At 41.0% G+C, this 72,089-nt stretch overlaps 2 protein-coding genes across 2 annotated transcripts; one reads left to right on the top strand and one right to left on the bottom strand.

Moving 5' to 3' along the window:
• The first annotated feature begins 11,606 nt into the window (after positions 1-11,606).
• Positions 11,607-16,290, top strand: LOC116259959 (alcohol dehydrogenase-like 4). Its single transcript, XM_031637997.2, has 10 exons — positions 11,607-12,165; positions 12,252-12,388; positions 12,506-12,555; positions 12,665-12,990; positions 13,555-13,637; positions 14,604-14,679; positions 14,790-14,851; positions 15,012-15,107; positions 15,763-15,924; positions 16,039-16,290. The coding sequence occupies exons 1-10, from the start codon at positions 12,090-12,092 to the stop codon at positions 16,147-16,149; spliced, it is 1,179 nt and encodes a 392-aa protein (XP_031493857.1). The 5' UTR covers positions 11,607-12,089; the 3' UTR covers positions 16,150-16,290.
• Positions 16,291-55,106: 38,816 nt separating this feature from the next.
• Positions 55,107-56,981, bottom strand: LOC116260950 (NAC domain-containing protein 43-like). Its single transcript, XM_031639497.2, has 3 exons — positions 56,397-56,981; positions 55,985-56,262; positions 55,107-55,898 (listed from the first exon to the last, which is right to left on the bottom strand). The coding sequence occupies exons 1-3, from the start codon at positions 56,608-56,610 to the stop codon at positions 55,227-55,229; spliced, it is 1,164 nt and encodes a 387-aa protein (XP_031495357.1). The 5' UTR covers positions 56,611-56,981; the 3' UTR covers positions 55,107-55,226.
• Positions 56,982-72,089: the final 15,108 nt, after the last annotated feature.

Here is a 72,089-nt window from a genome sequence, read left to right as displayed (position 1 = left end):
TTCCATGGTATGTGCTTGCCATGAAAATCCAAAGGAAACAGCAGGGTTGAAGCATCAAAGCGTTCATACATATAGGACCAGGAAAGGCTTTGCAGTTTCACAAGCAGACTATTTAAGGCAGCACACCATTCTTTTGTCTGGTTTCTACATATCTAACTAGGAGTGGCAGCTCATCCACAGGGCCTCTTCCATCTTACTTGAGGGCCATGGTCCCTCAAAAATAAATATGCAGATGTGCTAACAATTTCTTGGGTCCCATATATATCTATTGAAATAAAGTACCAATATGTGTTCCATCAAGTAAGTGGGCATGCTTTCCAAGACATGTAAAGAACCATATAATTGGTTTGCCCTTCCCCAGAAGCATGTTCCCCTCCCTTCTCTTCCGATGACTAACCATATACAGCAGCTGGTTGGCCAGTTGTTTGAGAGGTTAACCCTCCTGGGACCTTCAAATCAGTTGCTCAGATTGTATTTGATCCATACCAGATCCTCAGTGCAATATATATATATATATATGTTGCAAGGTTGTTTTTGATGAGCTAGTTGAAGGGGATCTTTTAGATTCTAAATGTGGGTATCCAGCTCATGTCCTGAGGCAAAAATAGGGGGATCAGGAGGAGGCACCCCACATGGGCATACAACTAAGAGGGTCTTCCATGTACTGGGAAAGAGACATGTATGAGTGGATTTGTAGAGGCATGCACGTGAAGTGGCTGGCTCGTTTCATGGATCCAGCCTAGACTAGCTGGAATTTGGCTAAAGCCTCTTGATGCCCCCCTCTCTTTTGATCCTCCAAAGATGCATGTGTGCCCAAGTCACCACTGTCACTGTGGGCAATAAAAAAGCTAGCTGATCATGGTGGGTGAAGTATTACGCTTATGTCAAAATTGGTCTGGTTAATGGAGGACCTGGATCCAGTTTGTGGTGTAACTCCTCTGTTTGAAGTGTTGTCAATAGAACCAACAGAACTCAAATGCGATTGCATGTAGAAACTGATCTGTGTTTGGTTGTGGCTGAGTATGTTTCATCAAATTTTCAAATGGAAACCGCATATAACCTTGGTACCTTCTTTTAAAACGCAATAAACAGAGAATCAAATTCTGCCTTGAATACAATATCGGTTTCTCCCATCCTCGTTGTCTTTCCGTAGTTTCAACTCGGTTAATCTCTAGTTGGTGTTGGTTTGTGGGCCTAATTAAGAAAACAAAACTTCAGTTAACCAATCATAACCCCCACCACACACACACACACACACACATATATATATATATATACACACGAGGGCCTGGCTCTGTGAAGTCGATGTGAGAGGGGGGAAGATGGGTGCAGAGGGGGCTCCAGAGAGCCTCGTGTCATCACCAGTGCGCCGCACCTTCCAAAGGGCCAACGTCAGGAAAACCTGCATTTTGCTTTTGGCTTTTTCTCTCTAACAGAGGCCACAACTTGGCAATGCTTCGCTGTTTCCTTCCTCCAATTGGGATATATGGGTGCAAAGACCAGCACCACTTGCCTTTTTCCTTCTCTCCTTTCACTTTAATTAAAGGATCGGATTCCACTTTAGTATCAACATAATTGTACTGCTCAGATTCCTGTATGAGATTCATTTTTGCTGTTCGTATGAAAATATTTTTTCATACTAAAAGTCGAGGGCCTGCGCCCCCCTCAGGCGTGGATAAAAAAAATGCTGAATTAAGCAGGAGACGTTTCCTGTTCCCATATCCCATACGAAATATCAAAAGTCAATGACAGCTATTACATTTGCAAGCTTCTTGTTTTTTTTTTTCAATGGAAACTAAAGCACTAGTCGTTTTGTTCCTTCCGTAATTATGGCAGCCGGTTTTGTAATGAAACTGTGTGTTTATCTGACTTTGAACGCGACTTCACAACGTTAGTTAAGATCATATCAGTTCATCGGTACCTAATCATAGCGATACCATCTTTAGATAGATGGAAGTTTTCTTTTGTTCCATCCCTGTTTTGAAAAGGAATCTTATGTTCCAATGTCAGTGATGCCATTTCCTCCATAAGGTTAGACCATATATAGATGCCACTAGGTGCGCACAAATAAGACATAAGTGATCTCAGTTATTCTGTTTATATCATCAATATGAACAAACACATAATACCATGAAGATAAATAAATACATGAGAGAGAGAGAAAAAGTAACAATGGAAAAAATAACAATGGTGAGTTCAGAGCAAAACGTACAGCAGATCCCGTAGCCCGTCAACTAACAAGATCATTTGGGCCAAGTTTGTTGCCTGAGGATAAAATATCTCCAAAATGAGATGCCGCTTTTTAGACGAATCACACAATGGATAAGGAAAAACTGGATTTCTTTGTCCATGGGTCCAGGAAATCGGCTGTGGGGTGAGAACTTCACCTCTTTCGTTGCTGCTCTCACAAACGTGAAACGTCCGTTCCTCCCCATTTCCCCGTCGCAGTTAGTCGTCATAGCTCATACTCTACTCCCTGCCGGTCGTCGGCCACTACCGCCTGCTCCGGCATCGCTTGTTCGAAGGACCGTTACCCCTGCTTCTTTACAGCTACTGACGTACACTGCTGGATTTGAGGCCGTTGTCCACTGGATTGCCGGAACAGGCACCGTCGTGCACATCATATCTGGACAAGGGGGTTTCCTTTCTTCCGCAGCCGTGAAGGCAGCCTACTTTCTCTCTCCATTGTGGGCATACCACTGCCGTTGTGCAATGTCGCAAGCAGATACCAGGCCGCCAAAGCGCCGTCGAGCGGTTTTATCTGTCGAACGGGGGTTTCCAGGAACGTCGTAGCCCAGATTTACAAAGGGTGTTTCCATTGTGGCCGTCCACTGTCGTCCGCTACCGCAAGCATACAACAGACCACCGAAACGCCGTCGGCCGGATTTATGTCGGGAAGAGGAGGTTTTGCATAGCCGATTATGAAAAAGGGGTTTCGGCCAGATTTATCTGCCGCTGAGGAAAAGGGTGTTCCCATCCGGTATCTCGTTGGAGTGGTCGCCGTCGGCCGGACTGCCCAATGAACATTGCCCTTGGTCGCCATCTGGATAAAAGGCTAGTTACGCCTTGGTCTCCTTCTCGCTATATATTCCGTTGCCACCATCATCCTGTATCGCAGGTTTATTTGAAGGTCGCCAGAGCTGGTTTATTACTCTGTTCATCCCTGCGCTCTTGCGGTTACGGAATCACTCCCTCTCTCTCTCTGCTATCTCAGTACTGGAATTGAAATAGTGTACCGAGATGGTGCATTGTTGTTAGTCTCCTGCGTTAATTACAGAGAAAGGAACCCCGTGCCTAAACCCTAACTCACGCACCCCAGTCCCTAATCTTTAAACTGTGTCTGTGTTTGCACCTTGTCAAGGATAATGGTGCAACCGAGCACCTTTTTATACTGGATTAGGACCTCCGCTTGACAGTAGATTTTCAGGTAACCCGGGAAGGTTGTAAAAGCACGTGAATCTCGGTCGCTGGTGAACTTTGTTAGAGTATCTTGCTCAGAGGAATCTCTCCAAATGGGACTCCGAAGAGTTGGCGTTCGTGGAACACCTTGACTCATGATTCCCAAACATGAGATGCAACTCATGAATTAAAGCAACTTTCTGCAATGCTATGCCATAGTTGATAGTTTTGCCTGATTGTTGCGGTGTGTCCGATTTCCGATGTAAGTCCCACTGCTTGGAATTAAACGCCATATTCCTTAATTTTAGACCTATCCCACCTCGGCAGGCGGATAAGTTTCTCCCATGCCGCTAGATGCTCTTTGTTTTCACCAGAGGTCCAGTTTGGCAGGAAGAAGGTTCTTAATTTCTTCTCCACCTGCGATGCAATATGAAAACAATATGATGGTCATTAGAAGGATAGAAACAAATGACCTCAAGCAAATTAAAGGAAAAAAAGAGATTTACAGAGCTCTTCATTCTCTGCGAGTGGAGGTTCCAGCATAAAAACGGTTGCCAAACCGATCTCCTGTAAAGTAGCATTACATTATTTAAGAAGATTTAGGCTATCGGGATATGAAATGATCCTTGCCATTTTTCTGGATATTGTCTTTTTGATGGCTGCAGTGACATTTATTTCCTGTACATGCTGGACATTGCCTTCCCGTCTATGAGGTTTGTCTTTCTGCTTATGATGCTGGTCGGTAGGCCCGCATTACGATGAGATGTGTTTCTATAGTTAACAACTTCATCATTGTGGCTCTTCCCGGCAAAGAAAGACAATGGGGCCTCCAAGTGTGACATATGCTGTGGATTGTGTTTCCGACTTTGGCCCAGGAAGAGATCTGCAGACTAAGAACTTGGGTGGCAGGCCAACACTTTTTTGGACTTTGATAAGTAATTCAGTCATCCGAGATGCTCTTAAAACACACACTTGTTCTAATAGCCTACGTTCAACGTTCATTGTTTTAAAAAAAAAACATGAGCATTTTGATTAGTGGATCTAGATGTAGCCGCTGTGAATGACAACCACGTTAACCCAGTGTAGTTAATATCGGATTGAATCGGCCAGAATGTTCATATGTAAGGAAAAGGGATTTGGGCAGAGGAGGTTGTGGGTGTCCTCTTCATCTTAGAGTAAGGGGAATGTGGGTGTGTCCTCTTACTTCATTGAGTTTTCATTTCAAGGTGACATCCACGGTTTTAACAAACGGTGGAATTCAAAACCTCAGATTTCAAACCTGAGATGAGCGTGAAATCCACGCTTTTAAGATCCGAACACACCCCCGCTGGGAAATCTCACAGGAAGCAGAGGCAGAAACACCACCTCAACCGCACCGCTGGCAGACACAGAGGGAGAAAATCAGACACAGAGAGGAAGAGAAGAAAAACAGAAGAGTATAATGAAAAAAAACTAATTGAAACCCTCGGTTTGGTGGAGGGTTTCTTCGATCGAAAAATGGAACATTCGATCGGGGTTTTGAAATTCTGAAATATCTGCACAACCCACACCACACATGAGGATTCTAAAAGAATCCTCCCCGATAAAATGGAAATGTATAACAAAATTAAACCACAAAAACAAAATAAACAAATCAAGCAGACACAGAGTTTTTAAAAAACTTTGGTTTTTAAGATTTGAAGATCCAAGATCCTCTAAAAAAATCCTGGGTTATCAATCGCTACCTACATTTCCCAAACACTCTATATTGGCAAAGGGGGCTGACGCTCATGTCATTCGACTCGTTGTCGGGCTGCCTACAGCTACTAACCATATGCAAAACACCCCATGGATACGAGCATAATTTTAATACGGTTCTTAGAGTAAAGGGAACCTGGGCGTCCCCTTACTTCATTGAGTTTTTAGTTCAAGTGGTTGGACCGTGTGGTTCTCGACTTCATAGGGTTCGATAATCCTTAGACTATGTGACCAAGTTGCGGGATGTGGGTGCAAGTGCTGGTACGACATATCTTAAAAAATTTAGGTGCGACGGTACGGTAAGACTATTTATTATTATTATTGTTATTAATTTATTATAATAATAAATACTAATATATATGACAAAATTATCTATAAATCACAAAATTATTAAATATCAAAATCAAAATTGCAATTTTCCCCTTCCTTTCTTTCTTAATAAGGAGGTTAGGTTCGGGGTTGAAGGGACGGGGCAAAGCGCTCTGTTGTTCACTAACGAGGGTTATTCCTATAAGTCTATAACGATTTTGGTTTTGGGTAAGTCGAATTGGATCGGGATTCAAATCCGGACCCAAACTCTATCACTCAGACCCCTTCCTCATTTTCCTCTTCCCTGTCTTCCTCTCTATCTCCCTCTTCGTTGCCCTCTTCCACAGGTGAGCATCGACACAGGTGAGCATCTTCCTCTTCCCCGTCTTCCTCTCTATCTTTGTCTTCGTTGTCCTCTTCCACGTGAGCATCGACACAGGTGAGCATCTTTCTCTTCCCCGTCTTCCTCTCTATCTTCCTCTTCGTTGCCCTCTTCCAAAGGTGAGCATCGACACAAGTGAGCATCTGTTTTCCCCTCGCTGGAGCACTCTCTGTCGGCACCTCTCTTCCTCTCGCACTCCTCACTCGCCTTCTCTTTCTCTCGCGTTCAGTCCCCCTCACCCTTGCTCTCCCTTTCTCCCAAATCGTTTTCCCCAAATCATGTCCCTTTTTCCCGCACTCCTCACTGGCCCTCTCTTCCTCTCCTGTTCAGTCCCCTCAACCTTGCTCTCCCTTTCCCCCAAATCATATTCCTTTCTCCTAAACTCTCTCCCTCTCCTTACCGCCCTCTCTCTTTACCATTGCAATTTGGGTGCGAGCTCATGAGCAGGTGCGGTTTGGTTGCGAATCTGGATCGCATCCGCACCCAAATCAGCACCCGCGTTGGGTCGACGCGGGTGCGGGTTCATTTTTGCCGCACCAAGTGACACAACCCTAAGATGGTTTATGGTCAACTGTATGCTTCTGACTAACATCTGGTGTGGAATATTCGTCCCCATGATCTTATTGACAGGGGAGGCATTTCTTTATTAAAAGGCTTTCTGAATTCCACCGATGATGACATCAGGATATCTGCTTGATCTTGAGTATGCTAAGCAGATGTTCATCATCTACAGTGGTGTGCTTTTGTTCCACGTCACATGGACCTATGTAATATGGTAAGCATGAGCTTGGTCTTTGTAAAAAATTTTAACATTCGTTTAAGGTAGGGGTGGGTATGGGGGCCCGGCCCGGCCCTCTAAAACCCGGCCCGTCGGGCCTGAAACCTATATTGCCGGGCCGGGTATCGGGCCTGGTCAGGCCCGGCTCGGCCCATTTGGCGGACCCGACCCGCGCTCGATCGAGCGATCGAGTGTCTCATCCAGGCCCTCCATTGCAGGCGGTGGTTTTTCACCGGCAGGCCACTCAACTTCGTGGGTGGCCACCGGCGGATGCCGCCAAGACGGCCGGCCATCGCGGCGGAGAGGGAGGGGAGCTGCGGGGCTGCGGTGGACGGAGGCGGAGAGGGCGGGGAGTGAGCGGGGCTGCGGTGAACGGAGGCTGAGAGGGAGAGGGAGCAGAGGGAGAGGGAAACAGAAGGGAGAGGGAGAGGGAAACGGGAGGGAGAGGGAGAGGGAGACGGAAGGGAGAGGGAGACGGGAGGGAGAAGGAGACGGAAGGGAGAGGGAGCAGAGGGAGAAGGAGACGGAAGGGAGAGGGAGATGGAGAGGCAGACGGGAAGAGAGAGGGAGGGTCACGGGAGCGACCGAGCCAGCCGAGGGCTCAGGGCGGAGGCCGCCCGATCGCCCGAGGGTGGGAGTCGGGCCGGCGGGGCCGCCGCTGGGCCGCCTTTCCCGCCCGGTTTGGTTATCGGGCCTGGCTGTCGGGCTCGGGCCCGGCCCGACGCCCAACCTTAGTTTAAGGCATATTTGAGTTGGGAACTATTAGTTTAACTGACCATGTTCTTGTCATGGGTTTATGGAAAATGCACGCGATAATCTGGGGTGCAGGGGCAGAGGGAGGGGAAGGGCCATGTGGGCCATGGCCACAGTTAATTGAAAAAAAAATAATTTATATTGAAAAAAATTAAAAAATTTTAATTACATGATGTATTGGATTCGAAGTCAGTTTGATCCTACTCGATCGCGAAGTTGGACTGTTCAGCCCAACTCCGCCCCTCTTGGAGCGAAAGTAAAATTAAAAAAAAAATAGATGACTTATGGTGCTTGATCTTTCACTTTGTGGAGAAGATGAAAAGTTGACGACACACTCAAGCTACATTCCATCAAGTGAAATTGTCCAGAAAATTAGCTCTACAAACTACAAAGTCAAACTATTAGTTGTGCGTTTTTTTATGAATAATTACTTTAACATGCTCATTTAGTTGTTACGTAGTCAAGTATAATTTTATTAAGGGATTGGCACAACAATTGGGATAGATTTTGGCAAGTCACCAGTTCTCATTTCGAATTTTCATGTGGTGTGGCACCCCACCGCAACTACTCATCGCCAGACTTATACCTTAAAAGGATGAGGGGTTAGATGAATGTTTAAGATCTTTTTTTGATCAAAAGAGGTAGGCTGATTGTACACAAAAAAAAAAAAAGAAAGTTTAATTAATTGTTTTGTTTGAAGGTCTTGGGGACACAACACATGCTGCAAACTGGTGTGCAAAACGTTTAGTCAGCAAGGTAATGTTGTTTGAGTAAACTTGAATAGGCTTATTAAATTCAAGACCGCCATAGGTAAGGTTTCAATTAATTTCTTAAATGGGCTGAGATTTTTTTTGGGTGATTTTTAATTGATTTTATATTTTCAATTTTTTGTAAATTAGTTTTCTTAATATTTTTTACCTAATTATCAGCTGAATCGGCCCATTCAGGGGTAGGCAGCTCTGCCAATTCTGCTTAGCAATCACATTTTTCCAACGTCATGCGTACATTTTAGTCAATTACTCATCGGGGGGTCGTACGTGGTAGAGTGGCATTAATGCCCGATTTCAATGGGAAGATGAGTGGTACGAAAATGCGTCATTTCTCGCTGTCGTTTTCTCCACTTTTTTTTTTAAAAAAACAAAGATTGAGGGAAAGTTACGTAATTTTTAATATGTATTTATATAGATTTAGTAAAGTTTGTGGTATGTCACAACGTAAAAAATAACAAACTTGATTACTCAACAATACATAATTAAATAAACGTGTAATTAGTTAACAGTCCCAACTTTCTTAGTAAAGATTGACTAGTGATCTTGTAAATGGATGATCCTAATTAACTTGTTGATTAGTGACTTGGATCAATGAGTTTGCCAACTATGAGTAAGATGTCTTGCCTCCCTTACTCTTACTCTCCATCTCCATTTTCCAGCCAATCCACCCACGTTTTTACTCACATCTAGCGAATCCTTTGCCTCTTCTTGTAGGGCACAAACATCACCCCCCTCCCTCACTTTCTCCACTTGCAGAAAATACAGAAGAATTCGATTGAAAGAAAACTCATGAATGAAGAAATAACAATAGGTTAATTTTCTCAATCCTCAACTAAAATAAAAGAAAACGACGTGAGGCTCTTTCGTACCATTCTAACAAAAAATAATAATAAAAGTAATAACAAAAGGTCCACTCTAACTGTCTCTGGTTCCATCATGACGAAGCCCATTAACAGGGATCTCGGCGAGAATTCCTACCACCACTCTTCTCGTGTAGATATGAGACCTATCATCTATGTGAGAAATGTGAGCAACCGGCTGAATATACAGAATTTACAGAATTTAGGTCAATCTCAAATTTGAAATTCACGGATTGTAAAAATCATGTTTGATAGATCTTTATATCACAAATCACATCTGATGATAAATATGAGATGCTGAGGCAATCCAATGTAATCTTAATGTGCAATTTGACAGAATGATTTCACGAATTTACTCTACTCTTTAGGATAGATTCAAAAAATACTTTTTATAATGTTCTATATCTCATGAAACACCCACAAAGTGTTTCTGCTATATGGCACATAAAAGCATGTTTGGCAATGGTAACAAATGTTATTGTTCTATAAATCTACCCTAAAAATTTGGATAGATTTATGGCTGTTAGATAGATTCATGGACCATGATAACATAACGTTCTATAAATCTATTCTTATATTTGGGAACAGATAGACCGTAACAGCTTGTCGCATTCTCAATTTCCTTTCCTGTCTCTGCTGAAAGCTTCATTTCCCATTCTTTACTATTCAACTCCGAGTCTTCCTAGTGTATTAGCTCTCAAAGGAATGTCATTGTTGTTAGGAACAACACACAATAAACTCTCCTCTCGCACTCTCAAGAGGGAGTTAGAAGCAACAAGGAAGAAGACAACGATTTACGTGGTTCGGAGTAATAATCTCCTACGTCCACGGTAACACAGATCTCTTGTATTCTCTCTCTCAGATGAACACACACACAGACCCACACCAGCGGCGGCCATCCTCTAAACATAAGGATTATGGCAAACCCGCATTTGTACAAAATGACATATATGCCCTTACATATACCGTTGGATCCGCGGTATTGCATATGAGTGTTCAATATGAATCAAGTTCCATACACCAACAATTGTTGTCAATCATTGGAGAACAAAGCTAGAGATTCGGCAGGGCCTGTTTTCATGAAACTGACCTTCGAAGAGAGAACATAATTTTCAAACCTTCGAAGAGAGAACATAATTTTCAAAAAAGCGATCGAATACAGATAGAAATGTAAACGAAAGATTAACGTAGGTGAAAACTTTAAGCGATGAACGCCTCAATCAATGTGAAGCTCATCCTCGTCGAAGTGTCCTTAAGTCTGATTTGATTAATCCATCTTAGGTACAACGAGATTTAACAAATTAAAGAGTAGGATGATGGCGTTAGAGATCGCATTAAGAGAGAATATAAAGTTTGTGGGTTTATAATATTTTGTTGTCATTATTGGGGAGTATTTTTTTCTTCTTCTCATAGGCATGGTTTGGTGAGATCATACTCCGCCTGGTCAATGCGATCGGAACGAGTTGTCACTACGTGAGCATTTGGTGGAATTCTCCTCTACAATAGTATAAAAATGAGCAGGGTCCCTTGGCATTTACTCCTTAGCATCCAGCCTATTACCTGTACACAACTGTCTTTGCAAGTTGAAACCCTATTGCAGGATGATATGGTTGTGAATGAGAGATTCAACTGTCCCTGGTAGGTATCAGAAATACATCTCCGTCCTCAGAGCCTGACTTCTTGTCCGGGATTGGGACCAAATGAACCGACCTACCGGAAAGCCATGCCATGCAAACTTAATTGAACGTTTATACCTTTTTGCACAAAATTTTGGACCACATATCCGAGCTCAACTTCGGATCTTTCTTGCACAGATGGGCCACATATATCTAGCTTAATTTTTCATAACAAATAAATTAAAATAGCAGAAAAAAAAAAGGAGTCAAATAAGTTGGGAATTCATTAGGTGGCATAAACCTACTTCGTGCTTGCAGGTGAGATTCTTTATGTAAGAAGAACTGCAGTACGCAAGCAAAGGGTTTTAAAATATGGAAGTCAAGAGCTCCCCAATAGCAACTTGAAGCTATATTATTAAGAACTTCTTTTCGAGGGGGTCACCTGCTCTGCTCAGTTTTCTTGAAGATCTGCCCAAGAGAGGAGAATGAAGAATAAACCACGTTGCAATTCCCCCACTGACGGGCATCTCAAAATGTGCCGTCTAATGTGTCTAATTAACATGCTTTGTTTATTTCAACTTGGACTCTCCAAATATAAGTCAACCAAGTGCTTGGGCCGCATACTCGGATTTTAATGATCGAAAATGCTGAAAATGAAACCGGCACGCAGACTTCAAAATCTTGACGTGATAAATATCCCCAAGTAGTTACCGCAGCTTGTTAGTTTTTAAATCTGATGGTTGACCTTTTCCACAAAATAAGTTTGAGAAGAAATAAATTCTTGGCATTGGCAGTTGGCAGAGCGCAAGTAGATCATGCTACGCTCGTGGCGTGTCACCTAATTTGATTCTTTGTCCGTTTCAGATTGATCTTCAAACAATAGAAAGTTTGCTCTATATTCAACATGTTCACTGCATAACTTTCGTTTCAAACAGATAAACAAGTGCAAGCGATATCGTAATACACAACGAGCGTGCTGAGAAGTCAACGAATTTCCACAGTTTATATAGAATATCGCGAATGCTGCCAACAAGTAGGACTTGATATCCGGGGATTAGAAGATTCTTTTGAGGATGTTCAGTTTGTTCGTCCGGTGCTGAAATAGGGTGCTTTAGTTCTGTTCCATGGAAATGGAAATGCGACCAAGCAAAGGTAGGAGAAATTAACCTAAGCTCCTTCAATTTGTGTGTGTCGGATCCGGAAACTCGATCTAGTTAGCCCCCAAGGTCCAATAATGGTGGCCACAGAAGCGACATCTCCCTCGAGTGGCCCTTCCGTAGACAGGAAGGTCCAGGCACACTTACAACGTGGGGATTGTTACCTCATCCACAGCTGCTAAACACGTCACCTTGGAGTGTTTTGTCAACTTATCGACGAAGACCGGCCCCGGCCATTTCGAAAGTCCGGCCTGTATTTAAAGGGTTTCTCCCACAGAGTCTGTCCACCACAGCAGATTTTCTTCTTGTAAGACCAAATTTGCAGAGGATGAGTGCCGTCAATGGCTCCAGAGGTGGGCTCGATGTCCTGCCTGGTACACAAGGCAAAGTCATTACATGCAAGGGTAGGTTCCTATTTCTCTTTCCCTTTCTCTTTATCTCCCTCTCTCGAATATAGTAGCTTTACTTTGTGTACTGTACTGTATTTTAGCTGCTGTACTTTGGGGTCCAAACGAGCCGTTTGTAATTGAGGAGATTCAAGTCGAGCCACCTCAGCAGCTGGAGGTCCGGATCAGAGTCCTGTACACATCCATTTGCCACACAGATCTTAGTTTCTGGAAAGGAGAGGTGAGAACTGTCGATAGCTACAAACAGAGACCTAGCTTCTCGCTTCCGTTCTTCTGTTTAAAATTTCTATTTTCATCATGACAATCGCTCATATGAACCCTTCTCTTCTTGCAAAAGAACGAAGCTCAACGAAAGTTCCCGAGAATATTAGGCCATGAAGCGGCAGGGTAAGTCAAAATTTCATGCTTAAAAAGATTACCCACTTCTTATATATCTGCCAAGCTTCTTTCTATTCCGAACATAGACTGAAAGATTTGCGGCTTGTGTCATGTGAAGGATCGTGGAGAGCGTCGGGGAAGGAGTTGTGGACTTGAAACCAGGAGACCACGTGGTCCCAATCTTCAACGGCGAATGCGGCGATTGCGTCTACTGCAAATCGGAAAAGACGAACCTCTGCGGCAAGTACAGAGTGGATCCCTTCAGGAGCACCATGTTGAACGACGACGGAACTCGGTTCTCCGTCAGAGGTCAGCCGGTCTACCACTTTCTCTCCACCTCCACCTTCAGCGAGTACACTGTTCTAGACTACGCCTGTGTGGTGAAGATCGATCAGAAGGCACCCTTGGAGAAGATGTGCTTACTCAGTTGTGGCGTCAGCACAGGTAGAACCGACATCCGATTTGTTGTTTTCCATGCGGCTAATTTCCAAAGAAATGGGGGCCGTGAATCAGAGACGTCAGTTTCTAGCTAGCGTTCAATCACAGGAAATATTACCAACTTTGAACACTCATTTGGTGGCTGGTGCCTGAATCCTGTAGGGACTTAATTTCAGTAGCCTCAGCAGCTACAATACGTTTCGTTTATAACTCGATACTACCGCACCACTGCGAAGCGCAGGGGTTGACGTCTAGTTCCAATTGTCCAAGTCTTAACGCTCATCTGTCAACTGTAAAAGGGACAACTTCACTGCAGACGGACGGTCCATTATTGGCGTCTGTCTTCGTCCGGCGCCAGCTGCAGAGTACAGCCCACCAGAAAAGGGAATATGTAGGTTGATGACAAAAGTAATTGAATACTCGTCAAATTCAATGAAAATAGACCCCAAATAAAGGGTGAGGTGTTCGGAGCATCCAGCGTCCGTGCAACTCCTCCGCCATTTGCAGTGGTGCAAAGCACCGGAAAGGGTTGCAGTAAGGTCTAAATGTTTCGAATTGCTTTGGTTGCAGGTGTTGGAGCCGTGTGGAATACAGCAAAAATGGAAGCGGGGGCGACTGTGGCCGTGTTTGGCCTTGGAGGGGTTGGCCTTGCAGTAAGTCTCACTACTATCCACCTCCTGCCCTCATGCTAAAATGAAAATGTGCATCTCAATTTGGAATTTTATCTATTTGGTTTCGTCCCCAATTTTTTTTCTTCTTATTGTATCTGAAAGTACTCATATGATGGGTCAACTCAGGACAAAATTGACTAAACTTGACCAAGTAAGTTTTGTTCTTTCCATAACCCTTTAGAAGGTTGTTCAACCTCACAAGGAAAAACGTCGATAGTGTATTCTCTTTCGGAAAATGAGAAAGCGAATGGTTAGTTGGACCTTGGTTAATGGAAATATTCCAGTTCAAGTACTTGCCCACTTAATCTGGATCTGGTTCATTTAATAAAGAAAACAGAATCCAACTAAGTACGAGACAATGCATGATTTCGGCTACACTTTTGTGTTTCCAAATAGGACCGAGCAAACCAAATCGAAAATCATATCGACTAGAACCTGAAGCTGAATATGTGTAATACATAAGCTCTTAAGCTAGTCGTGTTCGGATTCAATTTCAGAAGCTCACATGTTGGGCCTGACTTCATACGTTAAGCCTAGCTTGATCCAGGCCGTGGATTCCCACGTGTTTGCGTCCTGGCATTTTGGGACCTTCTCCTATGACTTTCGGTTTGGAGGTCAATCCTGGCTACTCGAAGCTTCACGAGGGGATCAGATTTGCAGGCGTCGTATGGGAACCAATATCGGAATTAACAAAAGAGAAATTAATTAAATTTGTAATCAAGTCAACGGTTTAGGAACCGCCCAATAGTTAGGATATGTAAGCACCAGGGTTTGGAACAAATAAACGATAGAGAAATTTGCTCTCAACATGGAAATTAGAGCCACATTTTTCTGAATCTTTGATCTCAAGGCTCAGCTCTTAGATATCTGTTAAAAAGTGCCTTCATGTTTATGAGAGTGAAAGAATAGCTTCTATGTTAAGTCTTCGTATATGAATCTCTTTTTCAGGTTGCAGAAGGTGCGAGGGTCAACGGGGCGTCCAGAATAATTGGCGTCGACATTAACCCTGATAAATTCGCCAAAGGCACGTACAAACTTAGAAAAAGAAACGCTAATAGCAGCTTTATACATAATTAACTGCAGTCTAACAGCTATTTTGCATGTTTCTGATTCATGCATGGGTGGATTGCGCAGCTAAAACGATGGGGGTCACGGACTTTGTGAACCCAAAAGATTGGGACAGACCAGTTCACCAGGTAATTGAAGGTGCTAGCTATATAGAAAAGAAGAAGCTTCTTTAGTCATAGTATACAAATACGAATATTTAATAGTTATTATCAATTATAGGTATATCTAGCTAGTTCATACTAGTTTCTAATTGTTGTTGGATTTATATTCGATGAGATGAATTTACAGGTGATCAGGGAAATGACTGAGGGAGGAGTTGACTACAGTTTCGAGTGTGCAGGCAATTATGAAGTGCTGCGAGAGGCCTTTGTTTCTACACATGACGTATGCACTTACTGCCCAGTTAATCTTTTTGCTTTGAGTATATGCTTTACCCGTATTCCTCTATTGCACGGAAGGAATTTCTCCAAATAAATGTTCCTGGCTTACACTAACCTAGAGTTGTTTTTTTTTTCTTTCCCCCTTCTTTATATTTACCTAGAGACGCGTGCAGACTACATCTATATCATGGTTGAGTACTCGTAAATTTTTTATCCGCGTTTGCTCGGCCGTCAACCGTGTGTAATTTTCATGGTCTAATAAACAATAAATATGTTTCACTTTTGAGATTTAAACGAATCAACGCGAAAGATCACTGCCATGATCTGCTTGGTACAGACGTTTGAATAAACATACTACGATTAAAGAAAGGAAAAGGAAAAAGAAAGGGCGGATATGTACCCAAATGACTTCTTAATTGAATTAAGACAATGACAGATGTATATGAGCTGGCCATCCATTTTCTTGATTCAACCTACAAGGCAGTTGCTTTTCGATAGAGCATGTCACGTAGCATCGGCTCCTATTTAAATACCAACTAAACAATATACTAAATCAGGAGGATAAATGCCACTTCCTGAATCGATAGCGTTGAGCGACTAAGATCAGGAGCCATAAATGCAACCGCGTTGAGTTTTGACATAGCTTGTTATTATCACAGGGTTGGGGCATGACAATAATTGTGGGGATCCACTCTAGTCCTAAGATGCTGCCCTTGCACCCGATGGAACTGTTTGACGGCAGAGGCATAATCGGTTCCGTGTTTGGAGGCTTCAAGGGCAAGACACAGCTGCCGAGCCTTGCTCAGAAGTGCATGAAAGGGGTGAGTTGGTCTTCTGTTCTTCTGTTTTCAACCAGCTTCCACTCACATGTATACATGGTTTCTTTGTATTGGCAGTTGAGCTAATTGATCTCTTGCTTGATTCTGTGGTGGCAGGAGGTGAATTTGGAAGGGTTCATAACTCACGAGTTACGGATGCAAGATATCAATCAGGCATTTAAACTCTTGAATGAAGGCAAGACTCTCAGATGTCTGCTTCATCTGTAAGCCGGTCCGTCTCTTGCCGGCCGGATATGCTGTAACTCTGTCGGTGCTTTGCTCCTTGTTCTAATTAATAATACACAATCTTTTCATCCCCTGTAACTCCTCTTTGTAAGTGAAAGGGCGTGATGTTGTTTAATGGAAAAGTTGCAATTACTTTTTGGCTAATACAAGATGAAACGTTTAGTCATCTACCTCCCTCTCTTAACACAGTACCCGAAAGAGTTGTGCTGGTGATCACAGCCCAAGTAAATATTCAATGCGGCTGCTTTCCTTTTTATTCTCATAGGCAAACGGTTGGCCAGACGAATAGTCACGTTTTTAACTTTCACCACATTTATGGCGGCACTTTCTGGGGCCAATGCCTCAAAACTCGAACATGTCGCGGACGGAAGAGCAAAGTTCGATCCAACAATAGCAAGCTTCCTCTCTCTCTCTCTCTCTCTGTCTCTCTCTCTGTCTCTCTCTCTCTCTCTCTCTCTCTCTATATATATATATATATATATATATATATATATATATATATATATATATATATATATTTGGAGCTTGAAGGTGAAGATTTGGAGCAGGGAGGAGAAAAAGGGGAGTTTGAAGGTGAAGATTTGGAGCTGGGTCTATCAGATTTGTAGGTATTGGCTTCATCAAAATGCTCAAGGCCGCATTTGAAAACATAAATGCGGTTGGTGATATTTATGTTTCATCACATTATTTTGAAGGATGAAAAGGCTAAGGGGGCAGCTTTTCAATCACCAAGACCCACCGTCTCAGCTTTCATTGAGAGATGAGGAAGCGCTTTCGACGTAGAAAGGGAAATGTTGGTCTAAAATTGCAGACAATAATAATGTGGGTGAAGAAAAGAAGAAGAAGAAAAACGTACATTATTGCCTCACTGTAAATGGAAAACCTCATTATAACTGGTCTTGAATATCTTAAAATGTTTATTAAGGGGAAACCTTAACTGGTCATATTCTTATGCTTTCAAAATTTTAGTTTGCTTCAAAAGGCTTGGGTGGACCAATGATACATCGTTCAACTTAGGTGTTGTGTTTGTCAACAATTGCAACCTACAAAATTAACACACAAAAGCATGGCTTGTCACCCATTGCGCTGCTTTCCTTGAGTCACCTCCTACCGTTTTAAGAGGTTCTCCATAAATGGATGAAAAATGATGAAAAATATAAAAGGACGGACACAAAAAAAAGTTTTTATGAGCCAAAAAAGTTAGGAGCACACATTTGATTTTTCATGGTATTTTGAAATCTTATAACTTTGAACATTTCACATCTGTTTATATAGTTGGATTTGTGGATATTTGTAGCGCTTGTGGTTTTATATGCACTTTAATGTTTGAAATTTGTTTAATTGATTACTTAAGCGTGTTTGTACAATATCGAAAAGCAAAGTAATATTTTGGACCGTAAGTGGATTATTGAGAATGTCCCTATAACATATGTTATCTAATATGGTGTAGCCTGTGCTTCCGTAACCATTCTCTAATATAGAAACTTTATTTTGTGGGGTTGGGGGAGGTTGTTTGGTTATGGTAACATATTCTTACCATCTCACTAATTTGATCCAAAGAACAGGGTTGATTCATAAAAATACTGTAAAAAACGTTTTATGATTATGCCCCATTTTGTAAAGTACATTCATGGGACAATAACAATGTATTACTATTTATAGAGCCCATATCATTTTATTCTAATACTACTATGTCTTCATTAAATATTAATTAGCGGTCCACCAGGGGGTTTGAAAGTTAAATATTAATTAAGTAAACTGAAAAACAAAGAAATGGCTCAATACAAAGCCCCGTACGTAGATGTTATTAGCTTTTAAGTGCTGGATATGGGTCGCAAATCTGATACAAGACTGATATGGCGATAACGACACCTGATAACAGCAGCAATACTGGCTGCCTTGTTTTAATGAGACTCGGAGCATCAATTATGATGGAAAGCAAGGGCGCCTTAAATTATAGCACAGCCGAAAGCAGGAAGGAGGTGAGCAGGCGGCCTAGGCTCCCCCTGTAACTCGTTGGATTTATAAACATTCTCAAACTCATATTTGTATGGCAATGGTTTGGATTTGGCTCAGATATATTGGATTATCAAGTTCCTATGGATGAAAAATGTCATCCCCTATCCAAACCCGATCCTTAATTTGACAATTTGAATCTGACTTTTATTTTCATAGTTGAACCTGAATCTGACTTTAAATGCACCACTGTTTAACGGACGATGCACATAGTAAGAATTTCTTCACAAAACCTTTGGTTAGATATATAGTTAAATTTTGATGTATGTATATGATTTTTCATAAATGTAGCTAAAGAATTCACTTGTAATTTGAAGACAAAATGCATTTTGTTTGTTCAAAATCTGCCACGGTTCATTCATAGATGAAGTTATGTATACATGAAAGAACAATTTGTGACAAATCAGCCACGATTCATTCATCCGAACATTTTAATCCTCTTGGAAAGATGGACAAGTCTAATTAAAAAGAAATGGCATGACCCATAAACCTCATAACAAGGTGCCAAGACTTTGGCATAGATGAAGTTATGTATACATGAAATGGACAAATTAAGCGCAAAGACTTTCATATACAGAAATGAACAATATCAAGGCCAGGACTTATTACATAAATGTTAGTCAAAAGCAAGGTCTTCCATGCACCAAATACACGACAGAGAGTCACAGATAAGATAACCCTTCAACTGATGTTGTCGTCTTCCTGGATGGTCTCAAGCATTATCGTCTCCTCAGTATTGCGCCCATAATCGGCTTGTGACCACCCCTGGATTCTAAGCAAGCTTCCCGAGAGGCACCTGCTTAAGATGATTGACTCGATCGCTGTGTGGCTTCTCTCCGCCTGCTCAACCAACTCCTGAAACATCTTCTTCGTCATCCTCACCTTCAACTGGTAGACCCTCTTCTCCCCCTCTAACTCCTGATTATCGTCGCGCTCAGGGTGAACCAGCCTCATGTTGGAGATACAAAGACCCATCTCCCCCTGCCTTCTCCTTCAAAACAGACGAGGAGTATTGCCTTTGATAAGATGGGACTTTGTATGCCAGGGTGGACAGACTATTATATATAGAGCACCACAACCATGCGTCACAGGCGGATAACTTATTCGTGCGTGCTGATCCTCTGCGTGATGAAAGCAAGTGGGGAAGTCAAAAGAACAAAAAACCACCGATATAAGATGGAAGAGGCGTGTGGCGATCGTCAGGGACTTATCTTTGAACCTCTTAGCTTGAATACGTTACAGACAAATATCGAATACACTTTAAGTTTGAACCTTCTGCAGTTGATCGCTCGATCATGAAAGAGAAATGCAGTTTTCGGATCACTTAAGCCAGCGTGCACTAAAAGGTTGGCTCCCATACTTGCAAAGTTTCTATTCACGCATTATTTGTCCTTAATATTCGAGTTTCGGTGACTTCTTGTTGTCAGTATCAGTATAGGAAAATAATCGTCTCTTAGGCTTGTTCAATCATTCTTAGTAAGAATTCGGAAACCGGGAAGAATTTGCTGTCATCTTCTTATCAAATTAGAGAACTGAGCAGGTTTTTAATATGGCGATCGATTGATCAATTTTACCGGCGAATAATGATGGGGAGTATAGAACGACCAATCGATTTGTTTGACGACGACTCCTTAGACCATACACTGGGCAAAAACTTACACAAGCTGGCAGCTTACCAATGCCAACATGGTTGTATCTATGTTCCTTGACCTGCTGGACTATGACATCTCAATCTTAGAGTGTGACGCTTGATAGGCTTAAAGAAAAAGAAAGTTCTTCTTCTTGCGCGTGTCGACACAAATAATTCATCAGGGAAAATCAAAATTTTTGGGGAATCACGCTGGCGAAAATCAGCAATCGTGAATATGCAGTTTAAAGAGATGAAATGACGAAAACCAAACTAGATACCATGAATATGCAGTTTAGAAGGGGAAAAGGTTTTCCATGTTTGTTACTTGGGGAGCTGGAGATAAAACTCCTCCAAGCGTGTATATCCCCAAAATGTTTTTTCCACTCTTTAAAAGGGGCCTCTTTTGCATTTTTCGGATAGGCTTGCCATGATATTGACCTTATCCCGTAGGAATTCGATCATCTGTGCTATATATCTTTAAATAACTGAAAAATGGACGGCATGCAGCTTTTTTTTGTTTTTTTTTTTTAAAAAAAGTCAAAAGGTGATGTAGATCAACAACATCAACGATATATGTAGAATCAACCGATAAAATTTACTTGATTATTTATGCTGTCATCAGATTGATAGCTTCATGAGTTGGTTTTGGAACCTGGTTCTATGTGATGTCATGTGCAACTTAACATTGTCCATAGGTTCCTGTGCATGTCACGTACTCATTCATTAACATTGTCCATAGGTTCCTGTGCATGTCACGTAACTCATAAAAGTGGGTCAACGATACCATTGTCATGCCTTAAAAGCGTTGTGCACATAACTCGTTCTAGCCACCTGGATGGAATAGTATAATATTTGTGGGCCGTTTTCTGGTCTAATGGGGACGGCGTAGGCCAACAGGGATGCCCTACTATAAAAGAAAATCCCCTTTGAGATATTCGGGTTCATACATGCAATAATTCCCATCCATCCATAGAGTGTGACTAGTATTCACATAAATCAAACTGACACCAGTTCACAACAATCTGTGAGTCCAACCAGCTAATGCTACGTCCCTACGACCATAACTTCTTATAAATTATTTAGATAGATCACACAGCTAGTTGGAAATGGCACCTTTGAGGACAAAATGGTGACAAACATGTTTATGTTTGGCATATGTTTGTGAAGTTGGTTCGAGATTTACCGGTTTAGAATTCCAAAGAAAATAGAATCTAAGTCTACGTGTTCATGATAAAATAAAAGAACTGGAGATCGGCCATACATTTGGTTTACGGGTTTAGAATTCGAAAGAAAATTGAATCTAAGTCTACATGTTCATGATAACATAAGAGAACTGGAGATCGGCCATATATATGGTTCGTCATATGACGGAAGAACTCTTAAAATTGAAATATGTAATTGTCAAAAGTCAATTACTTATATGAAGCTGAGAGGGAAGGTATTAGATTTCTTGTGATCAAACTGGCATGACTCTTGAAACAGAAACTTCCTGAACATCCCTAGATTCCCTTGTTCGATCCAGAAAGTTTATTACTTTCCTAATGAAATGATCGCTTTTTAACGGGTAACGTGCTACATAAACGAAGGTTTTACTATTCAAATTGAGTGCAACCGCTTGGTGGCCAGTGAGAGAAGCGTTGGCCTACACAAGACGATGTCTTTTGATTGCCCCTCCACTTAAAAGAGTAGTGCACTATTATTAAATACATCGTCCATCGTGTTAGCTTTAACATGTACAAAGGCATTCCTTCTTGTGCTGAATTTCTTATTTCGGTATATGTAGGGATATTTTTGTTTTTATTGCAGAAGAAACTTTTTGGTATATTCCAGTCTTGTTCTTCCTTATTTTTCCACTTTTTCAGTTAATTGGCACACCTGTCTTTTTCCTCTTAAATCGCTTTACCTTCAAATTTTCATTGGGTGTTTGCTACTCCATTTACGCTGTGGCCCATCGATGCATGCAACGCTGCTCGGTGCATACAATACACACACACTTATATATATATATGCCAAGAAAACAAAGTAGGGAGGGTGATATTTTAAGTAGTATCTAAAAAAAGTTTATTTAGTTTTTAACTTTTATGGTTTTCTCTTACAATTTTTTTTTATTAACCAATAACTTTTTTGCCATTATTAACCATAGTTGCACCAAAAAAATTCATGCACCAACATAGTGTAAATAACCTTCTTTGCCCGAAGGCGTTGTTTGGTTCTCAAAACAATTGACAGGACGCCAAAGAAGGGGCCTCTATTTCGTGCACCAGTATAATGTTTTGCTAAATAGATGCTTGTATAATGTTGGTGCCTAAATGCAAAAGTTTTGGCGTCAATCAGATAAGCTCCTGCGGTGGTTATTTCGCGGCTGTTGCTGTTTCATGAGTTTACTTAAGAAAATGGAAAACACTTTTTAAGTTGTTCAATCAATCTCACTAATTTTTCGTTAGAAGAACTGCTTTACCCAGAAACCGGATGAAGACAAGAAAGAATTAATGGGTAGATTCCCTAAAACTTCACACGTCAATCAAACATGGTGCTGACTGCTGAGCATCGAAAACCACGGCCCTGTTATAAATCGGAGCACCGCCTTGACGTACCTCATTGATGAAGGTTAAACCAAGACGCTTGCACGCATGTTTCAGATCGTCCATTGAAAACGATTTTTCAAAAAAAAAAAAAAGTCAAGAATAATATTGCTTACTTTTTTTTTTTTTCTTTTTTCACGTTGCTGCCTTATTAAGGTCAATCGTTGACTCTCAAATCGATGCTTGAGATTTTACAGTCAACTATTTCCATATGGTCAACGCAAGTGATAAAGCATCCTTGGCCCAATTTAAAAAGTGTGTGCCCGATCTGAGCTTTGGGTCTTTTAATTAATATAAAAGCACCGAAAATAATCATTTAATTAAAAATTGATTAGCCAAAGCAGTCCCAGTACTGCCGCTCCCAGGAGGATAAGGCTTGAATTTCGTTTCGAACCGCTTTAAAATAATGATAAAATGAAAATCACGACAAAGATGCGGGCCGTCAAATATTCTTTTAATTTACATTCAAGTGTGAACGCATTACAGCCGGAATCTTCTTTCTTTTCTTTTTTTTTTTTTTTTAAAAAAAAAATGCATGAAAAGAGTTAGTGCTTCACATCCAAAACCGTGGACTTCGAAAAATGCATTCGCGTAATTGCCCATCTCTCTAGCTTAGATACCTTTCAGACCGGAAACATTATTTTTTCTCATAAGGATTGGGACTTTAGGACGTAAGTGGCCCCGCTCTGATCTGAAAATTTTGTCGATTTCTAGTGTACAATATCCTATCGTATTTTTGTTGTATATCAGATCTGATTTATTGAGAGAAAGTTTCGAAAACAGCAGCTAGACTCAAGACTCTATGGATTCAAGAGAAGAACCTCGGGCCATCTCCTGTAGGGTAGTCAATATTGGGTTGAATTTAGATGATCCATATTCAATTAGTTAATTGAAATAAAGAGCATTTGGAAGAGGAGAGAAAGCTCCACATCCAAAAAGTTAATGGGCTCAGATTTGGGAAAGTAAGGATATGAATCTTTCTCGCCAAATTCGATGGGTATTTGACTCTAATGTGTCTTGCCAATTAAATTTGGATTAAGGACGGTCATGACAAAATATGAAATAAAGTGACGCCTTTTTACTATGCGGCTTAGGAATCGTCTTTGTTCTTTGTTAGATATATTGAAAATTGAAGCTAGATGCCCTTATGCGTGCATTGAGGTATAAGAAACATTCACGTAACAAATTCAGCAAACTCTTTGATTTAACGTGTAAAATATGACAAAGACGAAGACATTTGCAAAAGGAAAGACAAGGTCACGGAGAGTGCATTGGTTACACAAATCTCTCTCTCTGTCAGTCTCTTTCTCTTCATATTAACAGATTTATACTCGAACTTAAATATTGCAGATTTTGCATTTGTTTCAGCTTTTTCATTGGAAGAATTTCATAATGCCAATAAAATATAGCTTAAGGATCGTTATTAATGATCAGTTTAATTAAACAAAAGGAATTCGAAATTAGGTATTTTTTTCAAAAAAATGAGAAAATGAAAACCTCAAAATTATATATGTGCTTAAGTTTTCTTATTTACTAGTATATTTACTTGTTAATTCATTTAAAACGTTGATGGGAAATATGTTTATATAGATGAAAAGTCAAATCACAAGTTTGTTAAACTAAAAGAAAAAAGGTAGAGCACAAATGGTCCATTTAACTTAATTTCTGAATTTTCTAAAGTCTTTTACTTGTGCGATATCCAGCTTGTCCTTATGAAGGTTTTATTTCTTTCTTTCTTCTTGAAAATAACACTACACTCCTTCTCTTGAAGAGGAATTATTTTGTGATCGACTTCTTTCTTGCTATGGCGGGGACCCGTAATTTTCTCTAACATGTCATTTCAAATGGGAACGGGAAGGCCGATCGAATCAGAAGCGGCCAACAGACTTATCATTCTTCAAATGAATTAATCTGGATGAAAATACTTTGGATTTATCCAAATCCGAACCAAGAATTGGTCAAAGCTTTATCCGTTGAGAAGTTCAATCCTTCAGTCGGTTCATAACAAAGAAGGTAGTGGAAAGAAGAAGCAGAAATGCTTCAAATTATGAAGTAGAAAGATCCCTATACATAACGGAGACAGAGTAAAAATTTGATCCTGTACATAGAGAAATCGTCTACTAAATATCATGTTAATACAACAAAGACGCCAAACATACGACCACAAAAATTGTACACTGAAACTCTCTATGAACAGCAATATCAAATACAACAAACAAGGCGATTAGATCTCTTCTTCCTTGATGGCCTCAAGTTTGCTTACCTTCTTGTGTCTGCCGCCATCGTCATCCCCATAGGCTAACTCCCTAACCTCCAATCTGCCCTTCATAATGCACTTACTCAGTAGCTCCGGCCCCATGGCCTCGCCGCTCTGCGCCTGCAATAGCAACTCCTTCACCTCCTTGGCCGTCAACCGCACCTTAACCTGCCAAACCGTCTTCTCCTGCTCGGTTTTCCACTCTCGATCACGGTGCATCTCCCTAGGAGAAACCCGGTCTTTCGCAAAGAAACAGTTGCCCATCTCACCAAACCGCTCCTTCTCCGACCTCCGATACCAAGACAGACCGGAGATTACGGCCTTCTTCTTTGGCGACTCTGCTCTCAAGAACTGGCAATTGAAGAGGCCTGTCAAAGCAGAACGGATCCGAGAATCCTGCAACCTCTAAGCAAGAAGGAAACTCAATTAAGCAGAAACGGCGGAAGTAATTACCAGAAATAACTTGGGCTTCTGATCTTCCTGCTAGCTCGCTTCACATGAGAGAACTGAAGTGTCCGGCGAGTGCGTTTGGTGGTCATGCGGCCGTGTGTTGGGCATTTATAGAAAGTGCAGCGTGGGCCCGTTTGGGCAGACTTGTCTCCATATTTCTTTCCCTCTACAATTGACGGGTAAGGCAACTCCATGAGTTGGGTGGCATGTCATATTGAATACCGCTATGTTGATAGCTTGTTATTAAAGGTATTATTATCGAGGTTAAGTGAATTAATTCTTGTTCTTTCCTGTCTCTCATATCTCTTTCTTTCTTTCTCTCTCTCTCTCTCTCTCTCTCTCTCTCTCTCTCTCTCTATATATATATATATATATATATATATATATATATATATATATATATATATAACCATTATCCCTTTCTACTTCATCTGGTTGATCGACTTCACTCACTCGAATTAGATAACTAGTCCCTGACTTGACTTAGTTAATTATGCTTTTACGGCGCTTGCGATTTCCTTGTTCTCGTGTCACTTATCCAAACTTAGACCGGTCCCCATTCGCGGGGCTAAATTGTTGCCGGCCAGCGCATTTCTGTACCAACTTACTTTTATATTTGCAAAGGCATCCTAGATCCTTGACTATGCACCCAGTTAAGTCTTGTTGGTCTTTCAGCTTGGACACATTATATATATATACACACGCGCGCTTTATGAGTTAGGTAAAGGGCACGTGATAGTGGTCACGCACTTTGAAGATGTGAGAAGTTTGAGTTCTTCAAAGATGCGGCTTGTTGGCAGAACCAGTTTTAACGTCCCTCCTTAATTTTAAATTGCATATGTATGTTAGGTTCAACTTCTGTTTGTATATAGAAAGTTTTGCCTTGGAAACATGAACCATAACTGCTCATGTGATATCTGCGCCCAGTTGCATTAAGAGGCCAACTCTTGGGGTCTAAGCTAGTAGTGCATGTGTGCTTAACCGATACATTAATCAGATTCCAACTTACATAGCATAAAAATGGCATGGTTTGGGTCTTTCCTCTTGTTGACGTTCCTCTAAAAGGTGCGATCATTCCTCTCTTAGTTATCACGTAGCAGGTCTTTTAAGTCAAACGCTTTTACGTGCTCCAAAAATTGGTGCACATGAACCAAAATGACCAATATAACCTTTATTAAAATAATAAAAAGAACTGTTTAAAAATCTGTAAGAAAGAATTGCAAAAAAGTGAAAATGTCTATTCTTTTATTAAAAAATTCAAAAATACTCCAATCACACTTTGGTATGGTATATTTGTTGCCCGCACACTTCCACTCTATACACGCAACCCAATCCCTTATTTTGTAGGGCACACGTGGTAATCAAGTAAAATATTTTTCGCTCACACTTTTAACGTTTAAAGGAAGCGTTTGTCTACCTGATGCAAATTAAGGGCTCAAAAGCTGTGGGCAGGCAATTGCTTTCTACTTCAAGTTTGAAGAAGGCGGGCGACCACTGACTTTCTTTCCTGTTGCAAACACGAAGTCGGCCCAATTTTAAACTACAACACTTTCTGGTCCCAATTGTACATGTGAAGGCTCGTAAAACTTGCGACTATTTAATATGTTATGTAAGCACCAACGTAGATAAAGACGATATGCAGTGCGAATCTAGCCAGTTGTCCTGCGCCTATTTTAGCATTTTCCTCACATAACATCTTTTGGTTGGAAGTGGTCCGTTAGTAGGTGGCCATGTCTGCTGGCTGCGCCCATCGGACCTGCCCCGTGGGAAGATGCATCTGATTTAACATTCGAGTATTAACGGCTTTTAATTCATTTTTGGTTGGTCGTAAAAGAGTCAGTCTGAAAATCTAGGATTCTTGAGTTTTGAATTTATCAAGAAGCCGTGTTTGATTCAAACATCTCACTTCAAGCGGCAGTCATAAAAGCGGATACTAAACAGTAAACAGCCTAGCTTGCATGAGTTTGATGGTTTTCAATTTGCTGCTGGTTTTACTCGTTTCCTTTTTCCTAGCTCCATTATGAAGACTATAATATTCTTGTCTTGTTCGTTAAAATAAAGGCAATGATGAAGAAATAATTGACGTCCTGAAATTTTCAAGCGAAAGTATGATATATGGTTCTTTTAAAGGAGGAAAGAGGAACCGGGCGGTGACATCAGATTTTGGACTTCCTTATGGCAAAGTTCTGATGAATGGTAAGCAGTGATGCCACCTCTCGTGTGCAAGGATTTCGTTCGTGATTCTTCTCCTCCTTTTTCTTTTTCAAACCAACTGCATGCAGTGGACATCAACAGCTTGAGAGCTGTTTGTTTTTTTCGTTTTACATTCTCAAACTTTTACTTTTAAGTTAATGTTCAGCAATTGCCATCTAGGTGTAGGGATGTACAACTGGTGGACTCGAACTTGCCTGTTTGTGTAAAAGTTTGACTCATGCTCTATTCTTTTAATAAAAGAGTTGAGCTCTAGCTTGAGTTATAATTACAGTTGTAAATGAGTCGAGTTGGAGTTACATGAGTTCGACTCATTTAAACTTGACTTCGGCTCGTGGCTTTCGTGTTTGTTAATCTTCAGAAGCATGTCGGTAATGTTTTATGAATTTTAACATCATTTTTGTGACTTTCATTTTCATATAAAGAAAAAATTATATGAATCAAGTGATACGAGCTTAAACAAATGGAGCTCGAATTTACCTCATATAGGTCTAGTCGAGCTCGAGCAGAACAATATGTGACTCAAACGGAAATCAAGTTGGTCGTGATCCAGCTCAGCTTGCTCGTTGTACAATCTTACGTCCGATGATGGTCTATGATTTCTTAGTTGACAATAATACCATGTTATAGACCTTATTTTAGCATCGAAATAAATTTTCTGGGATTATAAGGCTTTTAACTTCCCCATTTACTGACGTATATGTGACATCCTCGCTGTAGGATGCATACATGGTATCTCAAAGATAATCCAAGAGGGAGGAGGCGCTAGTTTTGATTCGTGCTTCGTGGGGCGGTAACCAGAAATGAACACAATCTGATCCACTTGCCGGCTTTGCAGAACAAGTGGAACAAACACGGCTCCAATGGAAGCTCTACTTTACTAAGCACAGAAGGGCGGTTCACAGAACGTGGAGCCTCTTTTTCTTGGCAATCTTCGGAACATGATCGTTCCACAGTTTACAATGTTGCATGAATCAAACGCCTCCTTATAAGAGTAGCTTTTGGTTTCTCGTTCTTGGAATGCCAATACTTAACCCCCTTACTTGCAGCAATCCAACAACTATTCAACTGGCGTCAAGCCTAATATGCCTGCCGTTGACCACATAAAGGAAAAGGAACAGTTAGAAACAGAGTTCGAGCCGGACCCGGCAAAAAGACCCATTCCCTCTCGGATTCTCAGAGGAATTATGAAATTCATAATAACTCATCAAGCGGCAGATAAAGGAAGAACAGAACAACAAGATCATCAACTGAAACTGCATATAAACAAAAGAGGAAGAAACGGAAAGGTTCCGCACATAGAGAAGGTAATTCTACGTTTTATTTATTGTACAGCCATGCTAACCCGCAGAGTGAACAAGCAATTCAACGCTTAATTTGTTTGCGATGCAACTACACTAAACGCCAGGGTTCAACAGAAATTGACACACAGGAAACCTTCCCTCCACCACAATCAACATGGCTTCTCAGTCTTCTTCATCGATCGTCTCAAGCGGCCTCTTCACATCTTCTCTTCTCCAACTATCATCCTGCTCCAGCCAGCACTGCTTCACTTGAATGTTGCCCTTGACCAGGCACCTGTTCAGCAGCATCGGCCCGAAGGCGTCGGCACTCTGTGCCTGAGCCACCAACTCTTTCAACTCCTTGGCCGTCAGTCTCACCTTCACCTGAAAAACTCTCTTTTCGTCCTCCCATCTTCCACACTGCTGCATCTCCTCAACATGGACCACCTCCCCATTGGAAAAACAGATGCCCATCTCAGCAATCCTCGCCCCCTGCTTTCACCCTTCAACAAAGACGAGTTAAGGGCCGAGCCGCTCCACCGAGTGTTTAATATACACAGGAGCCTAGCAATAAATCTCCAACTGCCCCACTCGAAAACAGGTTTCTGCAACCTCTCATTAATGACTGAGCCGGACAAGGCCTTGACCATTGGAGTGCTGGAGGTTTGCCTCCTTAATTAGCTGCCAACAGGACAAGAAATTGAAGAATCTTGTGGTACTGGTGACGTGGTTGGCTAATGGTTCCTTTCATTAATATTTCGTGCTTGCAGCTGAGGGAAGATGTGGTCTGCGTTTCCCACTCATGAGTTATGGACCGTTCGGCTGGTTAGGTGACTTTTAACTGACTGCAGTCATCCAGGGGACGGTCAATACCTACACACTTGTTTCTAGATCCTGTTGGCCTGTGTGGCCCATGGTGCAATCAAACAAGGAAAAAGAATGTGGTACACGATCCGGTGAGAACAGATCATGATCTGAACGCAAATTTCTTTTCGAATTTCAGACAATATAGATGTGACTTTTGTGGTTTAGAAGTCAGGAATCCATTTTCCGATCAGAAGTTGCACCTTCTCAGCTACGAATCTCAGTATACGAGCCTAAGACTTGTTTAGTATCTTTTGACAATAGTTTGGCGACTCAGGGATCACTAATTCTAGTTCTGAGAAAGATTCATGAAACACTTTTAAAGTATCCCAATTGACCAATTTGAACAGCAGATATCACTTTCAAACTGAGAATTTTTAGCAAAAACCTCAAAAGAAAAAAAAAAAAAGGCTAATTCAAGTATCAAACATGGACCTTGTACGAGTACAGGCCATAGCATTGCAATCCCACGTATGGAGAGGCTAGAGGGAGCTTGTTGGCTGTCAATGGCGGGGAGTGATGGTAGATGAAACGGAGTTGCCTTTGTGGGTGGCCATGTATAGATCTTTTCTTGGTGGTTGAGGTGGTGCGTGCAGTGGTTGTCGCCGTTGGCTGGCATGCGCCGATTACAAGCATGTAGAGTCCATTCACTCAATCCTGGTATCTATTCATTTGGTTGCCATGAACTCTGCGATGCTTGTCGTCGTTGACAATCTACCTCTGCATGTGAGTTTCATCTGCGGTGGAGCTTAAATTTTATTTATTATCGGTTACGTGTTGAAATTTGCATGCACAATCTGCAGAAGCGGGAGGGCGAATTTCCAGTCGACGGTGTGCCTTGACTTGCTTGACACCTGAGAGTTCACATCACACACAAATGGGTGGTGCAACTTAATTGCATTTTGCTCGAAAGTCTAGTATTTATTTTCGTTTAATCTCTTTCTTAAACGATTTGGAACTCTCCGGAATTGGAAAATGTATAATAATGAGATGGCCTTTGACATGTAGACGCCCGCTTAGCTCAAGAGACCGCTTCCTATTAATAAAAAGCCCCTTGTTGTGAAGTGTAGGAATTGAGACTTGGCCCTCACTCCCTCGGTCTTCTGGTTGTCATGAACACATGCAGCCATTATGGGGAATTTATTTGAGGTCTGAGAAATAAAGAAATGGAACAATTACTCCTTGCGGGCGTTGAGCCTTCGAACTCTAATTAATGTGGCAGTCAATATAGGGAATTTATTTGTAGTTAAAAAAAAGAAAAAGAAAAAGAAGAAGAAATGAAGCAATCATTTTTTCCTCGTTGAACTAATTAATGATGCATTACAAGTGATGGATGCATTCACCCATATATCACTATATATTGCTCCCAAGTTTCCAATTGCCTATTTTGAGGGTTTATTATTTTAAAAACTTTATATTGGCCTCAAGTTTTCAACTGCGCCCTGTTTATGATCATAAGTACCTCTTTTAACTCTATACACACTTTGTTTGAACTTGTGCAAGAGCATACGGCTCATGAGATTTGAACCGCTGACTGCCCGTTTGACAAAGAGGGTGTTTGGTAAGAGGAAAATGCTACATTTTTGGAAATGAAGTCTACCATGAATATAACTCTCACAGGATTCCTGACGCCCTCTTTGGAGTTTTGAATAAGGAAAACAATGCATTGAATATATAGAACATCGTTACTGCACTGGCTGTACCTGGTTTAATTCATTGTGCTTTTCCTCTCAAGCAACCCATGACAGGCACATGGCACCGATCCAGTGGCCAGATTTCCTTCTTTAGCTGTTCCTGTTCTTTGGATTCTGCAGCATCTTTGAGTTTAAATTATTTAATTGATTTTCCTTTTGGTTTGATATAAAAGAACTTTTTAACTTTTCTCAACTTGAAGCCCTTTTATATCCAAGTCTCTGAGCTAACAGTTGGAGTTCCTGTTGGCTTAACATAGAGAGTCACCATATGAAATCATGCTTGACGTCGACACCTTTCGACTTGGAAACGTGGCTCCCCACATGACATGGAAAAGTGTTGGAATTGAAGTTCTATTCTTACTGAAAACTCGATTTTGTGGACTCAAAATTTCCTTACACTCTGAACTTTAGGCCGTGCTGGCTGTTCAAACCCTGTTGTCTCTTCAATCACCAAAGAAGTCTCTTCAATCACCAGAGAAGGTCGCGAAAGCATGCCGGGGATTTCAAAATGCAATTTGAAGGAGGGTTTGAAAAGCTCATCCGTAGAGATGGTAGTCTCACGGTTTATATTACTATTTGGTAGTGCGTCGTAATCTGTGAGGTCAGTCTTTGAGTACCACAGTTGAAAAAAATTCAAGAATTTTATTTACTTAAATAAGAACTTCTGCGACCGGCCCCTTGAATTTAGTTTTGAGGAAAAACTAAAGAAAAAGGACGTTGCTCTATCAAAAAAAGTTTAATGGTTTTGCCTCTGGCAGCATGGTAGTAAATAATTTCATTCGAGTTAAAAGAATAACTATTTAAGAATGAAAAATATCACCGCCCCCTTCAGTTTTAGCTTTGACGAGTACTTCTTTTTAAGGAAAAAATTGTGTTAATTTCCGGCAGTACTGCTGGGTGCCAGAGAGAACATTTCGGTTGCTGTGCCTCGACGCGGTTGCTGACTCATTTGACGGTGCTCCGGCGTTCGTCGAGGTACTCATCTTCGCCGTCCCCATTAAAAATTTAAAATCATTAACGTTGACCGGCACGATGGTGGTGGACCCAACAAGCAAATTGATACGTGCATCGACTACCAAGTTAATCTCTGTTTTTCGGCTAACCCAAATTGATCCGACCCAACAAGCAAAACTGACTTACTTCCCCTGAATCCTGCCTCCTTTTCCAGTTATCTTGTGGAAGCAGACGTGCGTTCTACATCGGAGACAAAGTCGATAATGATACGAAAGGATGATAGCCAGAGCGCCCCCAGTTATTGTTAAGAGAAAGAGTTCAATCGACAAAAGAAGAGTAAAGCCGAGTAGTTCTGTACACAAACAGAAAGAGCAGAGCCATTCTCTTCCCACATCCTACAACACTAATAATTAACACCATAAGCATAAGCATGAACGTGGAAAATCACAGACCTTCTTAGCTCTTGCTAATTAATCTTCCTTGATCGTGTCAACTTCCTTCATCATTTCCCGAACTATCCCATCTTCGTCCCGCTCCGGCCTTTCCATGACTTCAAAGTTCCCCTTCAACAGGGACTTGCTTAAGATCAACACCCCGACGTCCTCGCCGCTGCTCTCCGCCTGCGCAACCAACTCCCTCAACTCCTTAACCGTCATCCTCGCCTTCACCCGCAGATCTCTCCTCTGGTGTTGAGCCACAGGATGGACCAGCGGCTTTTCCGAAGCAGAGAAGTAGTTGCCCATTTCGGAAGACTGATCTCCGCCTGTTCTCTCCTTCCCCAGCTGCAACCGCCGCTGCCCTCTCCACCGAATGCTATCAGCGGTGAAGGACGTTTCGCGCCCTCAATAAATGAAAAGAACCTCCCCTGCGCATGCTTCGACCTCCCCTCGATCTAACTAAAGCAAGAACATCACGCAACGTCAGAACGAAAGAGGAAGAGGCCCAAGAGAACGACACTGGCAGTGCGGCTGCTTGGTAATTATACAGACCGATCTCTCGGGAGTGACGCTGATCGACTGGAAGCGAGGTACTCGTCGGTGCTTTTTCTTTGCTGTATTATCTGCTTGGTTTGTCAGCCATTAAAGTATAATCACGTGGATGCGTGGCTTCGAGGAACCGCCGTCGCCTGGCAGTTTAATATGAGGACCAATGCACATTACCTGTCGATTGGATTTTTCATATTTGGATTTTGCTCGATGGCGACCCTCCCTGCTACGCGGAGGCAAGGGAAGGGAGGCCATCGCCCTCTCCGTATTGGGAAACTAAATTTTAGACGTTAAAAATTTCAAAAAAAAAATCAGTTTTACCCTTACAAATTTTTTGAAAAATAGGAATTGAGCCATGAAAAGAATTTCCAAAATTTTCATTTAAACGTGACCAAGATAGTGAATTAGCATGATGACCATGATCTCTGTCCATCTTTTATGTCCATGATGTCGGACTTGTTCCTCTCATCTCCACAAATTACAAAAGCAAAAAAAAAAAAAGGGTTTGTGCTTATTTGCACAAGAACTTTTTTATTCTTGAATAGTTGGAAGATATGGGCATGAAAGTGGATGAACCCATGATGTTAAGGTGTCATAACTGTAACGAAGTAAAACAGCGGCATTAACTATCTTTACGATTGTTTAGGAACCCTCCATCGACTGCAGCTGTAGATTACGCCTATAATTATGATGTCTAACTTACTTTTTTATCTCTTTGCTGATTTTTAGGAAAAAGAGAATGTCTATCTCCTTATCGAACAGCCTTATATATTCTCTATAATTTTCTTTTGTAACATGTACAAACGAGACTCAAATCTATTATTTTCTAGTGCTTTGCTTCTTCGTGTTCCGTAGATGTCGACTCTGTTTTTTTATTAGAGAACTAAACATATAAAAGTAGATTAGCACTGCATTAAAGAGAATGTCCAGTCCAAGATTATCAACGCCACACATAGAAATTGAAGCAGTTTAAGTCACAAAGCCTCTTGGTAGAGAATCATTTCATGAAATAGTTCCACGAATTGAAACTAGATATTTGAGGGGGAGTATTAAGGACAGCTCTCGAACTAAAATTCAAAGGAATGACAGCAGTAAACAGACTGTACATACTTATTATTATTTATCATTATTTTCTGCGTAGATTTCGTGCGTACTAACTTTACCTTTCCAAAAGAGTTCTGAATTTTAATGTTTTCTGATTGTCTTATTTGAGAAAAGAATGAATAATTCTATTTTAATTTCTGGCTTTACAGCGACAGTAACCATGTAAACAAAAGTTTATTTGAACTGAAAAAGAATTTCTGCTCAGATACAAGCAAGAAGCCCTCAGCTCGCTTCCTCTTCCTCTTCCTTGATGGTCCAAAGCCGATTCATCTCCTTGCCTCTTCTCCCACCATCATCCCCCGTCGCCGACGTCTCCTTCAATTCAAAGTTGCCAGTGGCAAGGCACTTACTCAACAGCATGGGCCCGATGACATCGCCGCTCTTCGCCTGGGCGGCCAACTCCATGAGCTCCTTCATCGTCATCCTCAGCCTTACCTGGCAAGCCCTACCCTTCAACCCCTCCTCCTCCTCCTCTCTCCGTTCTCCGTCTTCGTACTTCACATCTTCAGGATAAACCAACGCCTCCTCAGAACAGCAGTTTCCCATCTCAGCGACTCCTTCTACGACCAAGAAGCAAATCCTGCTCGCGCTTTGAGGCCGGCCGCAAAAGAGATCGGGATCCCGGCAAGCTCTCCTCTGCAATAGCTGTGGTGATGATCTCCAACAAGAAAAATTGTGAGAGAAAAAACGAAGGGGAGATGGGTTTGGAAGGAGAGTGGTGATGGTGTGGTAGGAGTCAAGTGGGGCGTGTGGCTCTCCAATTTATGGAAAGAAACCCCTGCTTCGGTGACGGCGGTGTGGGTGAGGGCTCAGAATGTGGGCTGGACCAGGACCAACCTTATGAGCTGTAATGTGCAGTTGTTGGTACACTTGGTACTGGTGGCCTCCGGCCTACTGTGAGTGGAGGGGCCGGCAATATTATAAAGTGGCTGGCGTGTGTTTGGCGCGTGCTTGTGAAGCTTGGACGAAGGTTCCTGCTCCGGGCCGCCGACTCTATTTGGGATGTCACATCACCAGCTTTCACGCGTCATCTTTTATTATCGTTTTTTGTGATCAGAATCAAGTTAGATCAGCTAACTATACAATCGGCTGCTTTGTGCAGTAGGTAGGTTGGAAACCCAAGTTTTAGATAATAAATTTCTACTTGCTTCGGCGTATTAAACGTGAATAAGCAGCCCATATTAATTGAATGAGTGTTTGTTCCTTGATACAAAACACTATGCTTTTCCTTTATCTTTAACACCAAATTGCTTTCTCCGTTGAGGAACTTGCCAACTTAAGAAGGGTATAAAAATTAGAATGTGACAAAGCGACTCGTGCTTGCGATCATTAAGCAAGCACGGAATGTACCCAACCTGGCTCTGTGTTGGTATAATACCAACTTGTTCGCATCGTCTCCTAGCAGAAACATTAACTACAGTTTATGGTTTTGAAAATTTGATGCTAAAAGTTTTTTAATTAGCCACTTGAACATCAACTACAGTTTATGGTTTGGTTTAGCAACCGCTTACCGTGCTTTTAGCAGTAGTTTTTAGCGCTCTTGTGAATAACATGTTTTAAATAGCCATCTGGCAATATTTGACAGTTTCCCTTAGAGCCTTTAGTTTCATTTTTTCTTAAATTTCAAATTAACTTTTAAAATAATCGAAATGAAGTTTTTAAATTGAAGAAAAAAAAAAGGGATCGCGATCAGTTTCCCCAAGTCGGTCAACGGATTCAGAAAACCTATGGGCGGGCCCTTTTTTTTTTTTTTTTCCTTTTATAAAAAGAAGAGATTCTGGGGTTTGAGGAGAAGGAAAACTTGTAAATGATTAGTAGAGATTTGACTGAAATTTCTTTCATTTCTTTGACCTGCGGTAGCTTACAGTTTCTTTCTTTCTTCAAGTTATTTGGTTGCTCGATAGCTTCTTTCTCTTTAACCTCCATTTTAATGGTTATAATATTAAACTTGACGCGTCAAACACTATACATGCGCCGTCGTTGACAAATAAAAATTGAATTATTCTAATTGCAAGTTGGGAATAAATGCAGTTGACGCATGTTCCGATGTGTTGGCAAATCTACTCTTTTCCGATTCATCCCTCGTTTCGACGCCTGAACGTTGAAGACTTGTTCCGTAGCCATTACGCATAACCTTTTGGACTGTCATATCGATGCTGGGGAAGGAGAGAGGGGCGTTTGATTACTTAATTCAGATCCAACGTCAAGAATTGTATTTTATAAGACGTTATATATTAAATCGATTAAGCTATAAAACTGTATATTTGGAAACCCTGCCTTCGTATATAGTCAAGCTTAAAAGGCCTGATTTGAGATTCACGGATTTAAAGTGAGCAAAGTTTATAAAACTACGACATAATCCTTCCATCTTTTCAAACATAAATTTTCAAATGATTGATACAAAACAAAAGCCTAAGTACTGAGCCACAACATCCCAGATTATTTCTTTCTCTTAAAAAAAGCTTGATCAATGTCTACGTTTTGGTCACAAACTTAACGATTGGGCAAAATATAGCCTTTGAGTATTTTGGTTAAGGAGTTTACCTTTTTGCTGACAACTGTCATATTAAGTCAAAGTTTTGATTTGCTACGCTTGAATTTGGTGCTTTTATATTCTATTTTTCTTTTAAAGTGAAAGCATCATCCATGATCAAACATATATTTGTTATCTTATTCGACTTCCCTGTAGCTACTCTTTTATATCTTATTTATTATTTGACAAGGAGCCAAAAGGGGATCGACGTCACAGCGGCAAAACCGTAAAAGTGGAATATTATTTCACACTTTTAATCGCACTTAAGGTTATATATACAAAAAAAGAAAGAAAGAAAAAAACAGGAACATCAGGCAACTTTCTGAGATAGAATATAGTTCCAAATCAAGTTTCCAACTAAATTATTCGTAAATAATATAAAGCAAAAAATGTGAGAGATTTAGCAACTTCAACCATGCCTAAAATCCCACACATGCTGATACAGTCTTCGCCTTTACAGGCTTACTTTATTGTTTTTTAATCAATTAAACATATATTTTAAATCATTACTTAAATAAAAAAGAGTAAGTAAATAAATATGTGTAGGCCCAAAAGTAATGGTGTACGCCAACCGAATAGGGCTGACCTGTCCCACGCGTTTCCGCTTAAATTTGTAGCTTCAAAATATAGAAACTCAAAAACTGTACGTTTATTAATATTAAAAGTGTTTGACCTAAAAGAAATGAACCCAAGCCAACTTGGGCAATATATAAGTATATTGACAGATCAATTTTGAATCGATAAACTCTTAGTTATATCTTACTTTTCTGATATTCACATATTTAATTAATGAAAAAAATCATATCTGAAATCCAATTTCACAATTCGATCCGATCTGAACTTGATTCTTAAATTCACATCAGAATCCAGATCCGAATTTTTAACTCAAATCCGGCTGGTTTTCAAAATATAATTGCATGGACAATAGGATAAATATTTAACAATAAATTCAATTTGAATTTTAATATGAATCAAATCAGATATTTAAGAATATTCGACTCTGAATCCAATCGCATGTCATTTCTTATATCTGAATCCTATCTCATTTCTTAGTCAGAACCTGAATCTGATCTCATTTCGGTATCTTACAAATCAAGTTTCGTGAAAAGCTATGAAAAATTCAGTTTTCAAAACCCATGTTAGAAGACATGGAAGTTGGGTTCGAGGAAGGACCGCTCCAACCAGAAGCAATGGAAGATGACAAGGCCGATGGCTCCGCAACCAACTCGTTGGTTAGTGGGGAAGGTAGGGGGCACAGCCAACCCGGCCCATGAAGATACTATCATGGAATGTCCGAGGGCTGGCGGCACCTACAGCTCAGCACGAGTTCCTCCGAACTCTAAGTTCTACGAAGGCTACCATTGCTTTTGCTCTTGACACTAAGCTCAATGAAGTTCAACTCCAGAAATTCCAACTGAAAATACCCAACAAATATCTCATTTCCAACATCATACAGTCGGGGCCTTGGGCACGCATCATCGCCATCTGGGATCCAGCGGAAGTCACACTCCTCAATTGGTACGCTCATCCCCATTGGATTGTCTCCCACTATTCGATCATCTCCACTGGCCACACTTTTGCTGCCATCGGAGTCTATCTACACACTGACTTCAGAATTAGAAAACATCTATTCCCTTCCTTGCTTGCCGAACTCAACCTTTGCAGCATGCCTGTCATCTGCATGGGTGACTTCAATGCCGTGCTAAATAGCACTGAGAAGACGGGGAAGCCTCCAGCTATTCAGGCTTGCCTTGCCTTATCTAGCTTTGTCGCTCAATCAGAGCTAACTGAAGTGATCTGTCCTGCCACGAAGTTCACTTGGACTAACAACCGGGTGGGCCAAGACAACGTCATGTCCAAAATAGATAGATGCTATGTTTCAAAGGAGTGGATGGATGACCCTGATACGATGCTGCACCTGCAAGTCCATCCGCGGACCATATCTGACCACAACCCCATTCTATTCACCACAACTAAGCGCAGGGTGACCACGTGGGGTTGTACCCCTTTCCGCCATTTTCAATATTGGCAGGAGATGGAGGGGTACAGGGAACAAGTTGATTCAGCCTGGGCAGTGGATTTAAGGGGCTGCGCTATGATTAAATTAGTTCATAAATTGGAGGCCACCAGGGATCAGCTTAAGTCCTGGTGCAAAGGCGAAGCCAACAATCTTCCCCATTTAATTAGGGAGATCAAGTCCAATATCAGACTTCGCCAGTCCCTTAGTGAACGTGGGCATATTGAGGAGATCGAACAAGAATGCAATCTCAAGCGGGAACTCACCAAGCTTCTGATTTTAGAGGAAAGACTGTGGCGTCAGAAAGCTCAGATTAAATGGATGAGGGATGGCGACCTTAATACTAAATTCTTTCAAGGTATTGCAAATGGGAGGAGACGCAGGAACAGAATTGAGGCCATCGCCCATGAGGGACTGACGCATACTGACATGCCGGACATTTTTCAGCTTGCACGGACTTCTTTGTTGCTCTGTTAGGGACTTCCCTCGGTGATGGCTGCCTCCCACAATCTCTTGCTCCGGGCCCTAAAGTCACATCGGAGGAGAATGCAGAACTTCTGAAATCTCCTACTGCCGCAGAAATCAGGTGGGCAGTGATGAAGGCTGATAAGGATTCTGCGCCTGGCCCTGACGGATTTGGCAACAGTTTTTTCCAAAGTAATTGGTCAACTGTTCATGAGGCGGTGGCAGGGGCTATACGTGGCTTCTTCCAGTCCGGAAGACTAGTCAAATCTATCAATAAGACCCATATTATCCTTCTGTCGAAGGAGCGTGGCGCCACGCAAGTGGACAAATTCCGGCCCATTTCGCTGTGCAATAGTATTCTAAAATTCATCACTAGAATCATGGTCTTGTGTATGCGTCCGATTCTGTCCAGGATAATATCCAAAAACCAATGTGCCTTCTTGCCAGGAAGAAGTATCCAAGAGAGCTTCCTCCTCAGTCAAGAAATAGTTCATATTTTCAAAAATAGCAAGAAGAAATCGGCCTGCGTGAAGATTGACTTAAGCAAGGCTTATGACAGAGTTAACTGGGACTTCCTGAAGGCTGCCCTTCGACATCTTGGGTTCCATGACCTTTGGATTCACAAAGTCATGACTGTTGTCACCACTGTCAAATCAGCTCTTCTTATCAACAGCAAAGTAGGGACCTGGTTTGAGCACAAGCGAGGGCTCAGGCAGGGGGACCCTCTTTCCCCGTACCTCTTTATATCTGTTATGGAAATGCTCACCCGTAGCATCCAGGCGAACATTATCAGTAAGCAACTTAAAATCCCCACGATGGGGGCAGGTTCCTTCGCTCCTTCGTCAACATTCTATGATGATGACATTATCTTCTTCATTGATCGGAAGCTTCACAACTTCCGCCACCTGAAAGTATGCCTGGACGAGTTCCTTTCTGGCTCCGGCATGGTTATGAATCCTGGAAAATCCACAGTCCTACCATTCAACATGGCTGGCCAGGCGCTTGAACAAGTAGAACACCAACTAGGTTGGCGTATAGGCCAGATCCCCACAACATATCTTGGCATTCCCCTTCAGACTGGAAACATGACAGAGGTTCAATGCAGGCAGCCCGGCCGGTTGAGTTTAATCAAGCATGTTTTCTCGTTAGTGCCGGGCTATTGGAGTTTAGCTGTTAAACTCCCGGCGACCACCTGTAAAAAACTGAACCAGATGGCGGCTGAGTTTCTTTGGGGCGACAAGGCAGACAGTAAAAGTTCCCATCGTATCAACTGGTCCACCCTCTGTCTTCCAAAAGCAGAGGGAGGAGTTGGCCTTAGGGACCTTCGGGAAACTAACTTAGCCAACATGGCCTATTTAGTCTTTCGAGTGTCAGTACAGGCATCCCCATGGGCGTCACTCGTTAAAGGCCGCTATTGTGAGCGGAAGGGACTTCTTGACTGTAACTCGAAAGGCAAGAGGGTGTCCAAAGCATGGCTTACGGCGTTAAAGGCCTGGAGCAGGATTAAAGAGCAAGTCGTTTGGAAAGTGGGTAATGGAAATATGGTTAAGTTTTGGACAGACTCTTGGGGCAGCGAACGCTTGATCGACAAGATCCCGCCATCCCACCTCCATCTTGTCCAAGATTGCATCTCCTGCTCGATTAAGGAGACCCTCGAGGTGAACGGAGAGCACATAAGGGCCTTCCTCGACAGCCTCAACGTTCAAGTCTCTTGGCCGAGGGTTCAGGCAGAGCAGGCGGACGTTCTGGCATGGAAGAATGCTGGAAATAGCGTCATCAGTCGGTATGAGATTTGGCAGAGGACTCGAAAGAAAGGGAATGAGCTGCACGACAATATGCTAGTCTGGAAAGGGAGACGGCTACCAAGGGCAGTTTGGGTGGTCTATTTAGGTAGTGCTGGTCGGCTTCCGTTGGATGAGCTACTGAAAAGTAAAGGTCGGCATCTTTCTCGATGTTATGTATGCAAGCATGCCAACGAAGACATCCAACACCTCTTCTTCGACTGTAAGGGAGCCAAACTCATTTGGGCCATCATCTATGAAAAGTTTGGTAGGACTGCCTCATGGCATGGGAGCTCCCCTAACATCAAGAATGGCCTCAACAGATGGCATTTAAAAGGCTTCAAAGACAAATCTCTCGACAAATGCTGGAAAGACAGTTTCCACATTGCGATATGGTTCATTTGGAATACGCGTAACCAATTCAAGCACAAATGGGATATCCCGTTAAGGAAAATGGCTAATCAGTTTTGGTCGCATTGCAGTGAGCACTGGTGGTCCTACCAGTGGAAGGAGTCTCAGCAAGTTAAAGTTCACAATTGGTTGCGCACAGGCATCCTGTGGAGCAATGGTATAAATCGTGGAGATACCTGGGTGGAAATAAGCATTACGTCCTACTTAAAAGCAGGTAGGAAAGGAGTAGCAGGCCTAATTAGAGACGCCGCAGGCCGGTTCAAACATGGCCTGGCCTGTTGGTTTCCAAATAATTCGGTCTGGTGGGAGACTGAGGTTCTCATGGACTGCAGTTCCCTTAGGGGGACCAATCCTCTGTTCACCACTAATCTTTTCAGCAGGGCTGTTTTTTGCAAGAGATGGCCGCTTGCTGAAGCTACCAACCTTTTGTTCTTAGTTCCGGATAATGGATTGTTCACCAAATGGACTCCCACCATCAACACGTGGGATCCGTTAAAAGATAGTTCTGTCAGGAGCTGAGGTCCATGAGGACCCATTTTTTTGCTGTAAATATCTCTCCATTTTGTTGAAATAAATGGATGGGGGCCTATCCCCCAAGCAGCCTTTGTCCGGAAAACCCATGTTAGTTGTTTGGATGACATGATAAAAATTTGGAAGAGGGAGCAAACGTCAGGTTTAAATAAAAAAAATCTGCAGAAAATCAAGTGTTTTATTTTTTTTAAAAAAAAACAAGTCTTGTAAATCGGGATTTTGCTTCAACCCAGTATTGATATTATAATTCACCTGTCCAACCACCTATGTTACGCCCCTCAACATTGAAAAACATTTGTACCATTTTATATAAATTTTTTTATGCTTTCAACGGTGGTTCTTTGGTAAATTTCTTTGAGAAGTATAACGCTTTAAAGGTTGAGCAGGACTATGTGATTTGCCTAAATATTGGGCCCTTTTTTTTTTTTCCTTTAAATGAACTCTTAACATGACCACACTACAAACACAAGCTCATACTTAAATTTTTTTTCTTACGAGCCCTGGTAATCAAGCACAATATAACAAAGATGCACTTTCTTTTAATAGGAAGAATATTAACTGTAAATGCAATTACAGTTTCAATCTTAAATTTGGATAACGCAATTACTCTTTTAGCGTTAATTAGGGTAAATCATGTTTGGATACTGGGGAGATTCAGTTAGTCCTCTCTCTCTCTCCCCCCACTAAGATTGCACCAAAACTCAATTATAATGACTAAGAAGAAAAAGGAAAATTAATCCTAGGTTAGATTACATTTACAAATAAAAAAAATGAAACTGTGTCATTTGCAAAAACAGATGTAATGCATCAGCCAAGAAACCTCTATGTTACCAATTACTTTGTTGCTATAAACCTTTTTTTTTTTGGGTTACAGAGGCCAAAAATGAAAGACTCAACCCACTCACTTACTCTGGAGCAGTTTACGATTTCGAAGTATTTTATACAGATAAATCCTGATGGGGTTTGGACACACCCTGCTCCAAACCTCAAGTGCTCTCGATATGGTGCGTCAATGGACCTGGACATGGTTTGTATGCATTTACTTCACATTCAAACAAAGGCATCTAATGCATTCTCAGTATAATTGATAAACAGAAAGGTACATATCGAACAAGAAGCTGCAGTAGTTGAAGTGCACCTAATCAATGAGCCAACACATGCCTTGGGGTAACAAGAATAATTAAAATGAAGCAGATTAGTTGAACAAGGAAAGAAAGAGCATGATGCCCTTTAAAAGGAAGCTGTGGCTTGTTGTTTGGTCGTACAAGAAAGCAAAAGATTCTTATTTCGATCATGATTTCGTAATGGAATTCTATATAGTTGAAGGTACCGTAAAGACAATTGTGAGAGTGCCACTCAAGCGTACTCATTTGTAAGCACTGAGTCCCAAAGAAATATTATTGACATTTACAGCTGCTGCAATTACAGAGATTCCAGTATCTCTTACCATAGAAACTAATACATTGCAAGGATGTGTTTGTTGCTGTTTGAAAACTTTTCCAAAAGGGAGGAAAAATTATTGTTGGGGATCGAAGATGTAAGAACTCGGGTCACATGATCAAGCAAAAACCACGCATTTGTCTACACAGTTACCGTCATCCATAACTTACGAAATAAAAACAGAAGGGACTGTGCGTGAACCTATGTAACTGCGAAGAGAACAGAGTGCCGCATACAGTAGAAGAGAGGATTTACATGTATGGGAACCTTCCCGAAGAAAAGTATATTTTCTTGGTAAAGAGTGATTTTTCACATTAATGTGTAACTAATAGTTAAGAACATTTCCTACATTTCATATTTGAACAACAGTCGTTTCCAACTTCAACCATCTCCTTGCTGCAATCCACCTCCTGCAGAAATCAAAAGGTCAGTGACTTCTGTACTGAACGTGCAAAATTGTAGAAGGCGATTACACGCGTCCACAAAGCTGCTGGCATTCTCAAGAATATTTACAAGTCCTGCTAACTACAGTCTACAGCAACAACTTTGAGTTTAAAGCGAGAGGTTGGGGGTGGCCCAATGAAAAGCACAACCTAACCCATTACGCTTGCATTTACAAGGGAAGGAAAACAAAGATTCAAAGAAAAGCTGCCAAATTTTAACGTGGTTGACGTCACGCCTGAGTCCTTCTGAACATCCCAACCAAAAGATGAACACCTTCCGTGGAATCAACTCCCACTAGCAACTGAAAGATTGAAAGAAGCAGGCATGGCCACCTTCCATTATTAACCACTCCAGATTTGATGCCTTTCCATGTTCAGCCAGTACGATTTTGAAATATTTCCGCGCAACTTATATAGATGAGCATGAGCATTTGGTGTTCCTACGCGGGCGGGGTTGCTCTGGCTTTGCTGCCATCAACCGTCCTCCCCATTAGACAGGAGGAACAGATCGCCCCTCCTCCCACTGTAACAGTCTCTTTGGAGCCGCCGAAACATGGGCAATTGCATAGTTCTCTCCCGGCGTCAAGGAGCCACTGTCCATGGTGAAGAAGATGGCGGTGAAAGGAACAACCTGAGGGTGGTGAAGATGGATGGAAAGATTCTCGAGTACAGAAAGCAAAGTCTTCTGAAGGTGGTTATGACAAAGAAAGAGCTACGTGCGGTGTTGAAGAATAAGGTTTCACTAGAAGACATTCTCTCTCGTCTTCCTGCTAGCGCATTGAGATGTGATCCTGCAGTAAACACCAGTTTTAAAGGTTGGAGGCCTGTGCTGGAAACAATTCCAGAGGGGACTATTAGTACTAGTGCTGATAATTAGCTTCCAAATTAATGTTTCTTCGGAGGAAAAAGTGTCAGCTTCCAAATTGATGATACAGTAAGAAACGCGTAGATCTGCCTTCCTCTTTCTCCGTATTTTAGATCCTTATTTCAGTGGCATGGTCCGCCATAAAAAAAAATTATTACTGGCTTTAGAATGAATGCAAAAGCATTGCTGTCAGAGAATTTTCTCTAAAATTTCATGCATGAAGTAATAACTAACCTTTACCAGTATAGGGTCTGTGCGTGGTCAGACACTATGAAATCGTTGTGAGATACACTTGATAAGAAATGGGGCAATTATGTTATCTTACAACAGGAGAACATCATTTACTGATGATCACGTATGATGTTATAAATTCACAAGTTCATAAGCATCAATGTAGTGCCCCACCTACCATGTCAAATTTCTAAAAGTTGCCCAAACAGAAGCTAAAATCCAGCTCATATGCGCTTAACCGTGTGAGGCTGTAAAGAAGAAAAATATACATCTATATAGCATATGAAAAGAGAGGCACATTAACGCATAGCCGGTGAACTTCTCAAATAGAATCGCTAAAAAACAGTATCATTATGGAGAAGGTCATCTAGTACACTTCAAAGAAGAGACAGAACATATGGATCGTAATTTTGAGAAAAGGATAGCAGCAAGTCATCCTAACAGCCCCGTGTGCACATAACCAGTTTCGGAAAACAAATGGTTTCCAGTAGATGGTTTGAGTACACTAATTACAGACATTCTGGTAAAGAAACGAAAAGGAGGACGATTCCATCGCCTAAAAGCGTCAGTGTGCAACCAAATTGCCTACAGTTAGCCCAAAGTACCAACTGGATGACATTCAGCCCGAGTATAGCAATGATACTGCGCGAATTGTTTAAGTGACTTCTTTCCTATGCGTCCCGTGTGCCATTATTTCTGACCGCTCAAAGTGAGTTTGAGCAAGTCAGCTGCAGCTTAGTTTCTAACCTCCTCCCACTGTACATGTGCTTCGACGTACAGCAGAGTTAGTATTAAAAGGATGCAGCTTAGGTTTTATCCCTGTGAAAAATTTAACGTGTGCTTGGTCAGCTCTGCTAACTAGATCACAATACGTGGAAGAAGGTGCTAACTAGCACGGAATTAAGTCGGCTAGCTCTGGTATGCGATGGCCAAAAAATTTCTTATGGTGAAGGTGACGACCCTTAATTTTTACAACGTCCTTCCCACTCATTCTATGCATCCCAACAAGCAGGCGGAACATGCTATGCAGGCAGCCAACAGGTGTTCCTGTGGCCCTAGCAGCTGCTTCCACTGCATTGATTTCTGATCAATATGTATGCCAGAAGAGGATTCTATTTCAAGGGGCAGATTATGTAGGCAAGAAAGGGATCGCACCATTAATTCACCAGTTTAATTTCTTGACCATGATATGCAATTCACCAAGATCTGCTAAACAAGAGCTTTAAATCCAGAAGTTAATGGCGTCCTAAACGTTGGACACCTTGACTTAAGGATCAGTTATCAAATGTTCCAAGGTTCCTCTTAACTGGACCAAGATAATTGTAAGCACCATAGAACTGCAATCCGGCGCTTACAATATAGAATGATTATGAACAACCGTCGACAGGAACAGAGCATCAACCATTGAGGGAAGGCCTACTTATATTTCCTAGAAATTCTAGAAGTGGCACAAGGGGTTCCTTCAAAAACATCGATGGATTTAAAGTCCAGGCAGGGGCACTTGTGTGCCCTCTCCGGCCTCCATTTGACTCTGCCCCTCGGTTTACAACATTTTCATTTTTAATCTTTAGTTCATTTTTTGTATAACATACTTTAGGGATATCCAAAACATTGTGAATCTATTAAAAAATGGCGATCTTTGAAATTGTAACGTTTAGTCGCATCTGTAGAGTCGCTTCAAAAAGGATGTCGTGGATCCACTTGCGATGCAATATAATAGTTCCGTTACGGATGACTAATAAGTTGCTATAATGCTCAGCCTGACAGAAGATACTGATTCATTCGACCATTCTGGGTGAGTCAATCGATAGTGTGAAACATCAAGCCACTTGACAGAATGGTAGCCTTCTTTCTGCCTGAATACTATTGAGTGCTTTCATCCTGATGATTCCCTCAATGGCGATCCTCAGCTACCAAAACCTGATAGAATTGTGATCAGAATTCAGAAAGGCAGCCGTACTTTATCCCGGACAGTGCTGGAAAAAGGTACAAACCTTAAGAATTGATGTTTTGAAACTTCAGATTACAGGTCTACGATTCTTTATTCGAGGCCAGCAAGTGTGATTCTCGAGGACTCTTTAGATTGAAGCTGATCCGAAGAAGGCAGAGCCAGCACTTGGTAAAGCTGGATTTTGGTGAGATGGATGACATAATTTCTGTGGCCTAAACGAAAATGGTCTTTTTCAGTGTGCTCCATCCTTCCATAACTGCAATAGTCAAGCTTCCGCGAGTTGATCATTGTACTTCCGCGAGATGTCGACGTATTTTACTCCTTTCTCTTGAATCAGAGTGACCAGTTACAAACTTACAATTACAAGATAACTCGAAACAATGCATAAGAAACAAAAAAGGTGGTGCTCTGGTAAGTAGCGCGCCAGATTCGCTGAAAGACTTAGAGCAATCAAAATGAATTTTTCTCGTTACAGAAGAGCTTGTAGCTGTTCTCAGTGCTTGATATGGCAGTTGGTCTTTCGCTATAGTGGTTAGTTGACATTCATCTTTCAAGGGTGTAGCTTTTCTAAAACTTTCTTGCTCTCCCTTCGAATCCGTAGGAAGGGTTAGATATGCTTTCGGGCTAGAAAACGTCACTTACAAATGAATCCATATTCCGAGAACCATTGCAGTTAATTAGATAATGGATTGGAAATATGCCTCTTGGCAAGGGAAATTTCTGGGACGGATTTGTTGTTTATGGTTCTTGTCTCTGCTCTGAGATAATCGAACACCCACATAATATTGCTCCCCTTTTCAGTACATCGTCGTGTTGTTTTCCAATGCTCCATTTTTACGCTTCACTCAAGGCCGATTGCCAGACATCCGGTTCGGCAATCATTTACGAGAAAGAATCAAATCAATCCATTTGAGTAATATAACCAACTTGCTCAACCATCGATTAATAAACTCGCTAGATCAATCCTTTTCCTTTGTCAAAGGAAAAGAAAGAACTTTTAAGGGAGAATATCCAAGTTTACTCCCCTGTTTAAGGTCATTAAGCCCTTGCAGCTGTTCAGAGCTTCCATAGGGTTTTGAGAAAACAGCAGATTGTTAATTCATCATCAAAACCGTTTTGGTTTAACTTCGATCGTGCTGCCTTAACTTTTTAATTTAAAATATATATACTTTGAACTTATCAAAAAATAAAACAAATAAACCCTTATCGGCAAGGGACTGATGCAGTATATATCTGCCACTAAACCCCAGCACCCTTCTCCTAATTATTTGCTAATCTCCGTTCTTTTAGGGAGGCATCCGCAATTGCTTTGTTTGGCAGGGAAAAGTACTAGAGACTAATCATTATACGGATTCACGGGTGGTTCGAGCATGACCCTCAATCGAGCGGAGATTAGCTCGATCCTGCCTCGAGCCGGCTCCGCTCAAGCTGCTTAGCTGGTTATTAAAAAAGTATTTTATTGAGACGCTCACATTCAAAGCGTCCAAGCTGCTACCCTCCCTTCGGCCTTCACCATTGAGGCTAGTTTTTCGCTTGTCACAATGTTGTGAACGATGTTTTACTTGTTCTTATTCTACGAGCCTAATCAAAGTCAGACATGTCCAACAACTCGAGATCAAATCATTTCTTAACTCGAATCAAGCTCAAATAGAATTTAATCGAAAAAGTTTGAGTCGAACCGATTCATTGGCTATTCCTAGTCATCCACATCAGTAAAGTTCACGTATTCATCGCCTTTTTAATATTTTTTCTCTTAAAAGAAGGAAAAAAAAAAAGTTGGACCTAGAGGCTAGAGAGATGTGACTTTTTATCCCTTGCACCCCACATCTCAACTAGTTGGGTGCATGGGAGCAATCAACCCTAATATATATATATATATATATAACAAAGCACGAGATTCCCATGACACAATTTTTCAGTATTTTATAAGTAGGTTTAGTTCAATTTTCATGAGCCTTAATAAAAAGTTGTTGGGAGCTAGCTCCAATCATTTGTTTCATTCAAATTTAATTTGATTCAATTCTCATTAGTGTTACTTAACGATTTTTTAATTGACAAATGTATAGCTCCCCACCCATATCTTAAAGCAGACCTCAGCGGCAAATGAAAGTTAAATACCCAAATCTTCAATATACCGTTGCCCTCCTCACTAGTAGTCAGCTTTGTATGATGTAGAACAGTGGTCCCAATAAACCATTCTTTTTTTTTTTTTTTGGGGTAGGATCTGCCATTTTCAAACAAGTGCTTGACTAGACCGCCTACCTGCTTTGATTGGGATTACCAAAAGAACTAAAACAGGCATGAAAGAATGCGGATTCGTTTGGATTTCTGGCTAAAAGTGTAACATGTTCATATGCTTCCATCTACATTATTATTAAAGGAAAGGATATTGAAAAAGAACCACTACAGGTTACTAGAATATGACACCGCCCGATTTTTTAGCAGTTTTTTACTTTGAACTAACCTATACAGATTTAAAGACTTAAAAGCTGCAACATCCAGGAAAACGTCTTCGCCAGGGTAGCATCCTTCCTTCATTGCGACAAATTACAGCTAAAAAAGTTGACTCGCTTAAAGATAGCCGCAAAAATTTTCAATGGATTAGATTCAGCATATTTATTTGATTGAATCGCTTCCAAAAAAAAAAAGTTAGATATGAAAAAAAATAAAAAACATGCGATTGAAAATCAGATCGGAGAAATGACATTCTACCCATATCCGGATTTGACTTTTTTTACTTTAAATGTATATCCTGTCAGATTTGGATTCCGAATTAATTTTAACTAAACAACGTATATCAGATATTCATATCTTGAAAGACAATTTTTTATTATAATACTAAGGAAGCGGCGGGCTTAAACTGCAGGTGCGTTATTGTGACTGCTCTCGCCGACCCGGAAGTCGTTTCAGAGGGTACTCGTTGGCAGCGTTCCAGTGGCCGGAAGTATAGGCAATTAAGTGGCCTTCTGACAAGGCCCCCTGTGCCGGCCAACAATGTGCATGTTAAAAAACGATCTCATAAATTTGACAAGTCTACGCACTTATTCGGATACAATTTGAAATAATAGCGAACATCAGAATATATATACGATCAGAATCAAAGGGACATTTTTAAGGATGTTAATGGGGGGTACTTCAGATTTTGTAGCTTTTATTGGATCCTACATATCGATCGACTTAATGAGATCTTTACAGATCTGAGATTCTTATTGTGTGTATATATATATATCTTTGTGATCACTTCAGATTTTAAAAACAAATCTGAATATATACAAATTTGACTGGGTATCTGTTTAAAATTGAATCTCAATCCGAATCGAAATCTAATTGAAAGTCATTTCTTGAATTTTGAATCCACTGCAATTTTTTAGTCGTACATTAAATCCAACATTTTCTTCAGCAGTTTAGTGGAAAATCCGATTTAAACCAAAAACATTGATATGCCTACTCCTTCATACTTGTGTACATGCGGGCTATTTATATTGACAACCCTACTCATCTGAACTTGTATGGGGAATATTTCGGCTGGCTATTTATGCGAAAGAAATAGACATTGTTGGCATTTTCCTGATTTCCTTTTTCGCCTTTATAAGACCGAACTTACAACCTGCTTCCATGGATCTTTGGCCTGAAAAGGGATCAAACTTAGGAGCAAAAGAATCGTTGCCATGCATCCAGGGGCACAGGCCAAGAGGCCGAGCATTGACCCTTCGGAGTTCTTATCTGCCGACAGAAGCCCCAGATAAAGGTGGTGCATTGTGGCAGCTGGCTTTGCCGTCGTCACATTCAACATTGATCATATATTTGCATCCAGCTGAAGCCCCTCAATCAGAGAGCCCCCTTTCAATTTCTATCATCCGGTCGTCCCCTAATGATTTAAATCACCAAACGAAATCATCGTTCCCATTCCCACGCATAAATGCTCACATTAATTCCCCTTCTAAAATCATGCACCAAACAACTACCACCAATTAACTTGAGCAGTTTGACTAATGATCTCTCTGCATGAAGAAGCTGGTAAACTTAATTAATCTGGTTCAGCTTGGCTTTCAACACGAAACCTCGTTCGCTTTTTGGTATACTTGTTTCTTTTCTTCTTCCTTTCCCCTTTTCTTTTAAGGGCAAATTAAGCCTAAGCACTCAAGCAAGGAATTTGGCGCTGCAAAAGCCTTCTCATCCTACCAGACCTTATAAGGAAGTATTTCTCGGCTTTGGAATGTGCAAGGGGCCAGGTTAAATCAGTGTAGAATTATATTTATATATTATTAGTAGTTGACAATAGCCTCCATGCTCTTACACCGCCAGTTGCTGAAGGAACTCAGCGATAGATGGTATGAAAATGGAAAGCTTAAAAGTGGACACAATCGAATTAGTCTACAAGGCAAACACAAATTTTCACCCCAACGCAATCAGATACAGCACCTGCTTTGTTTCCTAGCTGTTTTAGGTGGACAATAACAGTACAGTGAGAAATGCAGTAACCCAAACGGAATCTTATGGAGTTCCAAGGAAAGAAAAATCTTACAGAAAGGACAACGAATTTCTCACGGTAAAACTAAATGCAGCATGACCTTACACCAACCAGTGAGCGGTGCCACGGCACTCAACAAACACCAGAAGATTATACTTGATAGTTTGAACAAGAGGTCACCTCATGACCCCAAGGCCATCGATGTTTCAATATATCGGAGCCGGTCGATCTACCATGTCAAGTTTGGCAATGACACAAAGCCATGTTAGTTTAATTCGCAAGCAGCATATTCTCGGAGATGTGAAGGCGGAAATGATGTCCAATAGCTCAGGAAGCCATGGAAAAGAAGAAAAAGTGCCCTTGCTTTGCTGAGATGGCTTTCACTTGCGGTTGCACCTGGTCGGAATTTGGTTGGAGGCTTTTTGTCAAATTTAGTGTACCGGATTTCGTTTTGGCCGAACCTACAGTGCATTTTCACGTACAGAAATTCAATTGCTTTGCGAAAACTGCGTTCATCATCAAGAGAATGGCTGCTCATATCCCGTACTCTTCGATAATATGAATACCCCATGTGCTGATGGTCCACCTCTCATTCATTTTAGTGAGCCAAGGGAAAAAAAAAAACATGCGGAAACAAAAATTAAAAAATGAACAAAAAAGAACAAGAAAATCTAAGCAAGCTAGTAAGTAAGAAGGGAAAATCATCCTGTGACCAATGAGAATGGGGGAGGGGAGAGAGAGATTGTATCGGTATCGGTATTGGCATGGAGCAAACATAGGATTCCGTCTTCTGTCAGTATTCGTACCCCTGTATTGTACCACATTGGATTTTCAATAATTATAAAAAAACAACTAAATAAATAAGAAAAACTTTGAATGCTGTAGCAATTCAATATCATTTCAACTAGCGACCGGCCGTCCAAGATCCCCACGAACCAAACGCCGGCAGCGCCGCTGAAGGAGGCATGTCCGGTACGTAGTCGGACGAGACCTATCTCCACAGCAGACGAACCAGGCGGTCGGTCCTTCAAAGCAACCTCAGCCGTTCATCTTGATTTCCTGAGTCCACCAACCACGTGATGGCTAATTCTGTGGGGACCCTGAATCGGGACTTTTATGAAAAAGTGCGTGGTACAGTCCGGCCTGATGTTCCCTGTGCCTGTTACTGCATTTCAACGGCAACTGGATTCACGGGGAAGAAGGATGCGTCCTCCTCCGATGGTGCAGTGTCAAGATTCATAACTCTTGCTTCCACTTATCAGTAGTCCGTGTCTTGGTAGCAAATGGCAGGAGTTCCTCTTTCTCGTTCCTTTTGTCCTCTATACTCTTACCATCCATTTTTCACCCACTCAACAGCACAGATTTGTCCAATCTATTCGTTCAAAATCGACCTTTCAAAAGGGTTCATGAGTTCTATGTTACTCAAACACGATCTGTGTGCTTGATCTTCTGATGGAAGTCAGAAGCGAACTGCTGCACTTCTCTACTAAAGTAAATAGCCACACACTCTGCTGAAAAGATATGATTTACAGATTAATATGTACTTATTGTGATGAACCGATCATGTGGCTCACATGCGTGATGTCTACATTTAACAGTAAATGAATGAGGATGAAGGAAGCCATACTTGAAGAACAAGCAGCGAAGGGCAGATATTTTTGAAAATATTTCAAAAGCAAGAAAGAAAACCCCAAAACAAAAATCTGGAAAAAGTTCAGTTTCCTGGTAACATGGAGTGAAACTTAGACGAAGTTTGAGTACTCTAAATCTCAGACCTGAGGATCTGATCTAATTTGGAAGTCGCCTTAAATGTTTGATCTTAGCAGGCAGCAAATTTGGGAAGCGAGCATTTAAGATCCCCCATTATGATCCAAATCTGTGGATCTCAGGTCAGATGAGGAAATGTCAAGCGTGGCTACCCTCTGCGTGCATGGAATACCATCAACAAATTTGGCGCGTGTTTTGGGCAACATACTTGAGATGATTACTATACACACGGCGGCTAATTCCAAAAACGCCAGAACTAAGAGCATCTCTTGCCTGACGGTCACGGATATTATTTTGGCTATGTTGGTGATGATCCAAGGCCAAGGGTGATGCCCATTCCCAGGCAATTGAATCACGTTCTTCTGTTTAGTCATGCTTCAAATAATTTTTCTTCCAGAAATGATGCTTCCTGTATCCCTTCTACCTCGCACCATCTGCCACCCGACAGTAACATGATCGCATCTCATCTCTCTCTCTCTCTCTCGGGAGCAATAGATATGTACCACTATTTCCCTTCATGCGTTACGACTTTGATTAATCACGAGAACTGAGTTCTCGGATATGATTCACATCTTTATGGCTGCACAGAAAACTATGGCCGAAAATATACCAAAACTTGCAATGAAAATCTTCTTCATATTAGATCAGAGAGAACCTAGTGAGTGATCTTTAGTAAACTAGAAACCAGCACACTAAACATGGCTGGTATCAAATTCAGTGCATACAACACACCAGCCATGAGATCTCAGCGGACAGAACAGTAGTAACTTTGGCTTTAGCTACTTGAAGACAGGAATAATAATTATTCGGGGCAACAGTGCTCAAACTAGCTGACAAACACTGCAGCAAACTGTATTTCCAATTCCGTCCTCCTTACTCGACGCAGTTTGTTTTTTGTGCATCACATGTCGATTTTTTTTTATTTTTTATCCCCTCTGGTGCACTGCAGTGGTAAGCTTTCCGGTTACTGAAGCTACTCGACATTAAACATCAAATTAAAAGTTTACAAACTATTATTGAGGACCTAAACAATAGCTCCGTACCACCGAATATGTATCTTCTACTCAACCCATGTAGATGACATACGCATTGTCTAATCTGTGAACAGTGATTTTCCAAGAAAGCGATGTGTGCTAATTTTCGGACCAAGTACGCTCTCTCTGTCTCTCTCTCGGGGCTAAGGAGGAACGGCTCTTCATTATGCCCCATTGCGGGTACCTTTTTGTCGTTTTTCATTAGTTTTTAAGATTTCTCTTTCAAAAGTCTTTTTCTTATTAGCATTTTTTTGAAAGCATCTTTTGCTTTTTACCCTTTTCAAGTTATTCATCGTTCAAAAGAGAGGTATTTATATATATATATATATATATATATATAAAACGTATATGTATGTATATTTGTGCCTAGGATGAATTTAAGTAAAATTTTGAAAAAAAAGCACTGTTGGAATAGACAGAGGCTGAGGGTAGGGGTTGCTTAGGCCGTGCCCGGCCCAATTGAAAAAAAATATTACATTACAAAAACTGAAAAATTTTGATTGCATAACATATTTTTTATATTTGAATTTAGTTTGACAAGCCTAAAAAATAGATCAGTAGCTCATTTTAATCCCATGGCAGATGTAACCTGCCCCGTTATGCCCAACATGGGCTACAATCCCCAGCGGCAGCTCGTTTTGGAGCCAGGAGGCTGTGGTTTTACCGTCATCACCCATGTGAAATTTGATCCGCGGTGGGCATTTTGCTCGACCTACCATCTTCGCTTCCGTATGACGTGAAAACCGGTACCTTTGTCTCTGCGTGTGCAGGTCAAGGAACAAAATGTTGAAAACCTTTTAAAGGCGCCACAACTGGTCAGTTTTCCATTTGGGAGCCCTACCAGTTAATATACAGGTGGCGGTAGTAGCAATTAAATATTCTTCAAACTTTGAAACAATCTTGTCTGCTGGTGAAGATAACGTAATGAGGAGATTACAAACAAAACGAAGCTGAAGAAAGGATGCAGGTTAGAAAGACAAGCCAATAAAAATTTTACGTTTCACAACAAGACGTACAAGAAGCGTAATAGTGATAAGTCTCACAAACACCGTAGAGTTTCCCATTATTTTCCACTAATTAGAACGATTTCACACGATAGTGGTAGAAAGGTATCCTGAATCAGTGGACGGCCTGGTGAAGCTCCAGAGGTCCATATCGTTGCCCGAGTCGTTTGAGGTGGTGTTGAACAGTCTGGTGTTCTGCTGAAGCAGAGGTGGGAAATGGAGGTCGAGCTCGGGTGTTTGGCATACGAAACTGGGTTGGCCGTTGAAGCAGGCCAATTGCTTGGAGGTCTCTTCCTGACCATTAAGATGTGATGCCACAAGCCGGTCAAGGGTAGCCCAGTCAGTGAAGCCTTGATCTTGGCTTCCTGAGTTTGCTGCCAGCAGGTCGGTGCAGTCCTGATCATTCGCGGCAGTGGGGGTGGGGGCGGTGGCGATAGTGGTGGTTGACGAAGCAGTTTCCATATCGGAAAAGTACGCGAGACGCCGTTCGAATAGCCGGCGATCATCGGGGAACGGTGCCCGGATCTGTATCTGAGGCAACTGCACCAGTTTGTTGTCCGAGTTCTGTTTACATGTGCGGCTCATGTACTGCAGAATCTGGTCGAGTGCACCGTCAGCGCCAGCGGCAGCTTTGGTCAATGCCGGAATCGGCACCTCGGCCGGAGTTTCTTCTCTCTTGTGGTGGAGATTCTTCTTCTTGAAAACTCTACACACGACCCACCCTTCCTCCTGTGTTCCTTCACTACCAATACCCACCTGTGAGGAGAGAACCAAATTTATAATCGGTTGGTATAAATTATTGCGATGTAAAACAGATGAGAGAGAGAGAGAGTTCGACTCACGTTGGATGGAGTGGAGGAGTCAAGGTGGTCATCGAGCCTGTATTCATGCATGATCCAGTCCGTCTTCTGCCCGTGTGGTGCTCTTCCCCTGTAGAAGACGAGGGTCTTCCTCAACCCTATGCGTTTGGAGCTGCTGTATATGACCTTGTCTCTCCCCGTGGCCTTCCAGAACCCTGCCGCGGTTGCCCTGTTGGTTCGAGTTCCGGTCGGGTATTTCTTGTCCTTGTGACTAAAGAAGTACCAGTCACTTTGTGGCGTCGATCCGATCCTGCACTTCTCTGTACCAGTGGAAACCGAAGAAACATATTAAGTGACGGTGATCTTGGTCAGCATAGCACAATGCCTACATGACCTAATCTGAAAAGGATTTTTTTAGGAAGGAGAAAGAATATGGAGGGGAAGAGAAGGGTACCCTGAATGTCCCAGGGCTCCAACTTGTTGAGATCCACGTCCTTGATGACATCCAGGTCGATTTTCTCGTAGTTTACCTTCTTCCTCAAATAATAATGGAGGAGCTCCTCTTCCGTAGGGTGGAACCTGAAGCCAGGCGGAACGCTCGTGTGGCCACTCACCGGCAGATTCATCTCGTCTCCTTCCCGTCCACCTCGCCCTCTCAACATGGACATGGTGTGTCAAAGGCACAATATGTATATATAGTATAGGGGAAATGTCCCAACTCCCAACCAAAAATCTTCTGCACAACACCACCTTGTCCGTTGAAAGTCACACCAGAGCACCTAAGCACGGAAATATATGCATCCTCGCTGAACTTTTCCTTGAAGCTTCATGAAGAATCAGCAGCAGCGGCAGAGATGCAGACGGATGCTTGCAATGAATTATAATGAGTACTCTGGGAAAAGGTGAACGGACTATATATTGGCAAAGGGCGTCGGATATCAAAGGGAAAGTGAAATATACAGTGGTGTGATTCGCATGTTTGTTGCATATCCCAGAGAGAGAGAGAGAGAGAGAGGTGGACCCTACGCGGGAGTTGGCTGCATGAGCGTGCAGGGGGCAAGCAAACATCCAAAACTAAGACGCCGGACCTTAAAAACCCTAATAAGAAAGAAGCGCCATAAAGGGGGAAGGGAAAGGGAAGGGGAAGAATCTTGCTGCTCACAACTCGTTGTTTTCCATAACCACCACACCAGGGAGGGAGGGAGGGATGGATGGACGGATGGTAGAAGTAGAAGCCTAGGTGTCCCTCTCTTGCCTATCGTCACCCCCACATACCCCATCTCGATCGACCACTCCCATCTGCTTTAATAAAAACCATGTAAATGTGATCTTCATGACCATATTAACAATGATTGTGCCCCCATTCATAACATCAACCATTCCGGCCGTCCATCTGAGAACTTGGTGCCACTAAATACCAACCAAACCAAGCCTGATAAGGGTGAGTGCGGGGAAAGGAACATGCGACCAGAAAAGTGAATACCGAGCTAGGGGAATTGATTGACACGATGTTTAATTATGCAGAGAGGGGAGGGAGAGGTGATATAAATGACTGTTTTGAATTAGTTAGTTAAGCACACTTTCCAGTGATAAAGAAGTGGGGTTTGCATAAAGACGAAAACAGGGGAGAGAAGGCAAGATCAAAAAATTTGACATGGCAACTAACCCGCCCGCCATCTTGAAAGTGCAACCAAGACCCCCACGTCAGTGTGGGTGGTGAGCCCGATACGACTCGGTTGGTGAGTGGGGCTGCCCTGCCCATTCATCCGCTTTTAGCAAAGGCCCAATCCCTGGCTCTGCTGTCCGTGTTTGATATTAACCTTACTCTCTAGTTGCAGCACGCTGCTTTAAGCGTCCTGGATCGGCCAAGTACTCGCTGCATTGAGCTAGAGGCCGTCCATTTCCAAAAGATGGACGACCATAGGCACTCCCACGTCATTACCTTCTTCGACTCCTCACAGGCCACCACGTGAGTTAGAGTTAACAAAATGCGGCAAGTCAATTTCCTAGTCTTTTACATTTTAAGAGGGACGTTGGTTTTTGTTTTTTTTTTTTAAGAACATTTGTACTCTTACCGTGTTTGAGCACTGCAGTAATACTTTAATCTATCACTCACTCTCACCAGTAGCATAGTTGGTTCGACCTGCAGCGCATACACAACATATCTTTGGTTTGATTTCCATGGGCATTATCCAATTGATGGACAAAAGTTATAGTTACGCCCTCCTCTCTCCCCTTTGACCTCTCTCTCTCTCCCTCTCCTAGGCTTGATGAGGCAAATACCAAAGTTTAATATGTCAGCTATGATGACAATTATTTGGGTTATTGATTTTAAGAAAATAATATGGTGGATATTAAGTTGAAAGAAATGAAAACCCAATGCATCTCAAATTTTTTTTTTTTTTAAAAAAGTGATCTCCATCAAAGAAACTCATTCATTTCCTCTATAGAAGGCTGTTTCAGTCACTTGAAAATATTGTTGGATTTTCATCTTTTTAACAAATCTTTACCATTGGATCTCCTTAAAATCAATGATATAGAGAATTCTCACCAAATGTAGCGCATGAGGGCATCTCATATCTACTGTTTTCGGAGATATATATATATATATATATATATATATTATAAGAAGAATTCTATCTATAAAATCAATCAATTTCTTTCCTAGAAAAAGCGAAGAAAGAGGTTGGAGTTCTATCTATATATGCCTAATGCTGTTATTAGGAGGAAGTCCTTCTCTTTGGGTGCCAACCTTATGGGCTCCTTAATTTTTTAAGATAATTCATTTTAACATTTAAAAAAAAATTAAAAACAGCCCTATAGGCCCTTTTTTTATTAAGAAATGCAGAAAAACCGCAACACCCAAATTTTTTGATAAGATAAATGCCCACCTCCCTCTCTCCTCCCAAGATACGAATCAGTTTTTTTATGACGACATGGACAATTTGGTGGCATTATCCAATCATTAGATTACCGAGAATTAGGATTAAGAAAAAAAAAGAGAAAAACAATCCGCAGGTCGAATTTTATGGGCTCGAAAAAGCAACCAAATCGATTTTTTAGGCTAATCAACTAAAAAAAAGAGTTAAATTTCAGTTTTTTATCGTTTTTTCTTCAAACATGTACATCTGGACAGTCTAACGATTGTGCGAATATAGGGGGAATTAGATTTGGTTATGTAGCCATCTTGCCCGATTGTAAAGCTATGTCATTAATTCTACTGTATGGACGTACTCAAAATACCTAAAATTTGTAAAACTCTAACTGAAGAACCAACGCTTGGAAAGCAATCAATATCTTATGCATACAAAAGTTTGTCTATCTAGTACGATAAGAAGTTTTTTTCACAGACACTTGCTCTTTCTTTATATACATAGCATGTCTTGTACGTCTAGTTTTTACGTGTATTGATCCAAGAAGACAAGTATATTTATCTCACCCTAATTCTTTTTCGCCATACTACTCAACACACATGGGTACGGGTGAATAAAAAGTTTTGAGAGTTGAAGCTCTTACCTAGGGACAAAATTTTCTGCACCTCACCATCAGGTCTTTTGTCATTTGTCTAGCAGACGGGCGGTCTCGAACGTGTATTTGTTTTGAATCAATCACCCCTGCTATGAGCTTACAGTGACTTCAACGTTTTCAGTAAATTACTTAACCAACTGAAAAAGAACATCTGGTCCATATCTTTCATGTCTCCAAATACAAATTAATTTCTCACTGTTCCAAAATAGAAAGAGAAGGACGTATCAGATCGCATCCCTCGCATGCATGTTGCTATTCTCCCCACACAACTGAATGCGAACCCCTCACTTGTATGCCAAAGGAGTCATACAACTTCCGACTGAAGCCAAATGAGTGATGCAACTTCAATCCGCTGACAGAAATTGGCTTATGTCAAGAATGCAATCACGTATCATAAGTTTCAGAGCTCATGGACCATCCTATTATTAAATTTCTTTTTGGTATTCACATATATTCAGTCCGTGGGGTCATATCTACATCTTCCCTCACAAATACCGATTCATTTAAATGTGCAATTGCACCACCCTAGTTCTATCCGGTGGTTGGCATGCAGTTTGAACAAGTACACTACTTTATCAACAATGAAGCATGTGTTTCTCTGATTAGCATGATATATATTACTCCGTAATGGCTAACGTACGCCAATCCACTTTAATTTTATTTGTCTGTTGTTGCTAAAGAATGCTATGAACCCTAGCCAAGTAAGGCATGGCCAGCACAATGTCAGACGTGACCTGAGTGACATCTGTGAAATGATAAGCGATTTACAGCTCCCTTGACCAAAAAACAACGCCGTGGAAAAATTTTAGAAGCGGGAACAACTAAACCAGCTAACCCAACTACCAAAAATTTTAACCTTCTTTCCTTCTAAATTTTTCTTCTTTCTTGGCTTCTTTTCATTTGTCAGAATCAATAATCTAGTATCATCCGGCTTGACACCATCATACACTGCGTATGCGGCCCTCGGTGCTGTCAACGAAATGAAACATATATATATATATATATACTGGACCTCAATTATTGTTGTTGGACGCCGCATCAGTTCATGTGTCATGTTAATTTAACTATGCCTTGAATCAAATAGGTTATTTTAAGGCTATGATAGGTTTTTCGCTTAGCTTTCTTTTGTTTTGCTGCAGGTATTCTTTTATTTCTTGCAATGAAAAGAAAAAGTAGGGAGACTCTCGCCCTGCAGAATCGCACAAGAAGGCTATGGTAAATTTATTTGAAGGAACACGTGAGTCTTTGTGGAAAGAGTCCAAAACTGAGAAATTTTGGTGAAAAAAAAAAAAGTGCAAGGAAGGCAACTCTAGTTAGTGATCATTGTGCTGCGCGGTTGTGCCTGAGGAGACATTGCCTCGGGCACTGGAATCTTCTGAAGCCTTTTTAAGGTTTTATCTAAAGTGAGATACGAAGTGGATGAGTGAAGGTTTTGGCCTTCATAAATCTTCATCTTTGAAGTTGATCCTTGGTAACGGGGGGGCGACATTAACTCTCTTGATGGTATCTTTTTTCGTTATTGTCACAACAAGGTTTACAATATTCAGGGACGAGGCATGACCATCACGCCATTGAAGAGGGACTTTCCATGGCGCGGCCCGTAAAGTGTCCCTCGATAGACTGTTTGTAGCGTTCGGATACGGGACACCGCTTTAAGTTAATGCTTTGGCGCATTCACAACGCCAGTGAACAACCAAATTTTTAGAGCTCAACTTAAACGCCAGAAGAAAAGGGATTAGGAAATACTGTGGATGCCGTTGAATGCCAGTGAACAATCAAAATTTTAGAGATCAACTTAAAGGACAGAAGAAAAGGAATTAGCAAATACTGTGGATGCTGTTGTAGAAAAGGGATTAAGATGACGCTTGTCTCTTCCCCGTTTATTGGATTAATGTTTCTGCTAAATAACCTGATTCTTCTTGTACATGCAGCTTTTGTGGAGTTTCGACATCCTCTCTTGCTCAGGGAGTTTGGACTTTGTCTCCGCTTCTCTCTTTCAATCTTCCGCCATTTCTTCGTCTCTTATCTTTTTGTTCCTAGGAGGAACGTCGGAGAGGAGCAAGTCAGTGATTGCTTATTCCTTCAACGTGATCTCTTCTGATCAAAATCATGTGTGCATCACCCGAGGTGTTAAGAGTTCCGTCCCTCTCTCTCTCTCTCTCGATCGTCTGCTCTCACAACTTCTGTTCGTATCCACCTCGATTAGAAGAGGATTGCCAGAGACGAGGACACTACAACCAACAAATATCATCTGCCATAGTCACCGCTTAGGGATATGGCTATGGTGGAACATGTTTAGTTTCACAATCTGTTTACCCTTTGTTCTCTCGCTTTTTTCTAACAATTTGTATGCAACTTTCCTCATTAGAAGAAATAGTGAAAAACAGAGGCCCTAACTTTTGCTCCTTTTTTTTTTTTTCTCTATAGTGGCTATATGTCACCAGATTATGCAATGCAAGGTTGGTTTTCCACTAGATCTGATGTTTTCGGCTTCAAATCTTATTGTTAGAGATTGTGTCTGGTTAAAGGAATGCTTTAAACGTGCACTTTGTGGACTAGTTTAGGGTGAACTCTTCCTTGTGCTTCTTTTGCCAACATATTGAAGGTTATATATATATATATACATATATATATATTGGATAAGTATATGTTCTATATTCTCAACCTTACTTCATGTTTAGTCTCCTAATTAGAAGATTTAAGACTTGTGGTTTTGTTACATATTTTTATTAGTAACTTAAAACAAAATTCATTTATGTAAGATCTGGTTGTGGCTCTTCCTTGTACTCTGCATTTGTTATTCCATAAAACAACTTGAACAGCATTTCCATCGAACACCTTCAATCTGCATCTTCCTTCAAAGTTCGAACAACTTCACTTTACCTTTGGGAGCGATAAAAGGAACTACTTAATAAGTTGGCAAGACCTGTTTCCGGTCACTTCATGTCCTGGAAGGCTGGAACTGGCGAAGAGTAGTAGGACTTGCCTTTAGATTTCATAGGCTTCAATGCTTGTTTGATGGTGAACCAAAATTCAGGTAGAGGACAACAGCTGGACCATCATATCGATGAAATGGTCCATTAAAATTCACCTAAATGTTAGCAGTAATAAGATTGCATGGATAATAACCCATATCATCATAGTCAACATAAAGCTCACTCCAGTTGTAACCATCTAGTAAGGAGGCAGCCATCAATGGACACACATATCATCATCTTCCTTCTCTGCTCAGCATCATTTCTCAGGGGCTTAACATACTCCCCAAGTTCCACTTTGGCGTGTGGATCACGAGGCAACCAATCATATGTTCGCCATACTCTTGCTTGAATTGAGGTTTGAAGGAGCAACTGCCAGTCATCCATCCTGATGTCTATTTCAACAATGACACTGTCAAGGCCACATGGCCGGGGTTTGCCAAGAAACATTCCATCGTTTGTTCTATGGTCCAAATGGCTGGTGTTGCAAGGGCCCGGCCTGGTTCTATCAGCATTAGAGTGGAAAATGCACCATGTAACACCTCTTTTCTTCATTGATCATATCATTAGGAGGGCGGGGCTGATGACTTATCAGCATTGGGAGTTCTTTAGAAGATGTGAAAGATATACTCCTTTCTTTGACGATAGGCGTGCACATTGATAATATGTCCGTAAAAGGGGAAGTGAAGTCCTTGGCATACATAGGACTTGGGATTCTTGTATCATTGGCCTTTTTCGATCCAACAAACTGTAATCTTTCTTCACACTAATTTCAGATTGATTCTTCCGGTTTCAATTGCCCAAGCTTGTTGATTCTTTCATTCCTTTCGGTGCTCTTGGTGTGTTGGTGAATAGTAGAAACTGGCCTACAAGCATGCACCAGTTAAATATGAGGTTCATTCACTCATTTGCCTTCTATGTTCTGTTAGCATTCTTCTACAAATTTGATGTGGAAATGGGAAATTTTTTTTGTAGCTCTTTGGGTGATTCTGCTCGGGCTTATCTTTTCTCTCATAATTCAACCTATTGCTGCAAATTTAGGAGTGACCACGGGTAAGAAAACTCTTATTCTTTCTAAGAACTGATTGTGGATTGATCATTGGCAACCCATTTTTATAAACTTCATGGGGCCGCAATAAAATTTTCTAATGCCGGTTGCTTTCTGCTTCTGCTTTTTGGTGAAATAAATAATTACCGAAAGCACGTGGATGAGCATTGCAGGGACAAGTGCCCAAGATTTGTGAATTATTGCTTATGGATACTTGCTAAAGTTGCTGTAATTGCAGCTGATATTCCAGAAGGTAAAAATAGAATGTTGCCACGCAATTTTGTTTTCTTTGCAGTTGAAAAACATTTTTTTGGTGTTTGGTCTGTTCACACTTTTTCACGTTATTGTTGGTAGTCATAGGGACAACCCTTGGACTCAGCATACTATTTCACCTACCAGTATGGGCAGGAGGTTTTCACTTCCTCTTTCTTGGCTTGCACAAATGTGGTGTAAAATTTTCAAATCTGGTTTTGTAATATATATATATATATATATATATATATATATATATATATATATATATATATATATATAATCCTAAAGTTAACTTTATTAATAAACACTCCACATTGCATGTAAGTGTACGGGGTCACAGTGCATATTTTTTGTCTTTCATGCCATGAATGACTTCATCCACGTTGTTCGCTCTATGGTTCCACTATTTAACTGAATTTTCTAAAAAAATAATACATTTTCTTTCGAAAAAAACAAAAAAAAAATTACTGGAACTTAATTGATTGGCAAAGCTGGATATGGTTTTAGTAGGGCGTGACTTTGATATTTCCTATGGAGCAGGCAAGTATGTTGTTGATCCCAAGGCTTTTTGGTAATGCACTTTGGCTGCCAATGGCAAAGTTTCTGCAGCCATAGGGTCTGGTCTTGCCATTGCTCTCTGAGATTGTCATCATTCTTGCTCATTCAGAGATGTTTTTCCCTTTCTATTTAGATGGAAGTGTGAAGAGAAGGAAGTATGTACAACCAGTATGTCATGGATGGGCTCCAGCTGTTCTCACACTGTAGTTCTCAATTCAAGGCGCATGATCATCGATAGAATTCGTCAAAGAGTTCACGCAAACCGTGCCGCATACCAAGATCCATCTTAACCACTGATGAAGCACCAAACCTTGTTTCTGCCATTATTGTGTCTTTTAGACTGTTGAAGAAAGCATTAATGTCTTCTTCCTGCTATAATCCAAGTGTAACTATATGATTTTTTGTATGTACATGTGATTTTATATATATTACGCATTTGGATGTATCTAAATTTTATTTTGACGACAAGGATCTATATATTACCAGAAAATATTATCATTTTTCTGTAAGGATCTATAGTGACATTTTCAACTTTTCGTTGAGGCCTTTACTAGAGCTTGTAAAATGCCATCAAATATCAATAATGATCTAGAGTTAGAATGTGCCACTGAATAGAGCATGTGTCACTGAATGGCCTTTAGTGGCACTTAAAACTTGCCATAAAATGTCTACCGACATGTAAAGGAAGTGTCACTAATTTTTTTTTTTTGTATTTGCCAGAGAAAGTACTTCAGTGACACTCTTATAATGCCATAGAAAAAAATTTTAATGCAATAGAAAACTTTTCAGTGGCATTTATTTCATACCATAGTAGATTGACAATAGTGTTTAGAGAATGCCACTTAAAGCCCTTCAACGTTTCTTAGACGACCTGTAACAACGCCAAGTGTGGCATAGTGACACCATCAGTAAAAAATTTCCGACGCCAGAGAAGGTGTCTATTTATGGTGTCCCAGCAACTTATCGCTAAAGGGATTTATTGTCATGTATTTCTCTAGCGCTTTTAGTGGCGTCGTATGCAAGCCATTGAAAACCTTTAGTAGCACATTAGAAACACCACTAAAAGTTATATATCTGGTTGTGTGTGTCATTCAACATTCTCTTTAGGGCCAACTTGACAAATAGAATGGTTTGTAATTGTTTCAGGAATTTACCTTAAAAGCTGGAGCACATTCATAGAACACTTTTTAAGGTAATGCATGTTGTTGTCTTGATCTTTAGGCAATATTTATGGAACAAGTGCATACTATTTTTGTTTGTAAAACAAATCGTTAGTGAGTGTTTGACAACACTAGCAAGCTAATACTGTTCCACAAATTTGCCTCAAAAGATTAAGCTAAATTCATGTAATACTGTGGAACGACTTTCCATAAATTTGCACCCTTCTTTAGGACAGACTTAACAGCTTGTTCGTATTACCAATTGGCGGATTAGGGTTTCACTCAGTTTGAATCCTTCTGTTTTCTGTTGATAATGAGATCAGTGAATTTCGCGTATTAATGAATTTAGTCATGTTAGTGACTTTCCTTGGTGGACAAAGTCGATCTACACGTGGAATGTGTTGACATCGGGCCCACGTTGCTTGTCTTGTAAGTTAAATGATTGTTCGCCTTATGCTTTTAGCTTGAACTAGTGTCCACTAGTTCTCGTGTTTCTTTTAACTTTATTTTTTCCACCAGAGTTCCACCTCACAGTTGGACGCTACATACATTGTCAATTCCACATACATTTACACCCTAAGTACATTTCATATATTACATTGTTAATAAACTGGATCCTGCAGCAGGGCAGGGCAGGGTACTGTACTGTTACGAACATGTTTAAAAGGAAAGTGTGTTCACAACTCAAGAATAATGTTTTTCTATTGCCACCTACACACATTGACACGGCTCACTCAAAAGCTGGTCTTCAATCGACTTGACTGCACACCCAATGCCTACGAACCAAAGATGATCACTAGCATGGCACACTTAAATTAATAAACAAAGTCCTTAAGTTTCTAAAAAACTTTGATATGAAATTGCCTTCCGACAAGGAGCTTTTAGATGTAAGTCCAAGTGTTGAACTTAACTCCGACATGCATTGTGACGACCCAACCAGAACTTGCACAAGTGTCTTGCCACCTACCTCGTTAGCACCCAGAAACAAAATTGGAACCAAAATTTCAATTTTAGTTTTTTGTTTGTGTTTGATAATCTGGAATTTTGATTTCAGAGTTAAAATTTACGTGTTTCATAGAACATGAATTAAAACAAACGGGAGATATACCTTAAAGGGGGACGAAAAGATTCTAAAAATTCTAGAATCATAATTCTATCCCTTGGATGAAATTATAATTCCAGAATTTTGGTTGAAAAATGAGCCTATAATTATGGAATTAAAAGAATTGTTTGACAATGCAATTCCCATTTCATCATAAACGAGAATTTTAATTCTTGAAGTCCATAAATTCCTATTTGAACAAAACACCTCCTTGCCGATTGTTTAAGAACAGTAACAATATGTTACTCTTACATGTATTTGCCCCTAAAAGTAGAGCAGATACTTGAAACACTTTTTAAAATGTTTAATTAATCTAAACCAATTTTTGAGTTTGATGCATGAGATAATAATATAATAATATAATGTTACTTTTCCCAAACAGTCACTTAGGATCCTCAAGTTAGGACTTTTGAAACTAGAATGGGTCATTATCATTATTGCATTTCATATTGACCTGTGTTTCCATCCTAGGAATTGTTAAGGCCCCAGCTAACAACTTCTTAATTTGTCTCCCTTTTATTTTCGTTGTGCTTGTGAGAACACAAGAGCTGATAGAAGAAAAAAGGATTGGATTTCATATAGCTCTTACACGGGCTCCGACACTATATATATGTTGGCTTCCACCTGTTGAAAGCAGTGGCCAAGCGACGTATATATAAGCCAGGTGGTGAACACGTGTTCCCCTCATTGTTCCAAATTTTTGAACATATGGGCGTCCAATTCTTCAACTATTAATTCACATGTTTGAACCTATTTGAAAGGAAAGAGGAAGACCAGGGCTCGCACGGCTTGGAAGCACACGGTCTTGGGTAGTGTTCGTCTCCGGATCCAGTTTCCATACTCAACTTCTTCTACAAAGATTTTACTCATCGTGTTCGCTCTTCATTGCGTACATCTGTCTCGCCACTTAATTATTCAGAAAGCATCCCAATTGTAGCAATCGCTATGAAAATGCATGCTTAACTTCTTCTATTTTCACTGAAACGCGTTGTACGTGCATTGAAACAGTTCCAACAATATAGTTTTGGGGGAGGGGATGTTCGGTTACCTGATCGAGGCAGTTCGAGTACTTTAGAATAGGAACCCGTGATTTAAGTACTCGTTGGAGCAATTTTCTGCCATCTACTTTCTTTGTTTATAGAATTATTTTGGTGCTGTTGGCTTGTCAGATGCATCGCTTTTTTGACACTGTTAGCTGCAAACAAACAGTTGCTTACGGCCGCTAAATTTTGGATGCACTCTGGGGAATGAAACGAAGCGCGCATCTCCCACCAGTCCTAACCCCACAAAATGCGCGTCCTTGGTAGTGAACAAAAGATGCTGATGGATCTTGACCGGATTTTTGCAGAACCAAACTCCAATTCAAAGGTTTAGTGACAACCCAAGCTGGCTGCCTATTGGGTATGGTGACCAGGTGGACTCCTCCTATGGGGTTTCTAACTGCCAAGAACTCCCTTCTTGCCCGCAACAGACAACCCACCAAACTGTTTCTCTCTTTCTCTAGAGGCTGGTTTGATTTATCACCATGGTGATAGATAGATGGTTGAGAGAAAACCCAAGAAAAAAAAAATGGTGATATTTTCATTTTTATAGTAGTAGTAAACACTTTTTTCTTTTTTTTTTTTTCTCTCTCGACCACCCATATGATAAATGAACTACCCTTATAAGTGAACTGAGCGATTTGAGAAGATCACCATTGAAGTTTACCATACATATATCTAGGATGACTGAAGTACCTAATTTCTACTTTCGTAGATATACGAAATCCCCAAATTCAAACTGGTTCGCTCTCACGGATACCACAATGTCATAACGAAAAGATCTCACCCGCACACGACATCTCTGCGTCAGTCTTTGGACTCTCATTGTCGCATTAGGACTTGAGCAATTGCCGGTGGGTACAGTGACGTATTTGGAATAGAGTGTGCAAGAGAATCCAATGGAAGGTGAAAGGTGGAAATTATTACTTCTTTGAAAACCATCTACATACCTAACGATCGTGAAAGAGCCCCTCACCCTTTAATTTGCCGGACACTCTACTTTTATCACAAATTCCAAGAGTCCACATTTTCACCTCATTTTGGTCAAACTGGAGCAAGTAAATCGATTTACTCCTAATCCTTCCGGTCATATATTGACTGAAATCAAAATCTCACGATCAGAGTGGCTGAATTTTTAGTTTGAGCACGGGCCATGGCTATGACTGCTGGAACGGTGCAAACTCAGCGCACGAGAAGGCCTTCATTCATTGCATATTAATTTCAACGTCTCTCTTTCTAACCAATAGTGGACTTGTTCTCGCAGTAAAAAACAGGTTTTTACCTTACCAGAAGGAAAAACAAAACGGGGAAACGAAAGGGTGCACAAGATGGTAAAAAAAGGTACCCTGGCACTGTAAATGCATGCAAATGAATCAATCGGGTGATCCGAAGGATGCTGACACCAATTCATTGCATCAATCTGCAACGTTCCATGTCCCATGTAGGACGAAATGGATGAAGGTTGAAGTGCGGGCAATGTCCCCCAGATCCAGAACACGACTGAGGGCATATATCATAATGAAAAGCATACTACGGTCCTTGGACACGATCTTCATTTTACAATTTAGATCCAAATTTCTAGGAATTGGATTTGGGTAGATTTGAATCCAATTATATGATTAGCCTTACAAGATCTGAGTCACTGCTCAAGACCAATTAAAAAGCTGTTATGACAAAAAAAAAAATTTATTTCACCCCTGCAATTAATGGGCAACTGAACAAGCTTCACATGATCTCAATGCAGGTCCATAGTCTGTCCAAACAACACGCGGCTGGTAATCTCTAAAGATTTTCCATGGACTGTGGAGCATCGGAAATTGTGTTGACTCTTTTTAAGATTTGCTTTTCATATAACTGCATCAAGCTTTTTTGGTTAATTAGACTTTGAAACATATACTCTGTTACCAATATTTTTGCATCATCTGGCTAACATTTTTAAACACATCAAAAGTGCCCTACTGCACATCGAAATTGTAGTTTTGAAAGGGCACAAAGTTCCCCATAAACCAAAAAACCCACTAGTCTAATTAATTCAAATCTTCATACTTTTTTTTTTTTTTGGAACTTTTGCTTTTTGCCCATTACATTGCAAAGTTCCCAGTTTTTTAGGCATCAGGTACGAAAATTTTGGACCTAATACCACTGCACTTTTTTTTTTTTTTTCTATTCTCTTCTGTTGGCCCCTTATCCCGTTCATTGCGTGAAGCCGCAAGCCAAAACAAAAACTGGTTTTGAGAAGAACAGGTTAAAACTCAGAAAATTTTCACCGCATCTACAAACTTTTGGCCCCGTGTCTACCAATTTCGTCCTTTGGAGGAAGCCAGTGGGAGGAGCGATTGAGAGGACGTAGAGGACACGAAGATATGATTGGACCACATGCGTTTGGCGACAGAAGAGAAAACGCCCTAAGATTCCAGCGCCCTCTGAAGGGAGAGTACCGCTGTTCGTACCTTGACCTATTAGAGGGCGATGACGACAGCCCGTAATAATTTAGCGTAAGAAGATTCTCTCTGTACTGGCTTGTTCCATCACTGCCGCATCGCGATCGCTGCTTTCCTTGGCATCGAGCATTTCCGGGTGAGAATGCTTAGCCGCGGTGCAAGAAAATGTCTTTTACGATCGAATCTGATCCACCGGAAGCGTCTAGGCCATTCTCAAATAAGATGCAAATCTCGGGAATAAAACGAACGGTAAATTTTTAAAAAATAAATAAAAAAATCCTAACAATTATATAAAAATAAAATAAATGAGAAATTAAAAAAACATTGAAAAATAGCTACATAAGAAACAAATTTTAGGTATGAAACAATTTGCCAACTTAAAAATTAAAAATAAAGTTTAAATTAAAAATAAAGTTTAAAGTTAATAAAGATGGCGGGAAGTTAATAAGCTACTTTCTCTTTTAAAAAGACGTTTTTGCCATTAAAAGGAGCATTCAAGTTTAAAAAAACCAATTCGTTTACAAATTTTACATGCGTGCCATCCTTTAAAAAGACATTTTTGCCATTAAAAGGAGCGTCGAAGTTAAAAAAAAACCAATTCGTTTACAAATATTACACGCATGCCATCCTTTAAAAAGACGTTTTTGCCATTAAAAAGAGCATCCAAGTTACAAAAAAACCAATTATTTTACAAATATTACACGCGTGCCATTTCTTTTAAAAACATATGTCTTAAAAAACTTGAAAGACGGGTATAAAACGCGTTTTATACGCGTCTTTTATTTTTAAACGTTTTTTTGAAAAAAACGCGTTTTATTTCCGTTTTATACGGTAAAGACGTTTTTAACATATAATACGCGTTTTTTATAAAATAACGGCGTTTTTTTGTGACAATGGTCTAGGCTAAAGCTACCAGAATCATCAATGGCTTCCATCTCTGATTTTCTTATCTCCGGTGGCTCCCAATCCTTTCAAAGGAAACGGAAGAAGAATCTCTGGGCTATGCACGAGAACGTTGCTTACGCTTCCGTCCTTCCTTTAATCCCGAACACTTTTTATCATGTTCGACCGACGTTCAGGTGTTCGTAAATAATACGCGCTTCGGTCCGTTATGATCGAGAACCAGGCGTGTGTTGTTTTCTGCAGTGGAAGGCCACCCACACTAATAGATGAAACCACAGATCTCCACAACGGGGATTCTGAAGGCTTTCAATGTCTTACTCTGAACTTTTTTGTGTACCGGTTTACTGTAGGAAACAGGACTTCACGCCGTTTCCCAAGATCATGCAGAAAGAGATGAGCTAAGAAGGAAACTAATGTATTATGCATCGTAATTTGTCTTCACCCTGTCCTGGTTCTTCTTCTATTAATATCTAATGCTTGGTGTTTCAATCGACTGCAACCCGTCAAGACTTTGCTTGTCAGGAAAGGGAACAAAATGTATATTTAATTCTAATAAAATTTCGAGATAACAGAAGCTGAAACACGCAACAATACGACTTCAGGTGTAAAAGCCATTTTAGTTCCGTGCTTTCGATATATCAGTTCACCTCTTGGCGACCGGAAATTTTGGTTCGGGTTCACCGTTGCCCTGTCGACTCTTTGATATTAATTTTCACACACAACACAAGGCCAACTGCCCAAGAACGCTAGCCGATATGCTGCTGGAAATTTTGGAGGACAAGAAGACTTGTTCACATATGCATGAGAAGGGAGAGCTGTGTCAGCCTGTCAGGCATCAGTGTATCACTGTCACATCCCGTCCGCAATAATCGTCGAACGAAAACGAAGGTGGCTTAACTCACAAGTTGGAAAATTTTGGAACGACATGACCGTGCGTTACGTCCCCACTCGTTCGTGAACTGTTCCGTCAATTAGGCGTGTCAACCCTCGATCGCTCTCTCCAAACGCCCAGGACAGGGTCACTCCGAGACAAAGGAGCAAGCACGTACGCGGTGCTAGGACGGATCTGAACAACCCATTTAATGCACTCGCTGTGGTACTAGCGAGCTACCCACCAAGGTTTACGCCATTTCTCAT

This window comes from Nymphaea colorata, chromosome 9 (assembly GCF_008831285.2).
Source record: "Nymphaea colorata isolate Beijing-Zhang1983 chromosome 9, ASM883128v2, whole genome shotgun sequence".
NCBI lineage: Eukaryota > Viridiplantae > Streptophyta > Magnoliopsida > Nymphaeales > Nymphaeaceae > Nymphaea > Nymphaea colorata.
The sequence above is the reverse complement of the archived record's forward strand: the minus strand, read 5'-3'. Positions and strand labels throughout refer to the sequence as shown.

What these genes read in the sequence shown, in the direction of transcription:
- LOC116260950 (XM_031639497.2), bottom strand. Translation starts at nt 56,610, where the DNA reads ATGTCCATGTTGAGAGGGCGAGGTGGACGGGAAGGAGACGAGATGAAT. An exon ending in GGAGCCCTGGGACATTCAGG is followed by an intron (nt 56,263 to 56,396) that starts GTACCCTTCTCT and finishes CCACTGGTACAG; the next exon opens with AGAAGTGCAGGATCGGATCG. An exon ending in ACTCCTCCACTCCATCCAAC is followed by an intron (nt 55,899 to 55,984) that starts GTGAGTCGAACT and finishes CTCTCCTCACAG; the next exon opens with GTGGGTATTGGTAGTGAAGG.
- LOC116259959 (XM_031637997.2), top strand. Translation starts at nt 12,090, where the DNA reads ATGAGTGCCGTCAATGGCTCCAGAGGTGGGCTCGATGTCCTGCCTGGT. An exon ending in TTAGTTTCTGGAAAGGAGAG is followed by an intron (nt 12,389 to 12,505) that starts GTGAGAACTGTC and finishes TTCTTGCAAAAG; the next exon opens with AACGAAGCTCAACGAAAGTT. An exon ending in CCTTTGTTTCTACACATGAC is followed by an intron (nt 15,108 to 15,762) that starts GTATGCACTTAC and finishes TTATTATCACAG; the next exon opens with GGTTGGGGCATGACAATAAT.